The following is a 72,089-nucleotide window of genomic DNA, read 5'->3' on the forward strand; positions in this document are numbered from 1 at the left end:
CAAAGTTAACATAAGGGGTCAGGGTGGAGATACCATGACACCATGTTTGAGAAATGGTGGTGTTAGTGACACAAATTATGTGCCCAAATTTGGACATCTCGACTATCACAACGTCTTCGCAAATATTGGTGAAAATATTTGAAAAATATATATTTGTACACACTAGCCGGTCACTGTCACATACACATGTAGGCACTCTCAAACTCACTCTGACACTTATACACCAACTCACATACTTATACATCCAGTCACATACCCAGTCAGATACTTATACACCCACTCAAATACCCATTCAGGTACTCATGAACCCACTTACAGACTCACTTGAAGAGTGACATACTCATGTACAGACCAACTCAGAGACTCACACACTTACTTACTGACCCATTCATAGACTTATGTGCACAGTCTCATACCCACTTAGAGGCTCTAACACCCCCTCATAGACCACCCTGGGCACTAACACACCCACTGAGATACTCATGCATCCACTTACAGACTCATTTGGAGAGTCATGCACCCATGTACAGAGCCACTCAGAGACTCACATACCACTTACAAACCCACTGAGAAACTCACATATGTACTCACAGCCCCAGTGAGACACTCACACACCCACTGACAGACCCAGTGAGATACTCATACACCCACTCACAGATCCATACAGTCACTCACACACTCAGTCACAGACCTCTTAGAGGACATATGCACTCAGTCACTCACTCATACTCTCAGAGACTCACATACACACTCACAGAGTAACTCAGATATACATGCACCCACTCAAAAACTCATGCATCCACTCATAGACCCACCAGACACTCGCCCTCCTAGTAACTGACCTACTTAGACACTCATGCATGCACCCATACACTCATCCACTTAGAGACTTATGCTGTCACTCACATACCTATTGAGACACTCATACACCCACTCACAGACCCACTCAGACACTTATACACCCATACAGTCACTCACACACCCACTCACAGACCTACTCAGAGACGTATGCACCAAGTCACTCATACACTCAGAGACTCATGCACCCACGCACAGTCCCACGCATAGACCCACATACACCACTCACAGAACCACTCAGACACCCACGCTCTCAGCCATATAACCACTGAGAAACTCATGCAATTGGCCAACACCCATAATGGTTTGTGGGGATTTAAATATTTCAGTAGGCTGGAGCAAAGCAGAGGATTACTCTGGGCGGAAACCCAAAGTGTTCCGAGCTCTCGACTCCCTTATGAAGTCACATGGTCTTCAAGATGTGTGGGCGGTCAGGGAACCCTTAGATCCATGCTTCACTTATTTCTCCTGTCCCAACCTGAAATATACTAAATTAGATTACTTTTTGATTTCCTCCACGGAGCTGAATAAGGTGCGAATTAAGAAACTGCCAAAATCAATATCAGACCACAATCCTCTAGTGTTGTACTATGATATGCCTAAAATAGAAAGGAAACGAACCAGTTGGTCTTTCGAGAGAAAACTACTATTAGACACCAGATATGTTCAACATCTTAAAAAATGGGCCGTGGAGTTTTATGATACTAATAGGTATAGTGCGTCTCGGAATAGTGTGTGGGATGCCTTTAAGGCTGCTCTACGAGGAGAGACGATAAGCTGTTCCGCTAGGATTAGGAAAGATGACAAGAGGGAGATCGAGAAGTTGTTAGATATGCTAGTGGTAGCGGAAGAACAGCATATTAAGGACATAGGTCAGGGACGGGAGGGACGGGAGAGTCTAAAAAGAATAACAGTCATCAAAGCGGACCTGCAGAAAATAGTCACTCGGAAACAAACTAGTGAGTATCAGGTTTCCAAGGCAAGTCGCTATGAAACAGGAGAACAGGCGGGTAAGGCACTTGATTTGCAGATAAGGCAAAAGAGGACTAAGAATTTAATCTCCCGTATACAGGACGAAGATATGGAGTACACAGAGCCTAAAGACATTTTAGGAGTCTTTCAGAATTTTTATCAGAACCTATATAATGAAGAGGGCGTCTTGGGTGAACATGGATTAGATTCTGGTTATGTGGATGATGGGCCTTGTCTAGACATTCAAACTAGAGAAGATCTTGATAGAGATCTAGATATGTTAGAATTAACTAAAGCCTTACAGGAACTAGCCTCAGGTAAAGCAGTAGGACCTGATGGAATCCCTCTCGAGGTGTATAAATGTTTAGAAAAGGAGATCGCCCCAATTTTACTAGATTTATTCAATGGTATCTTGTGGTCAGGTTTAATTCCCGAGTCCTGGAAGGAAACTAACATCGTTATCTTCCACAAGAAGGGGAAACCCAAAGAATTGCCGGGGTCCTACCGACCAATATCATTGATTAATGCTGATACCAAGCTATATTCTAAGATCTGGGCTGGCAGGTTGGGGGGATCATCGGACGTCTCGTTTCCCCGTGGCAGCATGGGTTTATACCTGGGAGAGGTACCACAGAACACACTAGAAGAGCAATTGCGCTATTTGATGCCCATGATGCCACGGGGGGGAGATGGCCATGATCCTCCTCGACGCTGAGAAAGCCTTCGACCGAGTGGTTTGGGACTTTCTCTGGGGGATCTTGGTCGGTAGAGGCTTTGGTAATAACTTTCTGAGGGCAATTAAGGCTATGTATCTTGATCCTGTGGCTCGGGTTATGGTCATGGGGGAAAGGTCTGATAAAATAGTGATAAAGAGGGGGACACGCCAGGGGTGCCCTTGCTCCCCGATCCTATTCTCCCTGTATATAGATCCTTTTATTCAAAACATTTTTGGCTCTCGACAAATCGGCCCTGTAGTGTTTAATGGCTTCACTACAAAATTGCTTGCATACGCTGATGACTTGGCGATAACTACATCTGACCCTCATCAAGCAATGCCAGCGCTGGTCCAATTGGCCAACGAATTTGGGTTTCACTCAGGCTATCGGCTAAATGAGGGGAAAACGCAGATAATATGTACTAAAAATATAGTGAAGACTGATTATAGATTTGTAAATTCAGCCATATACCTTGGGGTTAGAATTAATTCAGCAGTCAAGAAGATGGTTGGAGAGAATTATCTTCCCCTTATTAATGAAATTGAAAAGGATTTGAAAAGAATTGACGTCTTACACCTATCTTTAATTGGTAGAGTGAATGTCTTAAAAATGACGATGTTCCCCAAAGTTTTATACTTGTTTAGGGCTATCCCACTGTTGTTAGAGGAAAGTGTGTTGAGGAAAATCGAATCCACATTTGTTAAGTTTGTTTGGCAGTATGGCAAAGTTAGACGCTCAATTAATTATATGTCACTACCATGGGACAGGGGAGGTCTGGATATGCCGAACCTCAGACTATATCATTTGGTTTGCCTCCTTACACAGATGAACATACTAATCCAACCGGACCTTCTAACATCTGAAGATCAAACTGAGAGTCAGGCCCCTCCCTCTATTTTCGAGCTGTTATTGGGGAGGAAGGCCTATGGATTATTGCACTGCGAGTTAGATCGAACATATTATAGGAAGGCAAGGTATAAGATCATTGAAGGGGTCTGGGGAACTTGGAAAGCTATCAGTAAAATCATGAAGATCCCCAAAATAAACACCAATGTAAATCTTTGGAAATCTAACCTATTTCCATATCTGGGCCAAAGTGTGTATTGTACTGTATGGAGAGAGTATGGGATAAGATCTCTGGGTGATATTATGAAAGGTGGTGCTGTCTTTAGCTTTGACGAGCTACAGAAGAAGTATGGGATCCCCGGTACCCACTGGATTTTATATGAACAAATTGCTCAAACACTATTAGCACACAGACCAAAGATTTTGATATCCCAAGATAGTCAACTGGTTGAGTACCTAAAAAAAGGGGGAAAGAAGATAGGTACCGCCTATAATTTTGCGTTGCCCGCCCTCACAGATGATCTGGAGAAAACAGGCCACATGGGCACAAAAATTGGGGGATCCGGATGTCGCTATAGACCTAGCCCTAATATTAAGTAAGAAAGTTTTTCGTGCAGCAAACTTTAGATCTCAACATTATAAGACGTTGTATAACCTATACTATACTCCTGCGAAATTGTATGGGTGGGGAATTAGAGAAGATGATAAATGCCCCAAATGCAATTCAGGCCCGGCAGACCTATTGCATATGTTTTATGACTACCCTAATCTGGTCTCAATACGCAGTGAAATAACTTTATTTTTGGAGGGGCTGCTAGGTATTAATATCAACCTATCCCCTACCCTGGTTATTACAGGGATAGACAATAAACATAATGTTGAGAGAGATACCCAAGCGTTATTGTTCATTGCAGTAGAGGTATTGCGAATTCTTATCTCGGCTGGGTGGAAGGACACCGTTGCTCCTACATTTCAAATGTGGATATCCAGATTGTTAGGTATGCATAACTTAGAAGCATGTCTATATGAATTTAAGGGGAGGACAGCTCGAGAATTTGGTAGAAATATTTGGGAGCCCCTGAAGAAATGGAGGAACTAACAAAAAGATAAATTACATTACTTATGAGTGTTTTAAGCTGATTAATGTATTTATAATAGGAATATGAATCCCCCATGAATTTTGAATGTACATACTTATACTATTTTTGTACTATGCTGACTAACTTTTAGCACATTCGGAATTTTATACATGTATAATTTTTCAATTGAATATGTATTGGATTTTAATGGAATTACACCTTATTTATCAATAAAAAAAATTAAGAAAAAAAAGAGAAACTCATGCACTCACTCATGACCCATTCAGACACTCATGCACCCACTCACTCACCGACTCAAACACACACTTAGACACTAATGTAGCCACTCAGAGATCCAGTCTGTCATAAACTTACTTACAAATACACAAAGGCACTCATGCACATACTTACAGATTGACTGAGAGACTCATTCAACCAATCACAAACCCACTGAGATACTGATGCACCTACTCTGCACCTACTCTGCACCTACTGAAAAACCTCCACTGGCTCCCCGTCAATAAGAGAATTACCTTCCGGCTCCTTACCCACGCACACAAAGCACTCTACGAAATCGGTCCTGAATGCCTCAATACACGACTGTCCATCTACTCCCCCCCTCGCCAGCTACGATCCTCCAACCAAGCCCTTGCCACTGTTCCCCGCATCAACAAAACCACCATGGGAGGTAGATCCTTCTCCTACCTCGCAGCTAAAACCTGGAACACACTCCCCACTCACCTTCGCCTGACTCAGAACCACCTAGCATTCAGAAAGCAACTTAAAACGTGGTTATTTGACAAGTAACTCCCCATCCTTCTTCAAGCGCCTTGAGACCCTCTGGGTATGTAGCGCGCTATATAAATTTACTGACTTGACTTGACTTGACTCATAGATGAACTGAGACAGGCATGCAGTTTTTTACAGAACCATTGATAGACTGATACACCATCTCAAAGATCCACTCAAATCTGTATACAATGAATGAGAAACATACTGATACAGTGATGCATACAGTCACAGATTCCACTAAAAGAGTTATACACTGTATTATAGAGATATTAAGGGGGTTATACATGATATTGTAGAGTCATTTAGATAATTATGTGATGGATATTATCCATTTTGCAGTTATAAGTTTTGAATGTGGTGGTGGATGAAATTCACTTAAAAACAAAGGTTATAGGGATGTTATAGTTAGGAATTAGCATTTAAAAAACCTTAGAAATACACTAAAAAAACAAAGGTTACAGTGACATTATAGTTAAGAAATGAAATTTTAAAAAACGTATAAATTCACAGAAAAAACTAAAGGTTACAGGGGTGTTATAATTAGGCTGATATGCTCTTTGTATAAAACCAGAGTAATGCAGCAGTTATAGTTACCTGAGTTACTATAACTCACGCCCTGCATGCACTGATTTGACCTCACATATTACATTACTCATGACATGGTCAGTGACATCACTGATGACATCTCAAATGTATTCACTGATGAACTCACTAAAGACATTTCAAATGACATTCCTGATAACATCATCCAGTGATTGTGAGTGTTTTCTAAAAGCTGCTGAGTGTTGAACATATATACTAAGGTCATTCGCTGTGGGAGTGCCTGTGTGGGAAAGTGAGTGGATGTGCATGTGATGTATGGAAGAGTGACTCAGTATATAAGAGACTGAATACATGAGATAGTGGGCTGTGTGAGTTTTTGTATAGTAAGGCAGTGGGTGTGTTTGTGCATGTATGAGTGAGTGAGTGGCTGTGTGAGTATCTGTATAGTTGACTGGGTTGGTGTGTCAGTGGCTGTAAATGGTGAATCACAGGGTGCATGCGTGGCTGAATGGGTGTTTGAGCAGATACATAAGTGACTGTATAGGCGAGTGAATGTCTCGGTGCATCAATGGGTATATAAGTGGTTGTATTGGTGAGTGTGTGGGTGTATGAGTGGCTGTATGTGTGAGCAAATGGGCATTTGAGTTGTGTATGGTTGAGTAAGTGAGTGTGAGAGCAGTTGTATGGGAAAGAATGTGGCTGTCTCAGTCAATCAATCAATCAATATAAACTTTAATCGGTGTTGGAAATAAAAAACATAAAAGTAAAGCGAGCCATAAAACACACTACAAAATCATCCATGATATCATTAATTTAAAATAAACAGAAATAAATATACAGTTAAGAATGTCCTACAAAGAAATAAAAGATGGCGACTGTCCTACACACCAAAGGTGTTTATTCACAGCTGTTTCTCAGCCTAGCGGCAACTTTTAAAAAGCTAAGAACATTAAGAAAAATATCTCCCGAAAGCATTTGCAAGTATATGTGGGGTGAACCTATGTAAAAGTAGCCCTTCTCAGTACGGAGAGAAGATAATGTTTTCTGGATACTTTGTAGAAGCTACAAAAATCATAAAATGTAGCGTGTCCTGCGGAGACTTACTGTCGCAGCCACAGGACATAAGATATTAGCACCGCTATTCCCCTCACAGGCAAGCTAACAAGAAGGGCAGTAGGTCCAACCGTACTTGGTGATCATGCCTACTTTTAACACACAAGAGGTAAGGTTCAGTGGAAGGCACAGTTTTCAAGAGGACATATCGGCGAATACTAGGCTTCATTAAAGCATCCCCTCCCTAGCCAACCCTCTCCTTCTAAAAAAGATTTCTTTCACCCATTTGTGGTCTTGCTTACAGATACTGTCTGGGTTCCTAAATAAATCCCCCCCTACCTAGGTTAAAAAAGCAGTCCTTGATATATTCAAACCTGGAAATGTAAAGAGAAGGATCCAGGGCCTGGCAGTCTCTAATAATCTCTTTGCTCAGTTGGATCCCAGGCCTGGTCCAGATGATCCACAGTGAGAGTGGCCGAAAGGCAGTGATGTTAGTTAGATAATCCTAATTCTTTATGCACTGAGACTTATGGGGTACTTTGCAGGACACACAGAAAACATCCCAAAAAGCATTACCAGCAATTTGCAAATCCTTGTGATTGGTGTAGCCTCAGATTTCACTCCCATAAACTGCTTTAGAGATGGACTTAGCCCTATAAATTTGTAAGAGAGCACCAGTGGGTCTACTGCCTAATTGTGTAGCAAAATTAAATACAGTGGCGTTAGCCCTAACAAGATCCTCTTTTTTCCTGTTAACCAGGGGACGCCAACTCAGGGAGGAGTCGTACAACAAACCCAGATACGAAAACTCCCTGGTCTTTGGCACTGGAGAATACCCAACTTTACCCAACTTTAAAAGTAATCAATTTGGTGGCTCGGGGCCTACGGCCATTACGAAAGATTTTTTATCTTTCACTGTTAAATCCAACTCCTCCATAAAATAAACATATGAACCCAGTAAGATCTGCAGGCCCCTGGCAGTTCTGGCCATAAGCACTGCATCATCTGTGTATAATAAGACCCACAGATGCAGGGTTTCCACCTGGGAACAGTCTACTTTTAAGTCAGATAGGACCTGCTTCAAATTATTAACTTATACTTTAAAAAGGAATGGGGACAAAATACAGCCCTGCAGCACCCCTCTTTGAATTTTAAAATGGTGCATGACTTTTAAATCTTTTGAGTAGCGTACCGCTGCCACTGTGTCTCTGTGGAGGTCCCTCAAAAATAAAACAATGTCCCGATCTACCCTCATGGATGACATAATCTGCCAGAGTTTGGGTCTAATCACTAATGAGGATGATAGGTCCATAAATGCAAGCTGTATAGAGCCGAGCACTGCAACAGTGTATTTACTTAATAGTATATGTTCAAACATCGGTCCACGGTTGACGACCGGAAGCCAAATTGTGCCTCTGACAATAAATTATTGGTCTCTGTCTATTCAGAGAGCCTGTTCAAGAGAATGCGCCCCACCACCTTAACCACTGAGTCCAGTAGTGATATTGGCCTGTAGCAATGGGTACTTTACCTGTCACCCATTTTAAAAACCTGTACAATGATTGATTTTTCACATTACACAGCAGCGTTAATGAGAGAGGTTAAGGCGAGTACCCAAACCTCCACATCTTGTACGGAAAGGTTGGTGGAAATCGCATCAGGGTCCGGTTTCTTGTTCTTAGATAAACCAAATATGCCTTTCTTGACCTCTTCTGATGAAAATTTTAAGGCAGTGTTCTTGTCTATCATACACATTGCCCCTCAGGATACTGAAGAACGGGAGTTATACATATCCTCAAAATGGCCCACCCAGCTGTCTTGACTATATGAGCCCCCAAAGAGTCTCCAGTATCTACTGCGAAAAAGGGATTCTTGATGATACTCCAAAATTTAGAGCTACTTCATGGGAACAAGATTATAGGTTCATTTTTAGTGCTCAGAAGAATGTTGTAATTCTAATGAAATGTTTCTGGAATGTGTGTATTTTCCAGAATATATCCAGTCCCAAGCCCTGAAGAGAATCCTGGAAATGATATAGGGATTCGAAACACGTTGGCGTTTATCATCTACTGGGTTATCAAAATAACTATTATCTAGGCGTAGCAGTGTGCTAAATGTTATATGCCCGCTGGACATTTAAATGTAACTCAAATGGCTGTTTTTGGCATAAATTAATTGACTGGTTCACAATTTAATTTCTTTTCATCTTTTAATGTAATTCATATGTAATTTATGTACACAATGTATGATTTTTTGTCAATTATTCAACACAGTTATTAATGTTGTGTGTCTTTCAGATATGCATATCTTAATCATGTCATATCTATATAAATGTTTTTTTTTCTAAAAATAAGTAATTAAATTACAAAAGACCATTCAAACTAGATAAAGGTCTCAGACTGTTTAATGGTTAAACAGCAGTATCGAATAGCAGGTCAGGTTCATTGATAATGACTTTTAGAAAGATGGCATTTTCTGCTCTTAGCACGGTGTGTCTGCAACCTGTCTCTGATGCACGTCTGGGAAGGATGACAGCTGGACTTTTTTGCATTCTTTACAGACAACCACACACAATGGGAGCGTATGTGTGATTTGATGGGCCATCCTGGGAAGATGGAAGGGAGGAGCTGGAAACAGTCTCACGCTTACACCTGAATAGACTGTGTCCTGTCCCCATACGAAGGGCTGTATAAGCCACTGTGTAAGGACGGCGTCCTTACCCGACGGGAATGGTGGCGCCCGCCCCATACTGACGTCTCGTTTCCGGCTTCTCCACAGAGCCCCGAGTGGGAACACGGATATGCCTCTGACGGCGAGCGCGAGGACGATGGGCCCTTTAAGTGGGCGTCACCATACGAGGGGGAAGTCCCGGCCCCTCATGACGTCACGGAGACCGCATTGGTCAAAAGAGAGGAAGTCCGGTATACAGTGTGTGGAGACACCCCAAGGAGGGAGGCGGAACCAGCGGAGACGGAGAATCGGGACGGGAGAGCAGACGGAACCCGGAGCATCGTTGTCGGAGAAGCCCAAGACGAAACAGAACCACGAGGAGAGCCAGGAGGCCAACGACCCTGCGGATCGCCGTGCCACACTCCCGAGGGAGGAGTGTGGCTGACACAGGTACGGCGGCGTTTGGCGAGCTGGATAGGCAAGCGTACCACTAGCGCCTAAAAGTCACCGCGCATACCGCTCTTGCTGCATCCTACCCCTTGTCCTTTTCCCTACCCTCCTTGTCCTTCCCTCCCGACTCCAACCACACGAAGCACGTCCCTTTGTACATTAGAATCACGCGGTGTTATCCCGTCACCCCCTGGGCCCCCTGGTGCAAACCCAGTTGAGGATTGTGTCCTAACGGCTTTCCGCCCTGTTGGTCTTCTCTATTGCATGTGGCGAGACCCCTGGTGCCCGAGGAGAAGAACCAGCTACCCAAGCCGGACCCTCAGACGAGCAGCGCCACGGACCCCAGTGCATTCGCCCGGGAGAGACTAACTTTCAGGACTAGAAAGACGTTTGTCACCAAACCATTGAGAGGATTAAAAATAAAACCTTCCTTAAACCCTACAGCCAGTGTCACGGTCGTCCCTTCACCCACGTCGACACACTGTAGGGAGCCTGTAGCCAGAAAAGGAAGGAAGGACCTCTGTACACTTCAAAGTCCTTTCTTTGAAGGCTACCCCACTTCAAAGGCACCAGAGGTCTAAGAACTGAGCCTCAGACTCTACGACTTCAGTGTACCTTTGGACCTGTGAAGACTTTGCTAAGAAAAACTGCTGTGTTGCTGAAGGACTGACAATTTGCTGGACTGCTGCTCTGGAAGAACTGCTTTCTTACTTTGCTGACCTGTTGCCTGCTGCTCTTCTGGTCGGATTGAGGAGGACTGGACCTACACTTGAACCTAGAGTGACTCCAAGGGCATGCTGGCTTTCCTCCTGATCTGAAGTCTCAGGAACATAAAATACTTCCAACTGTCCTAATTCTGCACCTAGACTCTGCCAACTGTGAGTCTGCTCTGCCAAGTTGTACCGTCCTAGTCCTGGACCATTGGAAGTGAGCCTAAGGTGCTTGTTCAACGTCACAGATGCAAGGACAGACCTGGTGCATGGGAATGTTACAAGATTTAGATGTGGCTAATTGAATAAAGTGCTGTAATGTCCCATCTTCAACTGTCTAAAGGCTTGAAATGGCTGTTGGGTCAGAGTTTGTACTTGTTCCAGTGAGGTGAGTATGAGTAACAGTCCATGGAATGCTTGTTATTTGTTCCGTACTGTTACTTGCCTGGAGATGGCTCTGAATTTTTTTTCTATGAGGTCGTATTATGATCAAACAAAGATGGTGGCACCTGTGTTGTAGGGGTTGTCATCAAGGGCAGCCCATCCTGATCCAATATAGCAGCTGTTAACGGGAACAGAAAAGAGGTGCTGTGCTTTCTACTTGTAACAATGAGTCAAAATGCTCTGATTACTTACCATTAATCCTCATTACTCTTAGTCCTACTCGTCCTCGACCCAGTCATAACTAATGAGGCATATTCCACTGACAGGAAAAAAAACAGGAAATGCTTTTGGCCTCCACCCACCCTCCTGCCAGGCGTTATAATTACATAGCCAGCAAAAAGCACTTCCTGACATACCAAGCACAAAAGGCATGAAACAGGGAGAGTGGGTGGGAAGCATGACTGGGCTGAGGACGAGTAGGACTAAGACTAATGAGGATTGCCGGTAAGTAATCAGAGCATTACCTCTTTGTCCCTCGACCTAGTCACAACTAATGAGCCATATCAAAGTAACAAACACGTGAAGGCCTTTGGAACACCAACATACAAAAAACAGACCGAGCACAAATATGGAGCACAACAAAGTAAAATGTTTAATAACAAAACAGAATCAAGTGGGAGCAACAGACCCCCATGGCACGCAAAACACCACAACCAAAATGTGCATGGTCATTCGGAGCACAATTCAAATGGTAATGCTTCACAAAAGTAGAGTCAGAAGCCCAAGTCCCAGCCCGACAGATGCCATTCAGGGGTACCCCATGAAAGGCATCCCAGGAAGCAGAGACACCCCTTGTAGACCGGGCCTGTATCCCAGAAGTACAAGGCAAACCAGAGCCCTGATAAGTCAAATAAATAACAGACTTGATCCATCGGGACGCAGCTTTCCTCCGACCATCCGGGCAAAACATCACAAACAGGAAGTCAGAAGAATGAAACTCCGCCGACCGATCCACATACACGGAAAAGCACGCTTCACCTCAAGAGTGTGCAATTACTGATCAGCAGGAGAAGAAGGAGAAGGGTAGAAAGAAGTGAGGATCAATTCCTGAGAAGAATGAAACCTAGTATAAATTTTAGGTAAAAAAACAGGATCCAAACACAGGACCACTTTGTCGTCCATGAACAGCAAGAAAGGAGGAGAACAACATAAAGTAGTGAGTTCATCCAACCTCCGAGCCGAGGTAATGGCCACCAGAAAAGCCAGCTTAAAGGACAGGAACTTTAGCACATAGGCACAAAAGGAAAGGACTGCAGAGCACATAGGACCAAAGAAAGATCCCAAGGAGGAACAGAAGAATGAACAGCAGAATAGGAGAGAGAAAAACTCCGGAACAAATGAGATACCAACCACCCATCCGAAGTCTGCAGGGATACCGATCTCAGAAAGCCCAAATGGCAGCCCACAGGACCTTCAGGGTAAACAAAGCATAATGTTTCTGGAACCCGTCCAGAAAAAAGTGCAGGATATCAGCGACAGGGCAAGAGGTAGAAGACAGACCAAGCTCAGAACACCAGGACACCCCCTCCCACTGTACCTTCAGTAGAAATACAGGGATGAAGGGAAAGGGAGGAAAGGCATACAGCAACCAAGGGGGCCACCAGAGAGCCAAGGTCTCCACCCCCCAGGCACCCAGTTCCGGAGTCCGGGAACAACAGAGGGGAAGCAGAGCATTGGTCCTGAAAGCAAATAAATCCATTGTGGGAGTCCCGAACCTCAGGCAGATCAGAAGATGAAGCTCCACCCAACTCACAATCAAACAGGCCACCAGTTTCAAGGAAGAGCTGCGCATACTGCCCTGGTGATTTATGTAAACCACAGGGACGGTGTTGTCGGACTGGGGTGCAGTGTTCTACTGCACCCCAGTTGATGATCCTGAAAGTACCGAGAGCACACTCCATAGCAGACATCTCCTTCCAGTTGGAGGACGGAGAATACCTGAACAGGTAAAGGCACCAAGTGGTGAAGATAACACAGCAACAGCCGAAGATGTAATCTGGCTCATGGAACCGTGAACACTGTCGCAGCCATGTGACCTTGCACTTTCAGCTACTGAGGCAGGGGACCCGAAGACCAAGGCAACAGCATCCGCATCAGAGACAGCAGATGCAGAATCCTGGAAGGAGGTAGGAACACCTTGGCTAGAACAAAATCGAAGTCCTCTCCTATGAAGGACCTCCGGGTGGCAGGAAGGAGCTGGCACTTTGGAAAGTTCCAGAGAAACTCATGGCTTTCTAGCATATGAATGGTCAAAGCTAAATGCTGAGACATCACTCAGGTGGAAGGAGCCTTCAGAAGCCAATCATCCACGTAAGGAAACACAGACACTCCCATGAGGTGAAGATGAGCCACAAGAGGAGCCACTACTTTGGTGAAGACCCTGGGAGAGGAACGCAGGTCAAACAGAAGGACACAGAACTGAAAATGCTGACCTTTTAAGTAAAACCTCAGAAATCGTTGACACTCCTGTGACACCAGCACATGAAGGTATGCATCCTGATCAATAGAATCACACGTTGCTGGGTCTCCATCTTGAATGGAATCTTCTGGACAAACTGGTTTAAAGGACTGAGATTTATCACAATCCGAATGTCCCCTGTGACCTTTGGAACAAGAAAAATGACAGAATCAGTCCGCTGACCCCTCTCCGACTGGGGAACAGGCAAAATCGCCCTTTTCAGAAAAAGACTCCTTCCAGCAGTGCTTGATGACGAGACACGTCCATGGAGATCGGAGTCTGCACCGTCTCTGATGCAGGTGGAGGAGATATGAACTCGATCCGATACCCCGGCTCAGGACATTCAGGACCCACTGGTCAGTCATCGTGAGCCACCAAGCCACCAGGAAAAGGCGCAGCCTCACACCGTCCTCTGGCAGCACTCCAGATGGAACGACCCAGGAGGATGCATAGTCAGGAAAGCTGATTACCCTGTCCCACGTCCAGAGAGGTTTTCTTCTGAAACCGACGCTGGAACCCTTTTCCAGCACTCTTCTGGTTCTGGAATGAAGTCTTCTGAAGACAAGAAGGCTGACAGAAAGACTTAGCATTGAAATAGAACAACTCTTTACGACGAGGTTGATGTCAGAAGTATAAGGAATGATTCAGTTCCTTGAATACCCTGTGTAGCTTCTCCTCAAGAGTATTCCCAAAAAGACGAAGACCAGTAAACAGTAAACGCAAAGCCCTGGAGCGTTGAGCTGCATAAGTGTTACACCCCTTCAGCAATAACTTCTCCCTAGCAGCAATGAATGCACCACAGGACATGGTGGAAGCAAGGACAGAGTCAAAGGCAATATCCGAGAGAAAGTCAGCCTGACGATCCACGGATTCCAGCAAGTCAGGGCAACTGCCACCTTCCTGCATGGTGGCACATAACGTCTTAAAGTCGGACAACAATGACTGAGCGACATAAACTCCATACACCCCTCACCGAATGGCGAGATGGGACCCACCATAGGCCTTCTTCAAACACCATCCCTGAGGATATTATCATCAACCATGGAAGGACAACCCACTAAACTGGCCACAATCGAATCAACATGAACAGTTTCAGGAATGGTATCCTCCATGTCTTAAAAAGGGTAGAGTTTCGACATAGAGCGCGGCATCATAATGTGTTCTGGGTCCTTCCACTCTTTCAACAGGAGGTCTATCCCAAAAGGATGAATAGGAAGAGTTTTAGTAGCCTGCTTCTGAAATTGTGGGAACACTGTATCCCTGGATGTTCTGGCAACCTCCTCATCAGAAAAACCCATGTTCTCACTGACATGGGCCAGAATGTCCAGTGACACCTCCTTGGAAATATATTTTCCTTTAACGTCCACTGCACCCAAAGAGGAACCATCGGAAGATTCAGAGCTGGAAATATCAGAATGGAGGTCACGACCCCCACCAGAACGAACACCAGCAGACTTTTTGGAGGACTTTAAAACTGACAAGGTCTCTAAAATCAACCTCTTCAATCGAGCATCATCAAACAACCTGGCCAGCTTCGCAGGAGGAGCAGAATCCACACTGTCCCCCCGGAGAAGACGTAGAGGAGACAGGAGAAACATGCCTGCGCTTCTGGTGATGTTTACCCATAATGACAAACAGCAAGCACAGTAAGCAGAGTCAGGAGCAACAGGAGAATGAAGCTTCCCCCCTTTTATGTAAATGAAGGTGCAGAAACAGTTCACACCAGTTTCTGCAAGCGCAGTGACAGGTAACACAGCCACCTGCCAGCTGACCAAGGAACAAAAGGTCTGAAGGTGGGGGCATGGTCACACCATGCTGAAAAAAAGGAAATCCCCAGCCGCCGTAGGCTGAAACTCAAGGGGAAGAGCACCAGACTCACCACCTAGCGAAGAAGCGGGCTGTGTAACAGCCGGCACCCAATGTGGATCGCTGCCCCAAATTTCGTTGCTTGCACTGCATCACCAAATGTGATGCAGTACCTGGGCTTCATCCTGGACCCCTCCCTCTCGATGACCAGACAAGTCAACGCCGTCTCCTCATAGTGCTTCAACACCCTGCGTATGCTTCGCAAGATCTTCCGCTGGATCCCGACCGAGACCAGGAAGACTGTCACCCAGGCACTCGTCACCAGCCGACTGGACTACGGAAACGCCCTCTACGCCGGAACCACAGCCAAGCTACAGAAAAGACTCCAGCGCATCCAGAACGCCTCCGCCCGACTCATCCTGGATGTCCCCCGATGCAGCCACATCTCCAGCCACCTGAGGAACCTGCACTGGCTCCCCATCGACAAGAGGAACACGTTCCGGCTCCTCACCCACGCACACAAGTCTCTCCACGACCTGGGCCCCAAATACCTCAACGACCGCCTGACCTTCTACACGCCCACCCGCCAGCTACGGTCCACCAGCCTCGCCCTCGCAGCCGTACCACGCATCCGAAGAGCCACCGCCGGAGGAAGATCCTTCTCTTACCTGGTTGCCAAGACTTGCAACTCCCTCCCCATCCACCTTCGGCTGACCCAGGACCATCTCGCCTTCAGGAGACAACTCAAGACCTGGCTGTTCGAGCAGTAGCATACCCCTCCCCCCAAGCGCCTTGAGACCCTCCCGGGTGAGTAGTGCGCTATACAAATGGCATGATTGATTGATTGATTGAGTGCGTGCAATGAAATTTGTTTTATTTATTTTTATGTTTACTTACCTGTTAAAGTCCGTAATCCATACATTACTACCCCCCACCCTGCCCCTCCCCTCCCCACGTCACCGCCCGGCCGGTACTCCCACTACCATCCGCGGCTGTGTTGCACTCCTGAATTGTGAATGGGTGCACATGTGGCACACATACATGCCATAAGGGCATGTATGTCTGCCACATGGCACTGTAATAATTTGCAAAAAATTGCTTCTTTTGGGGTTTTCAATATTTACCACCAACTTGTAGTTGGTGGTAAATAACGAATCCTAAAATGGGAAAAACACTCATTTGAGTGCTCCCTACATAAAGGATTTGGGGCCAGATGTAGGTAGGATTGATTTACCGATTCTTAATTACCGAATTTTACCGATTCGGTAATTAAGAATCTGTAAATCTGAGGGGTGGGTATGTAGGTATTCCAGATGTGCTGGAATACCGAATCGGAGAAATTCGGTATTTACCGATTCGGTAAATACCGATCGGTAATGCCCATTCATTCCTATGGGCTTTGAAGCCCATAGGAATGAATGGGCATTACCGATTCGGTATTTACCGAATCGGTAAATACCGAATTTCACAAGGGTGCAGGGGGTGTCACTTTGACACCCTCTGGCCCCCCCAAAAGAGGCTCGGGTGCCATGTGGCAGGCAGACATGCCCTAAGGGCAGGTCTGCCTGTCATATGGCAGAGGTGTGCATGCACACATGTGCATGCACACCGGAATCGGTATTTTACCATCAAATTGGATTTGATGGTAAAATACCGATTCGGTAAGGCTTGTGGGACTCCGAAGAGTCCCACCTACATCTCAAATTTACAGAATCGGTAAAAATACCGATTCGGTATTTTACAGAATCGGTAAATTTACCGATCGGTAAATTTACCGATTCTGTAAAATAAGGGCCCTACATACCATTTCTGAAATACCGGTCGGTAACGGCCGAAAATACCGATTTTCGGCCGTTACCGACCGACCTACATCTGGCCCTTGGTAATTTACCAAATCGGTATTTAAGAATTCGGTAATTTTCCGATTCCTTAAATTACCGATTCGGTAAATTAATGAATCCTTAAATTAGGCCCCTACATCTGAAAAGCCTAATACCGGTCGGTAACGGCCGAAATTCGGTAATTTCGGCGGTTACGGACTGGTATTAGGCTTCCTATATCTGGCCCATGATCTTTTTATGATAATAGTTTTTTCCAATTTAAAACAGTATTCTTATCTTTCAACAGTCGGTAACCTCAACCTTATAATGAGCAGTGGCGGCCGGCATTACTCGCAGGTGGTAAGGCGGGCGCAAGGGGGGGAAGAAGGGGGTCGAGGGGTTGCGCAATGGTAAAAAATATATATATTTTATTATTTAGCTTACTGCTGGTCCCGCATCTCTGCTCCTGCTCTCTTCACGGGACAGGTAGCCAGGAAGAACAGACAGGCACCCCTTACCAATTACAACGCAGGAATGCAGCGTTGTGATTGGTAGGCACCTAGGCTCCCCTAACCAATCACAAAGCTGCAATGAAATGTCGTGATTGGTTTTGAGCATCCTGGTACGACACTTAACAAGAAAATAGGGGCCTGGGTATGTTCTACACCCTGGCTGTAATGCAGCCTGCATGGAGAAGGGGAAAGTGCGCATAACTGGTTTGGGCGGCCCAAGAGGGACGACTAAACAGTCATTGTGCACTTAGGAGTGGGCAAACCTCTCCTGCCCTGCCCTTCTCCGAGAGCAGCCCAGGCGAACCACCCGGAAACATAAAATTATGATAACTTAAAGTTTATTTTATATGTCCTTTACTTTGCACTGCTCAAAAGCAGTGGGGTGACCCTCCTCCGCCATAGCTGATAATTATCAGTGGTGGCTCCTCCTGTTGGGCCCTGAATTCGGTGCAGGGTCCTCAGACTTCCGTGAGACCTGCGAAGGATGTTGAGAATTGGAGGGTTGGGATAGTGTGCCTGACATAGAAAGTAGAGGAAAGATCGGAACCTCCTCCACGACGATGCATCAGAAATGTGCCTTCCGGTTCCCTGGCCAGTGCAATGGACTAGGCAGGAATTTGTCAGCAGTTGAAAATCAGTGATAAACTGTAGTATCCACGGCATTCAGGAGATCGGCTGCAATAGCACTGGACAGGAGTGCTCATGGCCGCTTTTAACTAAACCCAATAAAATAGGCATTGAATACCGATTTCATATATTGCCATGTGCTGTGCTCCTTGCTGAATTAAATTTAGCATTTCAAAATATGAGAATGCACTCCACAAACAGCTAGAGTCACGTTTCCCGGTAAAACATTGTGTTTCATTCAGTAATCTGTGTATTTTCAGTCCCCAAAAGTAGCCCAGTTGCTATTCATGCAGGTACGGTGACATCCATGCAGATAGCACGTCGCATGTGTCTATCCTCAAATTGCTTGCTGTTGCTGCGTGTATATGTTTCTTACTGCCAGCTCTGTCCTAATAAAAACCACAGATGCTGCCTAAAGAACATGGGACACAAGCAAACAGCTTTTCCTAAAGCATGCAGTGGCAGCTCAAACAATGACAGACCCCAGAGTTTCATGTACCACACCCACTCCTTACTCTTCTTTTCTCGTAAGAAGGGTCTGGCACGTCAGACCTAAAAGATCACTACCCTGTAGCAAATATTTATAACATTGGCATCGTTCCTTGTACATTTGGATGGATTATTCAGATGTCATTAGGCGGGACATTTGAAAATTGTGTACTCTGGAACTTGTAACAGGTTATTTATTACATTTATGGTGTTGTGCAAAACAAAGTTCTGAGTTTCTCGATGTATGCACGTAGAATTTATATTCCAAGAACATGAGGCTTTGTAAAATATAGTGCTGAAAAAACATTTTCTTCATTACAATACTCACTTTGTGAGTAATTTCCATGAAAAGGAACTCCTTTATTTAATTGTTTGTGACAGATGTATTCCCCCAAGATAAGTTACATTCCTTGCCCGGGACAACATACTCTGAATTATACATTTTATAATTTATGGTAAAGCCTTTCCGATCACGTGTTGTAAAGTCAATATATTGTGTAAGGCAAACAGACCTGGAATATCACATGGTAAGGCTCGTCAAAAGTAAACAATATAGCATTAAAATGAAAACGTACTTGAAGGTGTTCAGGTTGTACATAAATGCAAACAAAGATTATCCCTTGAAAAGCAAAGGAGCAGAGTCGACGTCGCCGGAAGCACCAACACAACCTATAATGCTACAGACTTCCTCGGTGGCGGCGACCCCTAGGCCAGCGCCGCTGCACTCTGGCATACTCTCCTCTGCCGAGACAGTGATCTAACGCCGCTCTTCTCTGGGGATTTACTGCTGTCACTGGCTTTGTAGCGCTTCAACAAACAGTATCAACAAACAGTAATGAAATAAAAAATGCAGACAGCTAAACACAGAATTGTATTGTATTGCAATTGCATTTATATAGCGCTTACTACCCCTGATGAGGTGTTGAAGCACTTTTTCTGCAAGTAGCATGCTACTCCGGAACCCAAAAAGGTTTAGTGGTGAATTAGTATAATAAAATATGAAATTAATTTGAGCGGTGGACATGTTAGTCTATTATTTCGATTGAAAATGATCGTGGCAGGGTGGAAGGAGGAAGGGCTTGCATTTATATAGCGCTTGCTCCTCTGATGAGGTGTTGTAGTACTTTTCGGTGAGTAGCAGGCTACTCTGGAACCCAAAAAGGATTAGTGGTGAATTAGTGTAGGGAACTTTTAAATTAATTTGAGTGGAGTGGTGGACGTTAGTCTGTTCTTTGGATTGTAAAGGGAATAGTGGAGGGATAGAGGAAGGAAGGGTCTTGAAAGTATATATATATATATATTTTTCAGTTCAGCACAGTAGGAGGAGTGTTTGGATGAGGGGAGGTGGAGGGGGAAACGTCAGAGGGAAGGGTTTAGAAAGGCTTGCTTGGGAAATCTGAATAGTAAAAGAGGTATGAGATGATGCAAGGAAGGGTAGAGAAGGGAAGAGTCTAGTAAGAGCTATTTTGGGGATCATAGTTAGTGGTATGAGGTTTGGGATGAATGGGAGAGTGGTGGTAGAGGACATATTGAGAGAGGTATAGGGTGAGAAATAGGGTAGTGAATTGGAAACTAGTAGAATGAGGTTTGAGATGAGTCAGAGAGTTGAGGTAGAGGATATATCTAGAGCGGTATAGGGTGAGAAATAGAGTAGTGAACATGAAACCTCATGCCAGTCTTTTACACTAACAACAATGCACTTTATCTCATAAATGTCGCCCTCCCTACACTTACTATCATTCAATCTGAAGAAGAACGGGTCCAGGGCTGAAGCCACAAAGAACTGATTAAAGTCCTTGTCTGGGTAGATATGGAAAAAAGTTCAATTACTAAAAAGCAATGTAGACAATTGAATAAAAATCATATATTTTGGGGAATATGGGGATTGGTTTTGAAATTCCCTTGTTAACAAAACGCAGGAAAGTGTATCAGGGGATTTTAACAGGAAGCTGATATGAGACAAGGTGCTTTAGTACACAGTTTGTGTGTTGCAGACATCAAAAGAGTCCTGTCAACCACAGGCATTGCCTAGACAAGCTAGCAAGTTCTGCTCTGTCAGGAGCTTTTGCGAGAACCTGAAATGCTGTGAATGGCAGGGGGATTCCTGCTGCCGAGTACATGACATAAGAGACCAAAATGTAGAGGTGAACTTGTACAACATCTACATTCTTTTGCATGCAATTCGGATTGGTATGGCTGTTCTGCAGACAGCTTTATCTGGGCCTAATAATTAAGAAGCTGTAAAAAAATAATTTTCTTGCCTCAAAGCATTAGGACAATCTTGCATGAGGAGGCGCAAGCCCAAGCAGCAAAAAGCACCGAGTAGGCGAACCAAGAGGAAGAGGAAAGAAAAGTGAAATGTTAAGTAGACTCTGTGAAAAGAGAGTACTGTATTCTGAGGTAGAAAGAAGCTGTACTAGAGGTGAGCCAAGATGAGGCCACAGCTCCAGGATCAAACCTACTCACATGATCACGTGGTATGCTGCAAACATTAAAAGACACACACAACCCTTTTGATAGTGGGAATTCTGCCTGCTAGCATCCCGTCCTGTTTGTGGCGCTTCAACAAACTGCACTAAAATAAACAAGCATTGGTAACACCGTACTTTCCAAAACATGAGGCATGGCATTGGGGAAACGGGTGTCATGCTGCTATATGAAGTGAGGAAAAGCAAAAAAGGAGTGCGCAGGAAAGATTTTATATTAAACCAGAGTAACTACAATGTACTTTACCAGTGCTCCTCAGCCTTGAAAGGAAGTGAGGTTTCGGCTGCAGGAACGAGACAGGAGGCAGCAAAGAAGAGTGATGCTGGAGTGCACCAATTATAAGTAAGAGGAGGGAATACAGTTGTTTTATTGATAACAGCCGGTTTTGCAGACGACACATGCGCGCTCTTAGCATAACCTAAAAAGTTTGCTCTTTGGCTGCAGCCTCTGCTGGCTGGTTCTTGCTTTTCCAGAGGCAGCTCTTGGAATTTCAGTTTTCTGTGCATTAACTGAGTTGATTGCTATCATATTTTCAAACAGCTGGGGTCAGATTTATTTAGAAATTATGCAACACATCACAGCAATCGAATTTGCTGCTGTCATCCCCTGTGCTGGTTTCACTTTGGGCTGCCTTGCGCTCCACACACACACACCTTTACACTACAGTACAAGGGTGTGTGAGAGATATCTTTTCTAAGTATTGTATTGGAAGTTTACCCTTCCAGTACAAAATAGTGTGCTTAGACAATGTTAGAAGTTTTTTCAATATTGTATGTGTGATGTACATTACAAATCACTACTTTGCATTACTTTAGGGTTACTGTACGACACAAATCAAGATTTAAGCTGGAAAGTAAAACCAATTTCAAGCATTTGCACCCGTTTGCGACGATTTTTTGTGGCACTGCATTGGTGCAAAGGCTCAATAAACAGCCATGCAATGTCTTGTTTAGCCCTTCATAATCCCAGCTGGGTCCATGTGTACTCCTTTTTGAGTAGCTACTATTTTCTTTAAGTAGCTTCACTAGAGACTTTCATCTTAGGACCTCTGTCCTTCTACTGGAGGGGCGCCTTAACAGAGACACTTACCCACTTTCCATTGTTCTGCGCTACTTACAACAAAAGCAGGAAACACTGAGTATTGACTAAGTAACATACTCGTAACCTTCAATACTAAACATCATCAATAGGGTAAACACCACTAATACTTGTGGGAGGGTAGGGTGTAAAATCGGGACTGTAGCGAGGATGACCAGTAGTTGGAGTAATGAAGATTACTGGTAACTAGGAGGGTCATTATCTCCTTGTCCTTCCTCATCACAGTTCTGATTCTATGCGGGTGTCCTGAAGCTGTATTATAAGGTGACAACCATGAACAAAAATGAATTATACTGGTCGTTACTGCTTTGTTCCAAAATCTACAGAATAACCACCAACAGTTGATAGTCCATAACATGTCATAAATGTATGTGGCAAATACCATGTAGCTGCAGAACAAATGCATTTTAACCAAGTTGTCTTAAACTTCACCAAGCAGCGACACCCCTTGCCTACCTGCCCCGAACTGGTCTTGAAAGAAGCTTCAGTGATTGCAAAACTACTCAATGTTGATTTATAGATAAATACTTGTTTTGAAGTGTAAACAGTCACAAATAAAGAGTCTTTTTAAAATAAAATGTAACTGTGCAATTGAATAGCATGCAACGTAGATCCAATGTATGAAGCAATGCTTCTTCTGATGCTACAGATAGAACAAGCAAGAACTAAATCTTATCCAACATGGAAGTCAGAAGGATTTTGAGTAAAACAGAAGGAAATTGTATAAGTAGCACGTTGTTGTGAAAACATTGCCTTACAATAAGGCAGGAAGACAGAAGGTGTTCCAACTCCCCAATACACTTACCAGAGAAGATAGCACTTTAGATATCTGCAATTGCGGCACGCACTGCATTGCCACCTGAAGGAAGGGGTTTCATTACCGGAATACACACCACTCGAAGATAGACTTCTACTCGATTCAATGATAAATAGTGCCATATCCCTTACATACAAGAAGCTAGTAAATAACTCCCCAGACTGCAATGGTCCCCCAAGGGCGGCCTAGGAGTCCGACGTGGGTCTGCTTGAGGATAATGACTGGGCTGAAGCCCTGCAGAGCCCCAGGGAAATTGGTATAAGGTCACGTTTCAGGCTAATTCAACTCTGTATTTTGCACCGGTCATCCGCTTTAAGGACAGTGCAGTACTGCATTGGACATTGTGAGTCTGAGGAGTGTGCGAGGGGTTGTGGCGAGAGAGGAACATTCTTTCACATATTGTGGTCCTGCCCCAAGATTCAGTTATATAGGAGGGGCCTGGCCAAGGTGATGACAACAGTGGTGGGTGCCCAGGTCCTGGTGGAGGCGAGATGGCATATCTTGGAAGTGACGGGCGAGATAGTCTGGCCGAAATGGACCAATATCTGCCTTGCCTTGGCAGGATGAGTGGCTAAAAGAAACATTGCCCGAGTATGGGGTGCATGGGAGGCCCCAACAGTGGAGTTATGGAAAACTGACTTAGATTGGTGCCAACTGGCAGAGCAGTCAATATATTACAGCTGGGGCTGCCCACGTAAATGGGAAAAGATATGGGGGGCCTAGGTGAAATATAGGAGCTAATGGGCAGTAGTATTAGGGATAGCTCAAGGATAATACAGAAATCGCACAAATTAACTGTACCTTAGACAATATTGACGGTAAAGGTGGGCTACTGTGAGCTTTGAAATGTGGAAATTATGGTATAATCGAATACGACAAACCATATTCGAAGTATATGTTTAATATTTAATAAAAAGAATAACAAAATATAGGGCTTAATGAGAAGCCATGAGGTACTCCACACTACAGGGAACATACTTCCGAATAGCATTACTTGTTGAATACCTGAAAGCTCCTGTCCTCAAGAAACAATGAAAGCCAATTTAGTGCTAAATCACTAACACCCACACTCTCAAATTATGTCAAGCTCTAAAGCCTGTTTGTGTGGGTTGCAGGTTGTCATTATTTTCCAGGTATAATGATAAATGCTAATTGACATATTTTTCCAACATCTTCCCAACCCCTGATAGCAAGGTTATCGGTCTATAATTTTCAGCTGATAGAGGTGCCAAAGTGCATTTGTTTCAAAAATGGTTTTACCACCGCGTGTTTTCAGAGGAGCGGGCCTGCTCAACACATTAAAGAGAAATTAAATTGTGTTATAAATGTTAATAGATTAAGCAACCCTTGCAGCACTAGATACATTGATTTAGCCCCATGCTCAGGATATGCAATGGAGCACGGTCTAGTAGTGAGCCTGATTTGACCACATTAATTCATGCCTATAACTTTTCTCCGTTACTGGGCGGAAAGGATGACAGTAACTCCCTCAGTAACCTGGGCTGCCAAGCCCAGGCTTGCACCTGTGTCTTCTTTGCCTTGTCAGTAAGCAATAGATATATCTCAGTGACTTTTTAAAGAAGAATTTAGGCGTCATCGCAGTGTGCCACTGAACGTGTGGGTGCAGGGCTCACAAACAGAAGGCCTGTGAGAGTTTGACTATTTAAAAATCTCTCTGTCTGAATTTAATGGATATTCTATTTTAGATGCATAATAAGTACAGCAAACACTTCTAATTTCATAATGATATTTTTTTATAACCTTGTTATAAGCCAATTTACTCCTAGAGTCGTAAGAATTTCTCCAGTTTCTGTCTAACCTTTTCCTATCCTTTTTTAGCTCCAATAGATGGGAATTAAACCAGGGGTACAATCTATCATGTCATGCTGATTTGTAATTCCTAAATGGAATGTTTTGCATCTTAATCGATTCAATACTTTTTAACATTGCATTAGAAACATTACCCCAGATGCATCAACAACCAAATTTGCGATTCCTTAATAGCGAAAAATACCGATTCACTATTAAGGAATAGCAAAATGGAATGCATCAAGAAATCACTTAAAAAATAGCGATTTCTTAGAATTCCTTAATTGCGACTCGCAAATTGCGAGTCGCAATTAAGGAACACCTCCCCATTCATTCCTATGGGCCTAGAGGCCCATAGGAATAAATGGGAAGACAGTCTCAATTTGCGAATCGCAATTAGCGATTCGCAAATTGAGATTGCGATTTCAAGGGTGCAGGGGTGTCCAAAGGACACCCTGGTGCACCCCTGAAATTGATATATGTGCATGTGTTGCGCACACACATGCCCTTAGGGCATATGTGTGCGCAACATGAAACTTTGATAAATCCACTTTAGTGCATTTTCAAAGTTTTTGCAAATTACCATGAAGTTGTACTTCATGGTAATTTGCGTGCCCTATTAGCGAATTCGCTATTTTAAAAACTGTCATGCATTGCATTTAAGGAATCGCAATTTGAGATTCCTTAAATGCAAATAATCGCAATTTAGCGATTTCTAAAATTGCGATTTTTGTATTTGGGATGATGCATCCCAAATGCAAAAATACCGCTCGCAAAGGGACAGATTCTGAGAATCTGACCCTTTGCGAGCGGATTTTTGTTTCATGAATCTGGGCCATTGTCTCCTAGTTCGGGTCTGGAATTATAGAGAATGTGCTCCCATTCTATTGGACCTAGATAAGCTCAACTACGATCTAATCTGGAAAATCTGTACTAGAGGAAGAAACTTCTTAATAATTCAGTGTCTAAATCAGAAACTGACTCTACTGTACGTCAGACCCTACTCACCCCAGACTGCCTGTATTGCTGTTCACTGGCTTCAAAAGGTTGAGACTACTAGACCAAATCTATCTCTGTGAAAAGTCCAAACCTTTGATGGAAAGCAAGTGGAGGCCAGTAATGTGTTTGGAAAATACCAGTTCTCAAAATTAGCATTTTCCTTTTACCTTTAACTTTAGGGAGGTCCGAAGTCAAGAAAGCTGAATACTAGCAGCCACCCTACTAGAACAGACTGGTACTTATAGTCTTATCTTCTCAATTTCCAGACCCACTATTGAAGTCTCTGAAGATATGGCTCCAATAGATGGGGAATTGGAGGAAGTTATGACACCTAATGGAGTTCAGTTGTCTATATAGAAGGAGAGGATACCAAATCCAATGGGAGAGCAAGGTACTACCAAGAGGACTTTGGCCTGGTGTTATTTTCCTGAAGATTGTGGATCAATGGAAGGAGAGGAAATGCATAAAATAGATTCACTGGCCAACGCAGGGAAGGGCATCCACTCCCCGTGTTGAGTGAGAAGGACCCAGGGGACAGAATGTGGGAAGCAACAAGTTCTGATCTGTAGCAAATAAATCTAGATATGGAGTGCCAAAGTGTGCTATTATCATCTTAAATAGTCTCAGACACCGACACATAGTCTCTGAGGAGGGAAGGATTATTCTCAGATGGTTTAAAAGCACCTACTCTCTCCCCAGAAAATAGGCCACTGAGAGAGAGATGATTGTTTTCTGTCTAACTCCCATTTTCTTTCTCAAGGGCTGAACATTTCTGAACTCGACATGCCCCCTGGTGATTTACATATACCCACGTTGTCTTGCTGACTGTATTGATTCAAAGTAGAAAAATGAAGGACTGTACATTTGACTGCTGCAAACTGCTTGCAACTGGATGGATTTAGTTTCACCTCTTGGGATCATAGACTCTACACTAAATTCTTCCCTAAGGTTGGTTCTCAGCCCTTGTTACTTGAATCTGTTGTATAACTAATGGGGCTGGGTATCTACCACACAGCCAGGTTTAGATTCTCCTGTCAACTACCACTAAAATTCAAGACTGATATGTGATGACATGCAATTATTACATTGTAATCTTCTGACAATGAACTCCTCTAATAAAGAAGATGATGAGCCAAGGGATGAAGATAGAAATAGTCCCATGGAACTATCACCACACATGATCTTGCACTGTCAGCCACTCTCTTGCTGATTGCTCTGGCGTCTGTGGTAATCATGAAAGTCGTAACATTAGATTTTTTTTCCTCGCACAAGGAAGGGACCGAATTTAACAACTCCCCTCCATGTCCACATCCATCTAATTTGACAACCCATTCATGAAAGCAGGAGAGTTTGTTCTATCCTTTGACTCTAAAAAAAAATCTTCTTTGCCAAGATGACAACTCATCCCTAACATGGTGTGCAAATCCAAGAACACTTGGGTACAATTTCATATAATTAGGGAGGAAAATGTACTTAAAATCATTATGAAGACCAAACTTTCAAACCACTTTGTTGACCCGATCCCAGGTAACATTGCCAAAGACCTTTACACACACATGCTTACCTATTGGACAAAATTAGCAAATCTCTCTATCGGCCAAAGAACATTTCCTGACTGCCTCAAAACCTGTACAAGTCACCCCACTCCTCAAAAAATGACCCTCAATGACCGCAACAATATTTTCCCTATATCCAACCGGCCTTCCTTTCAAGAATCATTGAAAGATGTGTAGTGGAGCAACTCACCAAACACATCAAAGACAAACACCTCTAGAGTACTTAAATACCAATCTAGGTTAAATCAGGGCCGCAACACACAACAGCACTGCTACAGGTGGTCGGTGGTGTTGTTTGAGTCTTAGACTCTGGCAACTCTTGCCTTGGGAATATTCTCAAACTCAATCACCAGCCTTCAACACAGTAAACCATCTTAGGCTTCTTGACACGCTCCAAAATGGAATGGGGCATTGATGCATAGCGTTATGCCTCATACCTTCTGTGCTGTTTGCCAAACACTCTTCGGGAACTTGCTCTCCTCCACTTTATGGACCCCGTATGTGTCATGGCCCTGGTCTGTGTTGGTGCCATGTCTCACTCACAAATTATTTTAAGAATACAGCATCTGTAATGCAGTGCAATTGTGATGACTGTTAGTGTCATACAAAGGTAATAAGCAATGAGTAAACTTATTAATCAAGCTTGTTAGAGCTCGTTGTGAATGGTTAGCTGCATAGTCCTTTGGTTAACCTGCCCTCTATGCAGTTCTGGTCATAAGGTCTGTATTGTGTATAATAAGTCACAGGCACCAATCAGTGCGGCCCATAACCAGTCAGAGAAGTTACCCCAGAGTGCAGACTAAACCTGAGCAACCGAGCACTGTGGAAACACCCCCCTCTCTCTTCACTCTTTCATTTCCATTCCCCCTGTCCCCTGGGGATTAACCGCTAATGGGTGCGGCAAAACTCAAGAGCGTTGAGGGTTAGTCAAGGGGTGATTCAGATGACTCTCTTCACTCACTCAGAGCCTGGGATTCAGGTGAGTATGCTCTGATACATAGTCCTTAAATATTTTGAGTCATTCCTCATGGCTATGTCACAGAGGATAAATATTGATGATTATTTCTCAACACTGATGGCTGGTGATCAAGGGGTCCCTCAGAGTTCTATTCTTGCTTCAACTCTATTCTAACTGTGCACTAAGGGGCTGATTACGATGGCGGAAGGAGTTCTGTCCGACCACCATCGTCCCAGTGATGGGGATTTCCCGCTTTTAAGGCGGTGGTCTCACATATGATATTACAATGTGGCTGCCACCACGGTGGCCGCAAAAAGCATTTTTAACATTGCAGTGGGTGCTGCTGGTTGCAGCACTCCCAGCAATGCTAAAAAGGCAGGTTTTGCTTTTCCCTGAACTACATGACAGACACTACGCAGTGCCTGCCACATGCTGCAGGCAAATGTATCGGGGGACCCATAGGTGCCCCCAAGTGCAAATGAAAAATGCCCCTGCTCAAGGGGGGCTCGCAATGGGCCCCCAAAGTCAATCCCCCCAGCCTTTCCAAGGCGGGTGAACCGCCATGGAAAGGCTGGCGGGGATTCAGCATCCTAATCTGGCAGACAGTGCCTGCAAGGCACAGCTACCATTGTGAGGAAGCGGGCGGTCCAACAGGCAATCATGATGATTACTTCTGTCTGACCCATGGCGGTCGGGCTTTCCGCCTGCCAGCACACCGCCCAACATCACAATCTGGTGGGCGGTAATTGGCCTCACGATGGTAGTGAACCCGTTACCAGCAACCTGCGGTATCGTAATCATGCCCTAAGTCTCTTACAGTCCTACTAAGAAGGACAGGGATTTTCTCTTATCATTATGCTGATGACACCAAACTGACCTGGGGGCATACTGCCACGCTGCTCCCACAGTTGTTGCCTGCATTTGAGTCCCATGTGGTTCTCCCTCCTGCCGCTGCTGCTGACCCTCACCTTAGCGCAGCTGCCGAGAGGAGGGGAGACTACAATGCCCATCTTCCTTTGCGACCGGAAGCCGCCAGCCTACATCCTGCGCCTGGAGGCGCTCATAACCGACAGGAGCCTCGGTGGAGTGGGGGCACTGAACTGATCTGGGGGAAGACTGCCAAGCTGCTCCCACATTTGTTGCCTGCATTTGCGCCCCGTGTGGTCCCGTATGGTTCTCCCTCCCGCCGCCGCTGCTGACCCTCACCTTAGCGCGGCTGCCGAGAGGAGGGGAGACTACACTGCCCATCTTCCTTTGCGGCCGGAAGCCTCCAGCCTACATCCTGAGCCTGAAGACGCTTATAACGGACAGGAGCCTCGGTGGAGCAGGGGCACTGAACTGACCGGGGGCATACTGCCACGCTGCTCCCACATTTGTTGCCTGCATTTGCATCCGGTGTGGTCCCGTGTGGTTCTCCCTCCCGCCGCCGCTGCTGACCCTCACCTTAGCGCGGCTGCAGAGAGGAGGGGAGACTACAATGCCCATCTTCCTTTGCGGCCGGAAGCCGCCAGCCCACATCCTGCGCCTGGAGGCGCTCATAACCGACAGGAGCCTCGGTGGAGCGGGGGCACTGAACGGACCTGGGGGCATACTGCCACGCTGCTCCCACATTTGTTGCCTGCATTTGCGTCCCGCGTGGTCCTGTGTGGTTCTCCCTCCCGCCGCCGCTGCTGACCCTCACCTTAGCGCGGCTGCCGGGAGGAGGGGAGACTACACTGCCCATCTTCCTTTGCGGCCGGAAGCCGCCAGCCTACATCCTGCGCCTGGAGGCGCTGATAACTGACAGGAGCCTCCGTGTCGCGGGTCCGCGCACGGGCAGTGCCGGGCTAAGCCCGGGCAAAGGGCGGGCCGTCTGTGGCCATCCGGGGCAGGGCTGGGCCATTCCCTTGATATTTCGCTCCCGACAAACGACCGGTGAGTGGCTCTACATTTTCATCCATTACCCGGTATTTACCTGTAGTACAAAATGGGAAAGAATGGTGCCATATCCACTGCAACCAATTTAAATACCATTGACACTGTACTGGAGCATGCTATGACCCTGGTGAGCAATGAAATTCAGATGGCGAAAAGAAGATTGTCCGTGGGTCCCTTTAAACAACCAGGCACAAACCTACATGACATCTCAGACAATAGCATGGCACAATCACTGATACATACAGTAACTGTATATTTACCTCAGACTGTAACAGGAGAAATCTCTCTGGACTTGGAAGGTCCTGATCTGACCAGTCCGGTTGCAAATGTTGAAGCTGACTCCAGCCAAACTGACCCCTCAATAATAGCGAATGCACCCACCACGCCTGACCCTGAAATATGTGGAACCAAAAAGAAGAGGAAGGCATCAAAACCATCCTGCCCCAAACCCAAAAGAAAACAGCCACCTCACCTGAAATCCCAAAGTGCAACTTTAAATAAATGGCTTGAGGGCAACTCCACCACCATTGATCCCACCATTGATCCTGCCTCAGATCGAATTCCAATCGGTGACAGATGTAGTGATACCACCGTTCCAATCATCGTAGTTGAGGAGGACTTACAATGCAACTTTACGGAAACAAAGTCCACACAAACAGGCTTTTCAAACTTTACATTGGGGGACACTGCAATTGATATTATTGTTGATACAGTGTGTAATCGCATTAAAGGGTTTGTAGATTCAAGTTTTGATAGGTTGTGGAAACGATTAGATCGCTTGGAAAGCCTAACCCTGAAACCCACACTGTCAAACAAGGAAAAAAATGAATTTACCAATCTTGTTAATACTCAGAGAATCCATATGCCAGGAAAACAACCGCTTATCCCTGCATCCTCAGTACCCAAAGCTGTAAAACCTATGCCATCAGGGACATCACTGCACTCCCCCGCACTCCCAGCAACCCAAATTGCAAAACCTATGCCACCCACCACTGACTGTAACATATCTTCACGCCCCGGTATATCATGCGATGCTAATTCAAACCCTGCTTACAGCAGGACGACAGATAATGCTAGTACAGCTGTGGCTGTGGATAAAGGGCCTGACGAACCTAAGAAGGACATTCTGAACCTGCCACCCCCATCTTGCCCATACGTTCTAGTTCCTGCAGGGGTTCCTCCCCTACAGAAAAATAAATCTGAGTCATGGGTACAGCTAAGAAATAAATGTATGGATTGGCTGGCTAAACATAAAAGGTTCAAAAGGTCCGACATGCGCGAAATCCTAATGGTCCCTGGGTGGGACCCGCACAAAAAACCATCAAAGGGGACTGTATTGTCATTAATTTTTCACACCCGAGGACTGCTGGATCCATACTTGGAGTTAAGGAAACTAGCAGCTTTAGCCAAACTAACATTTGTGCCTTATCCCTTGGTTTCTTTTACAAATGCCCACTGACACGACACTCAGTCTCTAGTTTCCCCCAGTCTGCAAATCAATACTTGGCTATTTCTGACTTGGACACACTTGATTGACCTTCTGAGTCAACCACCTCTAATAGCTTGATGGTGTGTGGGAGCGTGGACGTGACCGTTCCTGTCAACTCTGAGGTGTCTAACTCCTGCCAAGTTGATAGCTCTGAATCCATACTGAAGGTCCTAAGTTGGAATGTGACAGGCTTAGCCCCAAATTTAAAATTAGTAGAGTGGGTGGATATGATTAGAGCATTCGATGTTCTTCTGCTCCAAGAGACCTGGGCCTCCAAAGAGTTATACCTCAAGGGATACGAATGCTTCAACATCGTTCCTGCCACCCCCACCCACAGCAGACCAATAGGGGTCTATCAATATGGACCAGAATCGCCTCAGGGGGTAGAACAAAACTAATCCCTACTGGGTGTACTAACTTCCAAGTTCTAATCTATACACGGGGTCCTTCTATTTGTTTTATTAATTTTTATAATATTGATTTCTTAACAACCCCGAACCCTAACTTTGTACAACTTTTTAATTTCATTATGGATCAAGACAACCTATTAGGGAAATATAACTTGGAGGAGATCTGCCTGGGGGGTGATTTTAATGCAAAGATTGGAAGAGGGACTCCCCATTGACTTAAACACCCATAACCCATGCAAAAGGGGGTATGAGTTAATAGATCACCTAGTAAACTCAAGTCTCCTAAATGTGATGGATATTGCCCCAATTAACACCAATGGGAATCCAATGCCCACATATAGAGGATTAGGACGAGCGTCAGTTATTGACTATGTTTTTCTATCTCCCTCGTTACAAGGTCACCTCCTCGGGGCAGAGGTAAAGCCGTCCACCTTTGGAGATCACAACCCCATAATTGTCCTACTAAAGGTAGCACGTTGCGCCAATTTTAGGAAAGAACTGGGAGCGAGCAACTTACATCTCTCTACTGATACCCTGAGAGTCAAATGGAGAGGTTTAGACTATATAGAGATCTTTGTGAAGATGGTAAAAGCATACCCCACTTTATGTGAGACGTGCCTGGTCCTGTCAGACCCTAATTCTGAGGCCGTCACTGCATTTAATGAATTATGTGTAGGTATAAAAAATCTTATCTCTAGACCAGTGGGCATACGTAACCCTGACCCTAAATGGTTTGATAACATCTGCTCCAGAGCTAATAGGGAGCTGAGAGTGGCTTTGTCAGCACACCCCAGAGATCCCATGCTTATTCGTGTACTATAAAAGGGAATTAAGACTCTGGCGTGACACCGTCCTGAAAGAACACTGGGATAATCTGGCCTGTGCCGCCAACACCAAAAGTACAACTGTCTTTTGGTCCGCAACCAAATCCCTAAGAACTCTTGGGAATCCTTCCACTTCCCTCGACTGCAATATCTCTAGCGAAGTATGGGTTGCCCACTTTTCTAAGATATATGCCCCCCCATTACACTGCGATAATTCTTTGTCTAATATGTGTCCTACCAAAGTCTCAATAACTATAGGCGAGGTTGAGGAGGCAATATCCCAGAGCGCGGGCAATAAAGCCCCAGGCCCGGACGGCCTACCTATAGACCTTATAAAATCAGAACAGGAATTCTGGGCCCCCCTATTATTAAATGTTTTTAATAACTTAATTACAACTGATATCCCCAGTACATGATCAACTTCTGTAATTGTACCAATTTTTAAAAAAGGATGAAGATCGGATCCTAGTTGCTATAGGCCGATCTCACTAATCGACAACACCCTCAAAATATTAGGCAGAGTTTTATTCAATAAAATCAGGGCATGGGCAGAGGAAGAAAACATTTTAAATAAATGCCAGTTGGGATTCCGGAGCCACCTGGTTACAGTGGAACAGTGTCTGAACTTGAACCTAATAATAGGAAAATATACCATCGCTCGACACAGTCCACTGTACCTGGCTTTTATGGACCTTTCGTCCGCTTTCGATTTTGTTAACAGGTCGAGGCTCTGGCAACGCCTCTTGGACTATGGTCTGGATAATAATTTGGTATACTTTCTGGCATACCTCCATAGAGATCTAAAAGCTAGAATAAGGATAAGTATGGATGGAGCAGTGTCAGGAGACATAACGGTCGGTAGAGGCGTTAGACAAGGGAGCGTCCTTGCCCCTCTTTTATTCATTTTATACATTAATGAACTCAACAACGTTCTGTCTAACTTAACTCCTGACATCCCTATAATAAATGGCACTAAACTCCCCGCCCTACTCTATGCTGACGATGCAGTTTTAATGGGTCGCACACCAAATGCCCTGAGGATTTTAGTGAAGGGATTTGTGGATTTTATGTAGTCTTGATCTTTGCACTAATTTAAAAAAATCATTTTTAATGTGTTGTGGCCCCAAAAAACGCCACATCAATAGGATCGTCCTCGACCAGGGATCACTGTTATGCACTCGCACTTTTCCCTACCTGGGCTTACAATTCTCCGATAACGGTTCATGGACCCCACACTTGGCCTATGGTCGGTCTAAGTTTATTAAAGCCATAAACTCTGTACTGACCCTTCCCAAGCCTAAGAGATTTGAGGTGGTCCAGTCTTTATTAAAAATCTATAGGACACAATGTGTTCCTGTTATGACGTATGGGGCCGAAATTTGGGGACACTCAAACTTAAAAAATGCCAAGGCTGAGGAGAACAGATTCTGCATTAGGCTTTTGGGTCTACCAATTTCATCATCCACTTTCATAAGCCACACTGAACTGAAACTGTTTTATTTGGAGGACTACATTAAGGCACGTCCTTTGTTTTTCTGGATTAAGGTTTGGAAAAACACCGAAGCCTCATTGACAAGAGAAATCCTGGCTGACTGCCTAAAATGTGATCAGGGTATTAAAATCCCATGGCTGGCTCAAGTTCAGGCAAGCCTGGCAGCAGTCAATCTTGAACATATGTTTGATAATCCAAATGGACTAGAGGGGATTAACGGGAAGATAATCCGCAATATCCTCTACAGGCACTATGGGGAGATCAGACACAATGTAGAACTAGCCAAATCATCTGTGAAACGCTATATTCAAATAGAAGGCGATATTGTATCTACTTTGCTAACACCAGCCGGTTACCTCCTTAAAGAGATTACATGCTGGGAGCGTAGTCTTCTGTTTCGCCTAAGAGCAGGATCCATTAAGTACCTATTGTGTTTCCCCATGGGCTACCACTCCAACATCGAGAATCTGGGTTGCCAATGTCAGAATCCAGGAAAACAAACACTAATGCACTTTTTGTTCTTCTGCTCCTATTATCAAAAATACAGCAAGTCCCTCCTGATACCATTCTTTAGAGCTAAAGGCATAAAGAATTTTAATGTGGCATTTAAGTCTGTTTTGCAGCTTAAAGATGATGGATTAATATACCATGTGTGTACTTTTTAAAAAATGGCCATTCGATCGCGTATTTCTATGAATTAATACCTATTTACATGGACTAATGTGATCTTTACTGACTGGGAGGAGGCCTCTTTGCACTTTGCACAGTTGCACTTTAACCCATGCTGCTATTTGTAAATATGTGAATCACAATAACTTGACAATTAACGCATATCTGGCTAACATGTTTTTAGAGATATTATATATCAGCACTTGGCACAATTGCACTTTTTTCCCCGCATTTCCATTTGTAAATACGGAGGCATTGATAACTGCCTACTTTTGATCTTTGGCTGACATTGCATTCTGCACTTTACCTAGATAGCCTATTAACTAGGATTTATGCTCTATGCACTTTACAAAATTTGTGCCTAAAATAATGCTGCTAAACATATGTTCTATGTATATATTGCTGCTAGTTTAATGGTGATTCCTGTACATGTACATTTTATTTGATAAAGCCAAAGAAATAGACATGATTTTGTGGACTTGGACATTAATGATACCTTGCACTTTTTCTGTCACTGTTTTCATCAAGGAAAATGCAGTATTGTTACTGTATTTTAATATGATTTTATCTTGACCATATACGTAATTATGTGTGTACTTTTATGGATAATGCAATATCCGAATAAAGGTTATTTGATCTCTCTTTGACACCGAACTTTACTAAAATAGCTCCTCTCCAAATGACACCTTGCATCTTACTATCATTCCAAACCCTGTTCAAGACTGGATGATTTCTCATAAATTAAAAATGACCCCTTCCAAAACTGAATACATGCTCATCTCCTCTTCAAAATTACCACTTCTTGTTCAATGCTGGAAGGACAAACTGACTATTGTTGACAGTGCCAGAAACCTAAGAGTCATCTTAGATAAAAGGTTCAAGTTACAGCTGCAAATCAGCAACATGGTAAGAAATGCACCATATCAAATGCATCTTCTCTGGGTAATCTGCTGCTACATTCCAGCGCAAGGCCTGAAATCTCTTGTTCAATCACTGGAGCTCTCCAGAATTGATTATTGCGACTCTCTCTTGACTGGTCTACCATTGATTCATCTCAACCCTCTGAAACCAATCTTGCATTCTGTAGCACATTTCATCTTTGGGGCCAAAACAAATGACCACAATTCACCTATGCAGAGCACTCTCCGATAGCTTCTAATTGAAGCCAAGGCCTTATACAAGACGGTCTGTATCACCCTTAAGGCCCTACAGACGTTCAATCCTCATTACCTGACGGACAAATGTAGGCAATCTGGAGGTACCAGGCCATCACAAAATGCTGAAGAAATGTTGCAAGAACCTCCGACCTTTAAAAAGGAATGACTGATGGTACAGTCCTTCCCAGAAAACACGACCAGAATGTGGATTTCTCTACCTTGAAACCTACACACAACCACCTCACTGACAATCTAAACAACTGGGATGAAAGCCCTTCTCATTTAGAGACATTTTAGTTAATGACATCTCAGCTACCCTCTACAATGGGACTGTGCTCTCTAAACCTCTGTACTATGGCATAGACTCTGACCAGTTCCTGAGATAAATTGCTCTACTTCCATTTCTTTAGATTTTATCATTTGATGACCTATTCACTGCAACAACATATACTACCTACACCCTTGAACAATTGTAACTCTGTGCTTTAGGTAATGGCCTATTAATTTGAAATTTTGTAATTTTGGAGCTTATGACCTTCTCTATGTTTTATTGTTAAGCACTCTAGCACCTTTGGGTAATGTCATGGCTATATAAAACTTCATAAATAAACCCTGCTAACACCAGTACTTGAACAAGATATGCCTGAGGCTTGTGACATGTCATGAAATAATTACAGAAATCATTAGGTTTCCAACATGGGAGCATAGTGCAAAAGTGAAGATGAGGATTAAAAGTAGGCACTTATTTATAAATCACGACAATAATACAACATAATTATTTCATAATTATGTTGAGGCTAAAAAGAAACATTTGTGTGGCATAAAATGGCAATTCTCTCTTCCCTCCACCATCATTCCATTTGGAGCCTCTCTTCACTGCCCTATTAACCAACCGTTATTTTGAATTGCTGGGTGAGCTGGTCTCCAAAGCAGGTATTGACTTCTACCAGTATGCAAACAGAATGCAGTTGTACCACACCTGCCCAGGAACAGCTGCTTGTTAGCTTCAGGTTAGGGCAATATAGATACAGACACGTGTATCTGTAAAAAGCACGTTAATCTTTGGGCCCTTGGGGTCTGAAATTACAGATGTTTATTGTTACCAAACTCAACACTAATGATTTAATCAAACTCTAAAGGATCAATGGCTGAGTGAACCCACGTGGATTCAACCATGTCAACATGAGCCAAACACAGATCACTAGAGAGGATGCATTAGTCTAGTGAGCCAGTAGACCAGCCACACATACAAAACACAGAACACATACAATGCACAATGGTTTTATGAGTATATGTGATGGTTACATCTGCTTGATCATTTCTTAAACTAGTTTATCATCACTTTCACTGAAAGAGCAATGTGTACCCCACGTCAATGTGCTACCACGTTGTTCTTCAGTTTTAATTTTGGTGGGTGCAAGAATACGTTTTCAATTTAATACCTATAGAAGTGTCGAAGTGAGGTGTGTGTTTTCCTCTGAGGGTTTTAGGTGAAAGTAGGGCACCGTAGACTCTCCCCAGCTGTGCTATAGTTCCTACCAATTCGTAAGAACTGCACATTGTTTGCACAACATAAACTAAGGCTTTGTGTCTAGACTGATTCCGGTTCACCCTGAAGGATAGGTTGGCCTAGAGGCCAGCTAGCTCACAGTGCCACTGTAAGCCACCCTAACCTATCAGGAAGTGAATAGTTTTCTGACAACCCTGACTCCTGAAGGATCGTGGAAACAGTACAGACCTTTCGCTCAGTCACTCGGGCTCACCTATTCTGAGAGAAATCTACAGAGAATACGCAGTGGGACGTTTTCAATAATATTTATTGAACCAACGTTATTCTTGTATAAAAAACGTCTGCTGCAATGATTAGTAATCAGAAGCAGATAAACATGTTTACAAGCACCAAAAGTGTAAACAGTAGATATAGTTCTACCATGGTGCTAAAACAATGCATATATGCAAGCGTATGAAACAAAGCAGTAATCAAGTGTACTCCTACGAAGCGAACCCTACCCAAAGTGACCAAGAGTGTGTGAAGGTGTAAAGCCAAGAATCGCCTCAAGGGACGAACCACCCCCATTATCTGATGGGATAGAATGAAGGACCCCATCATGGTTATGTACCGGACATCCCTCACAAGCATTGTCACTTCCCATTCCCCGTTCAGAAGCAGAGTCCTCATCAGTAGCCTGGGTATTTCTAATTTTAATCCCGGCTACCTTCTTCTTTTTAGATTGAGGTTTAGAAGTCTTTTGTTTATCTTCTTGTTTAATGATTGTTGCAAAGTCGTCCTGTGCCCTGGGCACCCCTCAACTTTTTGCTGACTTATGCTGGTGGTAACTGATTTTGACTGACCCTGGGCTCTGCCTAACCAGGCCCAGGGCCAGTGCTAAGCTGAAAGGAACACATTAGAATACAGTTAAAACACCCAACATACACTAGAGTACACTATGGTATGGTGGGGTACCCCTGTAATTGGCATGACCTACCCCATCAGCCCCTAGTTTATAATAGGGCAGGGGATTGAACCTACCTAGAAGACCCCAGTACCCTGGGGCATGACAATTTAGAAGCCAGCAGCTTTTTCTGCACTTGCATGTGTGCACTGCTGAAGCCTGAGGTCAGTTTAAAATCAGCCCTGGGTGCCAGGACTGCTTTTAAAAGGTAAATTGTGGCCAAATTCGACTTTGGTGGTAGGGGCACTTAAAAATGGAAAACCTACAATATTTTGGCATATTTGGGATCCCCAGGGTCTCCTCTAGGTATCCATGGGGTGGGGGGTCAGATATGTATAAGGTACACCCTTATAAAATTAGTTTTTATATGCCTGGGTAAAGTGGAATTTCACATTTCACTCCCCACATTGTGTTAAAGTGCTCCTCAAATTCGACTTTGATGCTAGGAGCACTGGGTAAGGAAGATCTGCAATATTTATGCAGATACAGAACCCTTAAAGTCTCCCCTAGTTGCACAGGGAGTGGGGGTCCTGTAGACATTAGGGAAATACTTATAAAATACGTTTTTATAAGGCCTGGTGCTAGAAAACTGGCCCAAGTCATTTTCCCCTTTGCAAATCCCATGACCCATAGGTTAACATGGCATGGAGTTAATAAAGAATAACTCCTGATAGGAAGGAGATAGAGCTACCTTTCAAACTCTTCCTGGAATGGTAGGGAAAAATCCAACAACATTATATTGTTGAATTCCTTCTAAAATGTACATACAAGAAGTTATAACACTTTCTTGTTTGTATGTCCAAATTCAGTCTTCCAGTGGTCTGCCCTGATTGGTCTGAGTTAAGTGGATTAGCCAGGCTGCTTTGAAGAGGTGATAAAGAACCCCTGGGGTTACCAACTCTGCTGGGAGGGCAGTGTGCTGGTCTATTGGAATGCCAGGCCAGGGGGTGTCGTAAACCATGCTCTTTAAAGGCAGAGGGGAGACCTGGGTGTCAGTTACACTTTTACACTCTTTACCCAGAGTCAGGGCTAGGCTTAAGGAAGGTATGTACAGATGGTAGGGGGAGAGTCCATGGAAATAAGCCATCCCAGGGGGTTTGTTTAGCAGGCTCTTACCTCCTTGCTGTAAAATCAGCCATTATGGATTTGGAAGATTTGATGTACTCTGGGACAAAATAATGCCACGCTCTACATGATGTGGTCATAACTATGAGGAGTTACCCTGCTCTCATTGGTCAGAAGTCACCTGTTGCTTGACCCAGAGAATTTTGAATAAGTATCTGAGAGGGGCAGAGCCCTCCAGATCTGCTGCTTGAAACTAAATGAAGCAAGAAGTTGTTGCAGAATCACACACGAGATGCTCCGGTGTTTCCTTCTTGAAGACGCTTAGACCCAGCCCCCTCGAAAATCAGCCACACCAGCAAGGATATCAACTCTTGATGGAATAACTGGCACCCAAGGGAAAGGGGAAGTGGAGTGAGCAACAAGACAAACAAGCACTGGTCTTCTTTATTGGGAAGCCAGCTTCCTGTCTCTCCGTTGAAGTGTTCTGAGTCTTGGTTACCTGGTTGTCAGTTCAGTCTAAACATTCCATAAACAATAAAACTTACATTAGTTTTTCTTGTGAATATTTACCTGTTACCAAGCTTATTAAGAAAAGAATCACAATACGCACCAGTAACCCTAAAAACTCTTGTTCACACTTCTAAACTTCTTAGTCTCGTAAGAATGGCTCTTGATTAATTTGAGCTTGATTCCTTAAGGCATAAAAGATCTTTTAAGTTTGTACACTACAAATCTTATATCAAGGGTTAGTGTGATTAATGCGTTAAAAGAAAGTAACTTTAAACAATTAACAAGTGGTACCTGTGATTGACTTTGAAGAAGATCTTCTTGTGGGGTTCTGTTAAAGAGAGAAGACACACAAAGACACAGCAAGGCAAATACTGACTCAGCAAGTAACTCTAAGTATTCTTGTACATGTATCACAACCTTTAAACATAAGCAAACAACCTTAACCTCATTGATTAGTTGTTGTACAAGCAATTCTCATTTGCACTGACCAATGCTTATTTAACTTATGGCAGATGATTATATTGTCATCAACTACCCTATTAAGCTTAATGTCCTGTAATTTGCCAAGCGCGAATACCCTATTTTACCAAAACGAGTAAAGTCCAAAATCCTTGCTGTTGCCAATGTTTGTTACTGTTTTGCAACCTCTAAAGTCATTATGACGAATTCCAAACACACTGTAGTGCATGAGCCACTTTAGTGGTCTGATGATCTTTGATGACCCTCGATCACCACCATTGTGTACTGATTTTAGTGTGCTAGGTTACTTTAGCCGTAATGTAGGATGGTCTTGCATTACAATAATCTTGCCAAAGAATAGAAGGTGTGGGATGTCGAGGTGCAGAGTTGTTAGTGATGGTGCACACATGTGCTCCATAGTGGATACTGAGGGATTAAGTGCATAGTGTTATTTGAGTTAGGTGAATTATGACTTTAGCCTATTGGCTTTGACGTGGTGTAATAGCATTCTGCTTTCCAAGTAGTAGAGGCCTATGCTTGAGCAACTCCATATTCTAAACTGCAGCCATCTTCTGAGCCTCTGTAGGTGAGAGGTGATATTTGAGATTACATGTGTTGTTCACCGGCAGTGAACCAGAGCAGACCAGTTCTTATCAGGAGGAATGTGCCTTCTTCGCATTGGCGCCATAACAAAATGCTTGGCCAGCTGCTGTTGGGTGCCTGGTGTGGAAAAGTACAGGAATCTTGTGAGAAAGGTAGGCGGGTTCTTCCAGAAGCTTCGATAGAGGATAGAGTTCTATATTAGAGAAAGGGGGTCCGACAGAGGGAGAGATTCAGAGATGCAGGCAGAGAGAGTTTCTGAGAGGCAGAGAGCTTCTGAGATGCTGAGAGATGCTGATATGCTGAGCTGAGATGCTGGTCTGGTGTTTTGGCGGTCTGATGATACATCACATTGCAGATGTGCAGTCGTGTGTGTGTGCAACAGTGAGTCCGGAACCAACCAGTGAGGCAAAGAGAGACGGACCCTTCTTCAGATGACAAGACGCCTAAGATTATGGTGAGGTGTTCGATGTATATCTAACTTTATCTAACTATGCTTTTATTTTCAGGCTCTATGTATATCTATGTGCTGATGATTGCTGCTAAGGTTTACTGTGATGTTTAGTTATTTCTTTCTTTTGTCATCATATTATCATGTAATAAAGAAACCCTAGAGCATATCATTTGTTGGTATTCCTTGTGAGGGAAGGTTGAGACCCCTTTTTTACCAAGTACTTACAGAGGGATGGGTGATTCCCCTCTAATGGGTAATTGTTGATACGGAAGGGAAAATGCCTCCCATCAGGGATGTCTAAATTACATTGCCAGGAGGAGCATGCGTTGTGTACCCTCTTAAAATAGGAGGTGTTGTGAATTTCTGCGTACCCTCTTGGATTGGGAGGTGTTGTGACTTGTTGTTATTTGCGAGCTCCTCAGCAATGGTATTATATGTTGTCAGTGTTTATTCCTTTCTTGGGTAAGTATTGTGAAATGTGGTGTATTTCTGTAACCTGAGAAAGGATGTGGTAAGTAATGACCTGGTGACTGACAGAAGCACCAAAACATAAGGAGAAACACGTCATTACACACACCGAATGTTTTATCCAAGAAATCTTACTGTCCTTTGTTGTTTTCCTTGTTTCCACGTCTCCAGGAAGTGATTCGAGGATTGAAGGCAGGTCAGGAGGAAGTCTCTTTCCGAGGAAGCTCTGGTGAAGATGAAGCCTCGAAAACGGAGTTGCAGGAAGAACCGGAACAGGTGAAAGGGAATCGGAAGAGGGATCAAAAGAGGGAGGTGAAGGGAGGGTTTTCTCTACGACGCTGCTGGATCAAGTCCGAAGCTCTCTCAATGCGTGTAGACAAAGAAGCGAAGCATCAGCAGATGCGAAGCGCTTCTATTTATAGCATAGGCAGACAACAGCTCTTAATTTGCATATGCAACACGAGTTCAACTTGTGCAAGCGGAGCACGTGAAGCCCCCGGTAACGATTACACGTGCATCGGCACACTTGGGAAAAGAACATCCTACTGAGACCAAACAAACATTGCTACCTGCAATTGAACAAACAAGCATTGGCAGCCTCAACCAGGCATTGCACTCTGATATGCACACTGGAGAACCAAAGAGTAACAGATTATCCACAACGGGCATGAACAACATGGAGTCCCTTAACAGAAGTACCCTGCTGAGAAGATTGTGCTGTGCAAGGAACTCTAAGGCCTGACCTATGAAGACTGCACCATGTGAAACTGCAACCCTGTAGATTATTTTGCTATTTTTGCAGGTTAAAAGAAGCTCAACTGGAACATCACCAACTAAATCTACACCTTGGAGACCCATCAGTGGATTTATAGAGGTTTTGTACCAGTGGATTGTGCGAACTGAAGTCCTCAACTTTCAAGGACCATCTTGGAGCTTCCAGACCCTTGGAGTAAGTTTGAGACACTTTGGGACCTCTTGAGGAACTTCCGGAAAAAGTTCAAGAAGTTTGGAGAAGTTTGGACTAACTTTGAAAAAAAGCTCCATAGAGGGACCGACTCAACTTGGCCAGCCTTCAACCACGAGCCGGTCAAGCCAACCAAGTTCGTCCCACTAAAAGCTCCATAGCATCGACTTCCAGAGTTTGACCGGGACTAGAGAAAATATGAAGCCGGCGAACCCTCACCGGATCCGGCTACATGGGGAGCATCAAGAGACCCCGCGAGAAAAAGCTCCAGAAAAGTTTTGAAATCCGCTCATAGAAAAGTCGACCAGGAGCAACCGCGAGAGCCGCCTGCCTTCCATCGCATGTGGGCCTGGATTCCTGGTTTGGCCCGCTGAAGCAAACTTGAAATATTTTCTAAGTCCGCTACAGGGAAGTTCACCGGGACCTCGTCACAAGTCAAGCCAGCGAACCCTCACCGAATCTGGATTGCCCGGAAGCTTCAAGGGGCCATGAGAGAAAAAGCTCCAGAAAAGTTTCTAAGTGTGAAGGTAGAAACTTGGACCGGGACCTGCCGGGTGCTGCAGCCACTCCGGGTTCCATTGCGCCCGGCCTGAAACTTTGACTTTGCCCCGGTCTATCACGAGCAGGTATCACAATATGGTGCTATATACTTCTAAGTGCTATATTTTATTAAATCTTTGAAAATTCATATCTCCAGTTCCCTACATTGGATTTCTGTTGTTTTTGTGTCATTGTAAAGAAAAAAATATTTCCTATTTATATAAATTGATGTTGGATTTTTATTATGTGTTGTGTCTTAATTATTTACTGAAATTGTGTTTTTGAATGCTTTACATATCTGTCTTTGAAGTTGAGCCTGTCTGCTCGTAGCCACGTTACTAAGGGTTGAGCATACGAATAATTTTCTAAGACCTATGCTGGGTCCTATAATGTGTTAGTCGCCTTATTGCCAGTGGCAGACCTACATTTGCCCCTACCAATAACCCACTTTCCAACAATGATGTAGTCCAAAGTGCAATGTGTCTCCCTCTCCGGCTTGACTCCCTCTTCCGATCTGTGCTCTGACCGTCAGTATCTCTCCAAACGTTTTTCAGATGACTCCTGATAGGAACTAGAGCAATTTGTATCAGTATCCTGATACCTGTCAGGCTTTCTATTGAGGAGACCCACCCAGTGACTGTGCTTTGTTTTGTTTATTTTGTTATTTATTATACCACTTCTTCTTTGAAGATATTCTTAGGCAATTCTCGTTCCTGATGTACAGGAGTGAATTCCCTCATGTGTTGGTGTATAGCCACCGCTGCTGCCTCTCCTTTATTGTTACTCAACATAATGGCTGATAACTGGGCAAAATTGCAATCAGTTTCATCCCCAGATATAAGGCAAGCTGTGCCCCATACTCATTCTGAATGTGTTTCAGTACATCTGGTATGACTGCTATTGAAGGGGTCTATTTATCAACAAAAGGACAAAGTTCCTAAAACAGGGTGCAAAAGTCACCCATAGATCAAGGTGCAAACAGTCACCAACAAGGGTGCAAAAGTCACCCATGTATCAAGGTGCAAAAAGTCACCGCACAGGATGCAAAAAGTCACCCATGTATCGGGGTGCTAACAGTCACCCATATATTAAAACAAAGAAAAATTAAGAAAAGATTAAGAAAAAAGGGTAGACTAAAGTAATCCTAGGTTTGAAAATGTCCTAATGTGAGAGGGAAGATAATTCTACATCCTCTGCTGCCCTCACACACCCCGGGGGGTGTCATGCTTCATCATCGGGCGTTTGCTCCTCGTAGGGCCGGCGCTGCAATTCCCTACGGGTCCCCCGAAGGGTCACTTTATCGGAGATCTTTTTTGAGGATTGCCGGATGTTGCATGCGGGTGTGTGGGGATTAGATAAAAGGAGGGTAAATCAATTTATGTGCACGTGATAGTGTAAAAAATGACTGACCCCAAAAGGGCCCATTCGGCCTGGGTGTCAAAAGTCAAGTCAAAAGTCAAGGCCAACATGTTTCGCGCCTCTGTTGCCCGTAGGTCATTGGCGCTTCTTCAGGACCACAATAATAAACAGTGTAGTGCACATGCTATAATAAGTAAAGATTAAAATGAGAACCCTCTTAACTCAGCCAGGGCGGGTCTGTATACCCTCAAAGTGGTTACAGCTGCTACATGGAAGCCGCTCCTGGGTAACACCTAGGAAAAGGAAAAACATAGTAAACCACAAGTGCGCATCAATGACATCTTAAGCTTCACAGAGTGTCATTATTGTACACACATCCTTCCAAACAGAAAACTTGAGCAGACACACGGGACCAGTCCAACATGGGGCGGGGGCCGCTATTCACAGAAGCCCTAGGCTGGAATAACATTTTTAGTGGTAAAGTACCTAGACTGAGTTTAGGGTTTTGTATAGCGGGTGGCAACGATGTAACAATAATGTAACGTACTCAAGTCGGCATCTGCCGGCATCTGCCGACTTGAGTATGTTACATTATTGTTACATCGTTGAAACCCGCTATAAAAAAACCCTAAGCTCAGTCTAGGTACTTTACCACTAAAAATGTTATTCCAGCCTAGGGCTCCTGTGAATAGCGGCCCCCGCCCCATGTTGGACAGGTCCCGTGTGTCTGCTCAAGTTTTCTGTTTGGAAGGATGTGTGTACAATAATGGCACTCTGTGAAGCTTAAGATGTCATTGATGCGCACTTGTGGTTTACTATGTTTTTCCTTTTCCTAGGTGTTACCCAGGAGCGGCTTCCATGTAGCAGCTGTAACCACTTTGAGGGTATACAGACCTGCCCTGGCTGAGTTAAGAGGGTTCTCATTTTAATCTTTACTTATTATAGCACGTGCACTACACTGTTTATTATTGTGGTCCTGAAGAAGCGCCAATGACCTACGGGCAAGAGAGGCGCGAAACATGTTGGCCTTGACTTTTGACACCCATGCCGAATGGGCCCTATTGGGGTCAGTCGTTTTTTACACTATCCCGTGCACATAAATTGATTTACCCTCCTTTTATCTAATCCCCACACACCCGCATGCAACATCCGGCAATCCTCAAAAAAGATCTCCGATAAAGTGACCCTTCCGGGGACCCGTAGGGAATTGCAGCGCCGGCCCTACGAGGAGCAAACGCCCGATGATGAGGCATGACACCCCCCGGGGTGTGTGAGGGCAGCAGAGGATGTAGAATTATCTTCCCTCTCACATTAGGACATTTTCAAACCTAGGATTACTTTAGTCTACCCTTTTTTCTTAATCTTTTCTTAATTTTTCTTTGTTTTAATATATGGGTGACTGTTAGCACCCCGATACATGGGTGACTTTTTGCACCCTGTGTGGTGACTTTTTGCACCTTGATACATGGGTGACTTTTGCACCCTTGTTGGTGACTGTTTGCACCTTGATCTATGGGTGACTTTTGCACCCTGTTCTAGGAACTTCGTCCTTTTGTTGATAAATAGACTTATATTAGGAGCATGGACACTGGACCTTTATAGCTCCTTGGTCCCCCCCTTTTTTGTTAAATATATGCTATTGAAGGGGTACAATGTGTTCTGGTGTATACGGCAGCGAGGATTGTACCCCAAGTGGCACAATCTTCTATCAGCCTTCCCCATTGGCAAGCAAATTGTCAGTAGACTGTGTTTTTCCTGTGGACCCCTAAGAGGAAAAACTGCTTCAAAATGTGCTGTTTTTGCTCCCGGCTGGTGGAAAATCTTTTCCATAATGGTGTTTAGTGTTTGTGGGCTAATACTTGTAGTAGCCATATGCGGTTGTATAGCCCTCGCAGCCCTCGCAGGTTAAACTGTTTATGTTCTCATTATCTATTGAGTAAGATTCCTGTGAATCTGTACTAAATCTCTGTAGAGTGAATGCATTCCTGCTGCTGATAAAGCGACAATGTCTTGATGCGGTGTATATGAAGCTAAGACTGGCCAAGTAACGCCTTCTCTGCTGAGTGGACCGAGTCTCACGTGTTCTGTGGTATGGGGTAAGGCACCTTTAAACCAATTAATGAGCTCTTGGTAAGTTAATGGGATTTTAACTGTCTCCATTTTAGTGTTCAATGAGGCTTTGTTAATACCACTAAGTTCCTGAAGAAGTATTAGCAGTTTAACTGATGATCTATCATTATCTGCTGATAGTGATTACACCAGAAGTGAAGAATATATCTGTATCAGACTGTTAATCGACTCCTTACTCACCATCTCCTCCTCTGTTTCTCCTCATCAAATTAGGTTCTCTGTGTGGCAGAGTTGCTCGTCGCTGATAAGAGCAGGATGGTCCCTAAAAGTTTTAGTTGATAATTTTCTGCTTTTGTCTTCGGTGAGTTTGTCTTTTTTTGCACTGTCCGTGGAGACTTAAGCCTGCCTTTATCTTACTTTAAAGAAGAATAGCAAGTCGGCTTCCTCCCCCCCGTTAAATACTTTCAACACTGGAGTCAAATATTTCATTCAAGCAATCGTCATAGAATCTTAATTCATCACTTCACTCCTGGATTTACAAAACAGTGTCAATGTTGGCAGTCTCAAAAAGTGGCTAAAAGTTCTACCGAATAACACACAAATGTGATACAATCCTCCAAATTGCTCCTATTTAAATCAAGGCGAGACAAGTCTGACACCAAACTGTCTGCTCTTCCATCATAAATGTTGTGAGTTCTCCTTCCTTATCCTGTTTCTTGATAGAGGCTGTCTTGAGCACCGTGGACTCCAGCCAGCCACTGTCATCAAGCACTGACCAGCTTCCTCAACCAGTGGCATTCCGGAAAGGTGGTCCAAGGCTGGCAGCTGGCCGACTTTGCAGCAGAAAGCAGGGATCTACTGTTGCAAGTACCTAGTCAAATGCCTCCTCTCTCTAACTGCACTACTCCACCAAGGCAGCAAGTGCAAGCAGGGCTGTCTTAACAGCATTATAGGCCCCCTGGCAAAGCAGTGCACTGGACCCTGCCTACACAACCACTCACAGGAATAAAAATGTTTAACAGAAAATTTGTGTTAAATTCTGGACTGCATGTGCCCCTATGCTCGTGGGGACCTGGGCAACTGCCCAGCATGCCTATGCGTTAAGACGGCACTGAGTGCAAGGAAAAGAGAGAAAGCCGTCCAGAGAAGCAGTGAACAGCAGCCTCTGTTACTCTGTCCATATGATGTGGAAGTGACATGATGGATCGCATCCCCTCAAAAATGCCTTCTGCACTGAAGACAACAATATTGTTTTCTGTTTCGACCCTTGAATGAATCAAAGGATGGAATATAAGAAAAGTGGTGATTGATTGTACCTTTCAGGTGTAAAATAGGTCTTCATGAATTACAATGGAAGCCAGGGTCGGATTTGTAACGCGGGCACGTGGGCAATGCCCGAGGGGCTGGAGTCCAGTTCCAGCTGTGGGCTGCTTTTCTGAGCAGTCTGGGGGGTCGATTTGGGTGGTTTCTGGTTTTTTGGATACCGCCAGCGGCCCAGTAGGTGCCTGAGTCGCCGTTCTGGAGTCAGATGGGCTTCCATTACCTCCCTTTTATCACCAGGCAGAGGTGTCACTCCCTTTCTCTCGCTGGGCAGGCCTGTTAATGTATGCATGTTGAGCGGGGGCAAGGGACCTGAGCAGAAGTGGCCTCACTTGTTTTCAGGTGTGTTTCACCAGGGTAAACTAATCCGTGCATTTTGTTTTTACCTCCCCCCCCACCTTTTTTTTAATACAATTTCGCTGAAGCAGTGTTTTCATGCCCTGGCTGCTTTTTAATCCCAATCCAAACCTGATGGAAGCTCTCCCTAGACGGTGGAAGGATACACCAAACAGCTTACTGTGAGATATGTTTACTCCTCTGAAATCCATTGTATATCTACTTTTTCAAAAAGTAGTGAAAACATCTCTGGCAGACATGTTGCACAGTGAAGTTTTCATTCTAAAACATTGGAATAGCACCATGACTATTGTTTGGCATTTTATAATATCATTAGACACTATCTAAAGAGACCCCACTGTGCATCATTATTCGGAATACAACGATCAATCCAGGCCGGTTTTACGTTGCCAAGGTAGAACTAGTGCTTCAGAGAAACACTTTCAATAGGGAGGCATATAAATCCGCAACTCCTGTGCTTGGACACATTTCTCGAAAGAAAGAAGGATCTATGACGGAGCCTATCAAGAGCAATCACAATGCAGTAGCTCGGCACCGAGGCTTAGCATGCGCAGGAGAGAAGAGTATTAAGATCTGTTGCTGCACAATTTTAAAACACAGTCAATTTCTTTGCCTTACATTTTCATTTGTCTTTCCCATGAAGATATTGATCCTTTTACATCCCCTCCTCTTTGTGGCTTCTAGAGAAAAGTGTTGTGTTCTTTTTGGGATGTGACTGATTATTCTGAGAACATCAATTTTACATCTCATAACGCGCAAGGAGACAAAAAGTGCTCCTTTTATTATTGTTGTATGGCATTTGTATATTGCACAATGTGCCTCTTGTATGACATCGCAGCAGTCTGGGTAGTATGCTTGGGATAACTTTCCAGCCTGTTCTAAGATTTTCATCACAATCTGGAGTCTTGAAAAGGTAAAATCCAGCCACAAACAAACATAAAGGTCATTTAGACCACTTTTAAACCGGCAGCAGGAACGGCCAGCTGTTTAATGGCCTTTGTTTTAGAGACTTTATGAATGAATCCCTCCAGGTCTAGCAATTAACCGGGACAGGTGGGAGGGAAATTAGTGCTATGAATAGGCGAGGAACAGAGAGTAGAGATACAAAGAGGACTGTCGTGGGGTCACCTGGGCTTATAAACTCGGCTTCATTCCTCACCTGTAACCATCCCCTGGGTGCGCCAGACTCCTTCTTGTCTGCCATGCACACCCACCAGCGGACCCCCTTCACCTCAAGGAATATACATTGGAGATGAACAGCGTAGAACCCATGCGGAAATATGCAGCAAGTACACTTAGATGCACGGAAATGCGCAACAAGTATACTTAGATGCGCGGAAATGTGCAACAAGTGCACTTAGATGCGCAGAAATGTGCAGCAAGTATACTTAGATGCGCGGAAATGCTCAGCAAGTATACTTCGATGTGCGGAAATGTGCAGCGAGTACACTTAGATGCGCGGAAATGCGCAGCAAGTATACTTAGATGCGTAGAATTGTGTAGTTAGTATACTTTGATGCGCGGAAATGTACTGCAAGTACACTTAGATGCGTAGAACTGTGTAGAAAGTATACTTTGATGAGCGGAAATGTACTGCAAGTATACTTAGATACGTGAAAATGCACAGCAAGTATAATTAGATGTGTGGAAATGTGTAGCAAGTGCACTTAGATGCGATGAAATGTGGAGCAAGTACACTTAGATGTGCCGAAATGTGCAGCAAGTACACATACATGACCATAAATAAAATAGTTTTGTGTTCACTCGTCTGTGCTAAGTCTCTCCCCTCATTACTGAGAAGGTGTTGGCTGCATTACTCATGCATATTATTACCCATGTTGGGAGGGACGGGGGGGGGGAAGCCACATCGACACCATTTTTGTGTGTGTAAAAAGCTGCTTTATTGAAACAGGTGCATATCACAATTTTATTAACACTGGCACTTTGCCTTACAAAACTAAAACCTCTCTATACATAAAATACCTGACCCCTTGTCCTCCCACCCCTACGATCCCCACATCATAACTCCCACCCTGCAACATACAATAAATAACTTTCCATAACAATAATATTAGACAGTCTTACAATATAGCATTTATAAATCCTACCCTCCCATGACCTAAAACCCTACCTGCCTTTATGCAACTGTAACTAATGAACCTCTAATGTAAACGTATCCTACTTGTTTACCCTTTCCCTGCTCCTGTTCACAAATTCCCAAACTTAACAAGAAACTACAAAACTCCAGCCAAACTTGGCCAACTTTCAAACAACCTGCCAGCACCTGTTCCAAGCAACAAGTCTACAACAAATCAACCCCCTATGAACCTGTCCCAATAAAACCCATCCAGTGAAAAACCTGCTCTAACTGCCTCCCACAAAAACTCCCAAAGCCCAGGGAGGGTGGGCGGGGACAAAAACCTAACTATGCAGCGCTCCCAGCCACCAGGTCACCAAACCTAAAATGGTGGCTGGGAGTGCGCGGAAAGCCCTTAAATAAATTGGGCTGCTTCTGATATTTGGGCTGCAATTGGGCTACTCCCAATGTAGCCCAAAGGCCCCAAAATGGCCGCTTTGGCTGGCCCCACCCCCTCCCAATCTGCCCAGGGGGCAGACCTCATGGTGCTCCACTGCCCCCCAAACCCCCTTTGGGAGAGAAAGGGGGGCAAGTCACACCAACACCATTTCTGTGTGTGTAAAAGGCCGCTTTATTGAAACAGGTGCATATCACAATTTTATTAACACTGGCACTTTGCCTTACAAAACTAAAACCTCTCCATACATAAAATACCTGAGCCTTGTTCCCCCCACCCCTACGATCCCCACATCATAACCCCCACCCTGCAACATACAATAAATAACTTTCCATACCAATAATATTACACAATCTTACAATATAGCATTTATAAATCCTAACCTCCCATGACCTAAAATCCTACCTGCCTTTATGCAACTGTAACTAACGAACCTCTAATGTAAACTTGTCCTACCTGTTTGCCTTTCCCTGCTCCTGTTCACAAACTCCCCAAACTTAACAAGAAACTACAAAACTCCTGCCAAACTTGGCCAACTTTCAAACAAGACCGCCACCCAGGAAAAGGGGGGAGAGTAGGCGGAAACACCGCCTCCCCGTTTTACTGCCCCCCTACCTCCTAGCTCTGCCCCCTGGCCCCCTTTCCTCTGCCTAGGCCCCTGGCCCCCGAAGGTCCCTCCAGAAAAAAAAAACATTCAGCCTCTACGCACACCCAACAATCTGGCCAGTACTTCCCTCAATTCCAACAAATACAAGTCCATGCCCAGCCTGGAAAAATGGACCCTGTACCCCCTGAAAAACTCTGGTGTGTCGTACCTGATGTCTCTGTGCCGAATCCTGGCAAAACCCAGCAGGCGGCAAAACTGCACCATCTCTACATTTACCTTTCTCCTGGCCTTGTCCACGGCTCCTGGTTTCACAGCACCCCTCCAAACTCTACGCGGCACAAACTCCGTCCACAATACTTTGCATTCTGACCACTGCTGCTTGATCACCTCCAAATCGCGTTTCATACACCTCTCAGTGCCAAGCCTGTTTCCCTCACCATATCATTTTCGCCTAGATGAATGACCAATACGTCGGGGCACCTACCAGCCACCAACATCCTATTCAACACCTGCAAGAGTTCTTTCCAGAGTTTCCCCCTTTCCCTTTCCAACAAACACTGAACAGTTCTTTATTAAAGCCAAAGTTCTCCCCGAAATAGCTAGTGCGGTCCTGGACATGAGCCCACTTCAAAAAAGAATGACCCACATTCCATATGAACATCTCCCTGGTGAGGGGACCCATCACCGAACCTGAAATGAGAAACATGAATGAACACAGGGAAAACACATAACCAAGCTGCAACGGGCCGGGAGCGCTGTGCACATAACGCTGGAAACAGTCGGACAACCACCTGCCCAATCTCATAATGTCCCCATGCACCCAACCCCAATTGTTTGCTTCTGACGCTGCTCCAATCCTGAAGGAATGAGTCCCAAAACATTTGCCATCCATCCCCAGCTGGGCCAAACCCTTCCTCAATACAGCCAGGAGCCGAGACCCTTCCCGCACTCGTCCATCAGAATGCCTGAAAACTAATCCCAACGAGTCTGAGGCCAAAGACCTTCATCTCATCCCCCACCTATACAGGCATGTCAAACCTGACTCAGTTGCCTGAAAAGAGACCCATCGTCCCCCGCCCCTCTGATCCATTTTCGATTTCCTCAGCCACAGGCAGACCCTGTTCCCTTGGAGGGATACCTTGGTCCATAACAAACCCTCCCCACATTTGGAACCCAACAACTCCGAAACCCCAAAAGCCCCAAAAAACATCCATGACATCAACGTGGAAAACAGGCAAAGCTCCGAGTCATTCCTGCATACTCTTGGCAAAGTCTGCAACACCCTCTCCAGAAGTTACCATGACAGGGGATTCCTGCCCGTGCCACCCGACCACACTCCCGGGCCCATCCTTCCAGCATGCGCGCCCCTATTTCCCCCGTGGACGGCGTGTAACCCCACAAAAGCTTTCCCATAAAAGCGATCCCTGCTAATTTACCCGCTATTGTCACCTTCGTGAGCCCCTTTTCAATCAAAGACAAGATAAACTGTATTACATCTTCCTGCCGAAACACCAGTGAACCCCGTCGCCATGCTCTCGAGCCCAAGAACTCTGCCCATGCCGTCGTGTATGCCACCTTCGTAGATTGCGCCAGCGAACCTAGAACCAGCTGCAACATCCTGTGTTGCCTACGTACCACAAATGCTGCGGCATGCCGGTCGGGGTTGTGTCTGCATCCTTGGCTAGCACACGGAATCTCCCCCACTGTGAACGAGAAAAGCATTGGCTCTGTCATTGTCCACACCTGCGAAAGGCAATATCATGCCGTAAACAGCCCAGCAAAAACACCCTTAGCAGATTCAAAACTTGCGTATCCCTCGCAGACTGCCGATTCACAATTTCCACTACTGCCATGTTGTCTATGCTGAACTTCACCCTTCTGTGAGCCAGCAATACCCCCCACAATGAGATCGCTACCAACAGCGGGAAAAACTCCAGAAAAGCTATGCTTCGTACCCCTCCCGCCCACTCAGGGGGCCACCGTTCTGCGCACCATTTTCCCTGACAGTATAGTCCAAATCCCTCGCTACCTGCCGCGTCTGAAAAGATCTGCACATCCCAGACCATGTCGTCATCCCACATCATTGGTACGCCATTGAAGTTCTGTAAAAAGAACTGCTACATCCTCAGGTCCTCCCTCACCCCTGCTGACAGTCGCACGTGATGATGCAGAGGTTTCCGTCCTGCCAGTGCCCTGCCCAATAGCCTACAAAAAGTCCGCCCTACTCTCACTACCCTACAGGCAAAGTTCAGGTGACCCAATAGCACCATGATGTCCGTCACTGTGACTTTGTCGTGCCAACGTAGCTGCCAGCAGCCCCAACATTTGCTGCTTTTTGTCTGCAGGTAGGTGTGCCTCCATCGCCACAGAGTCCAATTCAATTCCTAGAAATGACAGTGCTGTACAAGGCCCCAAGGTCTTTTCCGGTGCCAGCGGCACACCCAATTCCCCCATGATCTCCTGGAACCTGTCCAGTGCCTCCTGGCAGTCCGCGGAGCCTGGGGTGCCCACAAAGAAAAAGTCATCCAGGTAGTGCATTACTCCTTGGTGACCCGTCCGTGCCGAGAACAGCCATTGCAGGAACGTACTGAAACATTCAAACAGTGTGCAGGACATAGAACAACCCACTGGCAATGCTTTGTCCATGTAACAGCGCCTGTTAAACTGGATCTCCAGTAAGTCCCAATCATCTGGGTGGACTGGAAGCTGCCGGAAAGCCGACTTAATATCGCACTTTGCCATCATCGCCACTGCGCCACGGTCACTACGAGTGACATGGCTGCATCAACTGATGAATATGACACAGTGGCCTCCCAGTCATCAATAAAATCATTTACTGAGCCACCTTCGGGCCATGACAGATGCTGTATGAAGAAAAACTGTCCTTGCTCTTTCTTTGGCACCACTCCAATGGGTGACACAATCAAATTCTTTAGAGGCCAATCCTCAAAGGATCCGGCCATGCGGCTCTCACGCACGTCCTTGTCTAGTTTGTCCTGCACCACCTCAGGGTGCTCCTTTGCCGACTTCAAATTGTCGGCCCACCGTCTTGTCCTCGGTCTGTCGTACCCAAGTCGAAACCCCTCTCGAAACCCCACCCACAAACTTTCCACAGCCCCCGCGTCTGGATATCCCTGCAGGCCTGCGAACAAATTGTCCCCCCTAACTGCCGTATGAGCACTTTGGCCCAGGCCCTTTGGCCCCTCGCCCACCTGTGGGCTATTGCTGGGCCCCAGACCGAAACTCACCAGTCTGTCCCTGCTGTCCCCCTCGTTGCGTCCTCCCCATCCCCCTCCTCCTCGCTCCAAACAAACCCCTGCCCCAACACCACCCTCACCGGGGGATCCCCCATCCCCATCCCAACCCCCCTTAGTGCCTCACCCTCGCCCTCTGCCCATGGGGAAGAGGAAACATCCCACCCCCGGCTCCCCGCCAACCCACCCTCCCCGTGGGTGTCCCTAACCCCCTCTGACCAAGATTCAAAAACATCCAACCCCTCCCAGTCTCTTTCGTTCACTTCTGACTCCAACAACAAGGGGGACATGTGCCCCACACCTGCGCGCCAAGCCCTGCTCTCCCTAGGCCCTCTCAAACACCTGTATAGTGCCTCCCTCCCGGCCCCCCGGAGTGCCCCCGCCACCTGATCCAGACCCTCTGCCCACTCTGTTGCTGCCCCCCCACTCCACATCTCTAATCCCTGGCTGGGACCCGGGGCCTCAGCCCCCTGCCCTGTATAACCCCCCTTCGCAGGCCCCACGCACTCCTCACCACGTCAGGCCCGACTTGTCGCTCATATTAGGGGCCGCTCTCTTCCCCTGTGAGCGACCCCTTTCTTCCTGCGTGTGGATCAGAGAGAGGATCGCAGCGCTCCCCCTCCGGGCCGCAGTCTTGCCTCCCGGAGGCCCAACCGCGAGGGTCCGGACCTCCGCACTCTCGGTCTCGTGTCCCTCTCCCCCCTACCGCTCGCGGCCGCTCCCTGCCAACCGGAGCGGCTGGGCCTCACTTGCGGCCCCGGCAGGGAGACTTAAGACACCCTCCCCCACAGGGCCTTCTTCCTCCCTAGTACCTGGGCCTCCTCCTCCCCCGCGGCTACTCGCTCTGCATGACACACCCCTAGGGCTGCGATCCTGGCATCTGCACAGCCCTGCACGCTCACCTTCTTCTTCACTGCCTTGCGGGGGCAAGCAGGCCACCACGGCGGCCTGCACTGACGCGCGCCTCACCGGGCGCGACCCGCCCGATGGGCCCGGCATCAGAAGATACTTACCGCTAGCCTCGCTGAGTAGGCGGATTGCTTCCAACACCCTATAATCCTCACCAGACATGCTGAAACTAAAATCGCAAACTCCCAGCCACCAGGTCACCAAAACTAAAATGGAGGCTGGAAGGGCGCGAAAGCCCCTTAAATAAATTGGGCTGCTTCTGATATTTGGGCTACAATTGGGCTACTCCCAATGTAGGCCAAAGGCCCCAAAATGGCTGCTTTTGGCTGGGTCCACCCCCTCCCAATCTGCCCGGGGGGCAGACCTCGTGGTGCTCGGCTGCCCCCCAAACCCCCGTTCTGCGGATTGGGCATGGATGCTTTCTTGCTTAGCACTGTAAAATCATTGCACCCCCATTGCATGAATAACTAACACAGACCTCACCAGTGGTCTATAATGCTTGAATATGGTTTACGAGGCCCATTTGAAATGTTCACTTCCATCAGGGATGTAATCTGTTATCCAATTTGCAATGTGTCTTCCCTGTATGAAAATTCCCATGACATAATACCTCGTTTATGTCATAATATACACATTGATACCCTCCATACCCCCTTAGTTTAAAAGGGTAAATTGCATTATTTAATACCTAATTTTTAAACTTTCTGTTTTAATAACTCATCCATTAAGGAGAATATTATAATGCATAAAGAAAGAAATAGTTGTTCTGTTTAGTTTCAGTTTATAAACTTTATTTCGATTTGTTAAAAAAATCATAAAAGTTGAAGCAGCATGAACATTGAGGCCAAATAAACAGTACAACATAATTCATTAACAGGAGACTTCTCATGTGTAAAACTAACCCCCTGGATGTCCTACATAAAACAATTAATAAATACCATTAAAAGATTTAAAACAAACCCATAATTTAAAAAGCCCTATTTTAAAAAGTTATATTTGCATTAAAATTGATAAACTAGGGGAGTGAAAACACTGTACAAAAAAAGTACATAATACTATATTCAGGTTACATAGATATGAAGCACATGATTAGTTGGAACGTCTTGTTTTATTCCATCTATTCACCCACACCCAGCCCAGAAACTTTGCTGTTGCAACCACAGTCGGGCCTTCCACTGAGGTTTTTAAAATTTGGAAGGCATCGCTACTGGACCTGGTGCCTAGATTAGAGCAAACAGGTTTCAACCAAATCTATCTTGGTTTGGTGTATGCTTGGCATACAAAAAGAATGTGAGGCAACGTTTCAGTCATATCTGGACAGAAAGGACCTGTTCTACTGTTTGTATTACTCCATTTGGAGATAAAAGAATGTGTAGGCAAAGATCCCGCCCTGAACTGATGGAATAATTTCCTATCACGTGTTGACGTGATCAGGTCCAAGTACCCCTCATACTTGGGCTCGTGTTTTAATTCAAGAAAAGCTTTGGACAGGAGGCCACTGGAACAAGATACAAAACGTTTCATATTAATTGAGTTCCAGTAAGCTGCCTTTAGCTCTAATTTGCTAGGGAATGTACTTCCGGCTTGGGCGGTCTATAAATGAGCTATACCCAGCCCACATAATATGTTTTTAACACAACTAAACCACCCAATTTTCCAGTTGACATCCAAATACCTCACTTCTAACAGGGCCTGAGCGTAATGTGTGAGCTCTGGAGTCACCCAAAGCCTCCTCCAATAAGCTAAAAGCCTGTAATGTGCCACATCTCCCACTGAATGGCATCCCAAATCGAGAAGAAGAGGTACTAAGAGAGTGGATTGGGGGAGGCCGACTAGGGACCTTAAGAATTTATTCTGCCCCACCATTAGAGTTTCCAAATTGGCATGTCCCCACAACTCCACCCCATACAGGATTGATGCAACAATTTTTACATTGTAGATCTGAAGCATAGGAGCTATAGGTTTAGTATGTGAACATCTGTGCTCCTTAAGCAATGCGTCAGAAAGTTGTGTGTGTTTTACAGACAGACAGTCTAATTGCGGCTTTCAGGTCAACTTTCTATCAATTAGTACCCCCAGGTACGCAAAGGTCTCTGTTTGCTCCAGTAACCCTTCGTTCATTCTGACATTGCAGATGACTTTTTTATAATTGTGCAAGACAATATACTTCGTTTTATCAACATTTACTATAACGTTGTGGTCTGCACAGAACTCTTCGAATCTTGAGAGGGCACATTGGAGTCCCTGTCTCGTCTTCGAGAGAATAAGAGTGTCATCCGCGAACATTAGTAATGGGGTCTTGACCTCAGCTAAAACCAGAGCATCTGTGCTGAAATCTTCGAAATAGTTAACTACCCCGTTAATGTACATGGAAAAGAGGGTCGGTACTAGGACACATCCCTGTATTACAACCTTTTCGACAGGGAATTTTTCCGTAATACCACCTGCCGTGTCCCATCTGACCTGAGCAAAATTAACGGTGTGTAACTTAACCACAAGAGCTAAAAGTTCAGGCGGCATGCCCAGTTTTAGCAGGGTGTGCCACAGCTTAGAGCATGGAACCAAATTAAAAGCTGACTGCAAATCTACGAAGGCAGCATAAATGGTGCATCTCCCCAAAGTTACAATCCGCCAATATATAAGAATAAACTTTAAAACCTGATCCACTGTGCTAATGCATTGCCGGAACCCCGCTTGCAAATCAGAAAGGATGTGGCAATCCTCCATCCATGCCTGAATTCTGCATGGCAACACCCGGGCCGAAACTTTTTGGATGCAGTCAATCAGGCTTATGGGCCTGTAATTATCCGGTAACGAACGATCACCTTTTTTGTGAATCAGAATAATTACTGCGATGCCCCTTTAGCGATGGCATTCAACAAGAGTTGGATATACAGAGCCCAGGAATCAAGATCTTGTAAAAACAAGTCCGCAGGGATGCAATCTAGCCCGGGAGCCCTGCCTCTCGGAACTTGGAGGAGAGCCTTTTCCACTTCTTTTTGGTTATGTGTATAGCGGGGACAAGGGATGGCATTACAAAAACATCTTGAGTTACTGGACCACATGCAAACTGGTCTTTGTAATGGAGGACCCAATCTTCAGGCGCCACATAATTCATTGGAATTTTGCTTTGGTCCCCACTCCCCCACTTCACCAAGTGCCAGAAAGCAGTCATATCTTTCCTGCTACATGCATTAAGTAGGTCAGCCCAATGTGCTTCATCCCAGTCCATTTTAGCCTGGGACAGAGCTTCCTTTGGCCGACCTTTTTACTTTAATCAAGCCACCATCTTTGCTCCTGACGGCAGCCGCTAAAGATCTAAAGGCTGCGCGGCAAGAGGAGTTGTACCATGGAGCAGATTTCTGGCATGGTTGTATAGCAAATTTTTTAGGTTTGGCATTAAAAAAAACTTTTAAGACCGTTAAAAAGCTGTTCATGAACCTGTGCTGCTCTGGAGGAGAATTTATCATGTTCAGCATCAAGCTGAAGGGAAGCCATGGCGTTAGTTGCTAGTATGCTCATGTGGTTCAAATGTTCAACCTTATTCACCGCATTTGACCATTTAAGACGCCGTGTGTCGTTTGTTGTGAAAGTTTCCACACATTCTACAAATGGTATCCCTCCTTCTTCCTGATTTGGATACCGATCCCGCAAGGATAGAAGCAGAGAATTGTGGTCACTTTCCGAGCGAGAGTGTACCTTCATGTCTAGCAGGTAGGTCCAAAGCGCCTTGTTAATAAAAATATAGTCTATACGACTGGTATGTCGGCCACTAACATAGGTCGGCAACCTATTTTTATCTGATATAGTACGCCCATTTACGGCTCTTACCCCATGTTCCAAAGAGAATACTTTTAGTTGGAGTGCTGAGCTTGTCCACTTCTTTATTGGCGTGAGGTCAAGAGAAGGGATCGACCATTTAACATCCTCCTCAACACTAAAATTCAAATCATGGAAATCAAGGGGCTCGAAAGTACAATTGAAATCTCCGGCTATTATTATGTTGTTTTGGTCTCTTTGATTAGTTAAAAAAGCATCGAGCAATGCTATGGTTTCTGAAGACTTCCCACCTTGCAGGCTCCAGGAATAAACATTGATGAATAAGAAGTCAGTCAAATTACCCTAATAAAACCTAATGATAAGAATATCCCTGGTGTCAATATAGCTTTCCTCTATCCTGTACTACAAACACTGCCTAACCCAAATTATCAGACCCCATCTGGGCCTTCCCCTTTCACCCTTCTCTGCACTTTTATAAAAATTAATATAACCTGGGCGGAATACCTGATTCACCGCCCAAGTCTCTTGGAAGGACAAAATATCTTGTTCCTCAATAAGGTATGACCAATCAAGTGAGGCAGTTTTACTTATTAGCCACGCTATGTTCCATGAAATAATTTTTAAACCAGCACAATTGTGCATGGGGTCTATGATACTTGGATGAGGGCATGGACCACAACTAGTCACAGGGGGGGTCGACAATATTTGGAATAAGATTAGTAAGTGGGGGTGAACCACAATCTGATGTCCTACTTTGTCCAGATGATCCAAAATTATTACGCTGTTAGGGCCACAAATGGCATGGGAAAAAGGAAGGTCTGTCCATGAGGGGGACAGAACTAGGTCACCCGCACTCGAGACAGCTGCTAAAGATGGAATCTTTTAGAAGGAAGGCAGATGACCCAGTCAATCAATTTCTTCCAAGTTGGAAAGCAAATTAAAACTGTTGTGGGTAGGTACATTATATTTATAGAATCCATGGGGATGGGGAATAGTTCGATAGTCACCCACCCCAGTAGACACTGTTGAAGGGTTTTGGTAGAAGAACCCCAACAGTAGAATGCTAATGTCATCCTCGCTCAGATGCCTTGACCCTGCCCTATCTAAAATGGTTTTCACCAGTAAGGGGGACCCGAAGTTCAACACCACACAATCCCCTCTACTTGTTTTTGGCGATCTCCCAATCCATGAGATTCTACGAATCATTTAAATAATGGAATAAATGACTGCCCAACCCGGTTTTGTTATTTAGAATGTATAGGGCTTTGTTCCTAAGCGACACCCAGTGTTCCCCACTTCCCAATTGTAATGGGGGTACGTTAGATAGTATAATAGTGTAGGCCGTGGCGGCAGGAAGTAGATTAAGATAGTCATTTGGGTTAGCCGCACCACCCCCTGTTCATCCCTTCTTAATGCACCCGATTAGTTCCCTCACGGGGGCAGTAATTGGGATACTAGGGGGTATACTGCTAGAGTTTACAAGCGAGGGTACAACTGCTGGATTGGTGCGAGGGCCAGCTACCTTATTAGATGGATTTGTTGACAAAGATAGAGTTGTAATGGGATCAATGGGACAATTACTAACTACTTCAGAGGAAGCAGGTTTTGGAAGAAGGAGTTGTTGCTCAATTTTATCCAGTCTTAGGTTAATATCAGACAACTTAATGAGTAGGGGATTGAGCAAAGCGGTTAGTTTTTCTCCAATTTTAACCAAAAATGCGGGCTTCCAAATCACCTGGCGCCTCGCTTGGTGGGACCTGTGCACTGGTCTCTAGTGTACTAAGTATACTAATATCTTGAATTCCTTGGGAGCTACCTTTATTGCCACATACGACCACTCTGGTTTTTGCCACTTTGTTAGCCTGCATAGTAGTAAGTGGCAATCCAACCACTTTCCTTTTCTTTGAAGCAACTGTTATGGCACATTCCCTTTGCATGAGATGTTTGCTGGTTGCGAGTAAGGATCTTAGCTGGGGGTGGGGGAGTGGAAGAAGGCACACTAACTGGAGTGGGGGGATCAGCAAGCGAAAGTATTGGGGATAAAGTGCCCTGCGGAGGCGCTAGATCAGGAGATGGGTCAGTGATTAGCAAGGGGCCAGCAGGAAGAGCTTCAGAGGAGGTTCTGCGTGGCTCTGAAGAGAGTCTCCTTTGCGTAAGCTCAATTTCATGTATGAGGACAGATTCAGCCCTCAATAGGAATGCATCGAGTGTGCCTACAACACCTTGCCCCCCTGCCCCCTTTCGACTGCCCTTGCTCATGGCTGGTAACTAAAAGGGAATACTGAAACCACGGCTAAGATAACAAATGAACAGCAAATATATTTATGGTCCAAAACACTGACCAAGTTCGTTAATTACATCAAATGTCCAGCAAAAAGTGGGTGGCCCAGCCCTGTCTCCTCCTAACTTCGACGGGTGCGGATGGGCCCGCCCTTGGCCCGAGCAGCGCCCGGGCACACCCGCGCGCATCCCGCGCTGCGGGAGCCCTTGTGCGCTAATGTAGCACTTCCAGGCGCTTCACTATGGCGTGGAAATCAAGAGCCACGCAGGGAATCCTGGGAATGGTAGTCCGCCTGTTACCGCGTTTAGGAGGCTGGCAGCGGAAACGGCTGCGGGAGTGACGTGAGGGTCCCCACAGACCGTTCCAGAGAATAGTGTCCCAAGTAAGAACAAGTGACCAGCAGCAGAAGTAGATTGTCAGAACCCGCGCTGCGGGAGCCCTCGTGCGCTAATGTAGCACCTCCTGGCGCTTCACTATGGCGCGGAATTCAAGCACCACACAGGGCATCCTGGGAATGGTAGTGCGTGGGAGCCCTCGTGCGATTATGTAGCACCTCCTGGCGCTAATATTACCACAAGGACGCACCGGCAATCTACAGAACCTGTGCAATTGTGTTGCATCCCGGCCCTGGAGGGGCATCCGACTGATTTGAAATTGTGCCAAGATACGGCAATAACTTTCCCGCAATGGTTTGCGTGCAGATGAGTTGCTAAAACAACGGGTTGGTTGCCTCCAAAATTCCCCACATATCCCGTCCTGAGGAAGACTTGCAGGCAAAGGATCAACTGTCCTATAGGCCACAAACAGAGCCGAAACGTTGACGATCATATATCCATGTACCTGGACCCACTCAGCCCTTTTCTATTACATGCCACAGATGATTCAATCTGTGATTGTATAAATTGATGTAATTGACCATGTAAAATACTGTTGGGACAGGACACTAAGATTGATACATTTGATCAATCCCACATTGAACTTTTCCGCTTTTTCTTCGCTCTGGGAATTATTTCCCCACTCACCTACTTTCGAGCACTCCTTCTTTGCACGTTCCCCTTTGGAGCAACCCTCACATTTGTCCAGTGATAAAACTCTATCTATAAAAATAAATTCAGTCTGTTTCATATGAAGTTCAATTTCTGTACATCTACTTTTTTCAATGTAAAATACACTTATGTTGAAGCATTGTTTCTTATGAAGAGCGTGAATTCATTTTAGCTCAAAACTAAGAATTTGTAAATTGATTTTGCGAATAGGATTGATTGGTTTTCAGGACCATTGTTTTTCTATATTGAACTTTACCCAGGTCCACAAACTTGTATTGGGTCACCCCTTACCTGTAATGGCCACTTCTAAAGGTGGAATTTCTAAAATAGTGATAATAAATCTGTGAACATCATTACACAGCATTTATCACCACTGTTCCAAACATACCAAACTTGGTCATGCCACCCCTCTCCTATCAGGAATTACCACTGAAACGCATATCAGGGAATCCCCAATGCATTCTTATGAGAGGGCAGCCACACAGCAGTGAGAAACCAAATAGGCTGTTTGGCACTACCAGGACATGCCACACAGTTAAGGCACATGTCCTACCTTTTACCTACAGTGCACCTCACCCATAGGGCTAGCTAGGGCCTACCTTAGGTGTGACAGATATGCAGTAAAAGGGGAGTCACAGACGTGGCAACCACTTTATGTGCCATGTCACAGCGGTAGTAAACTGTGTGCGCAGGCCCTGCAATGGCAGAGGCCTAAGACAGGTTTGATAGGCTACTTTGGTGGGTGGCGCAAGCAGCACTGCAAGCTCATCAGTAGCATTTAATTTACTGGCCCTGGGTAAATGAGATACCACTTTACAAGGGACTGATAGGTAAATTAAATATGCCAAACAGATATAGACCAATCTTACCAGGTTTACCGTAGAGAGCACATACACTTCAACTCTGAACAGCAGTGATAAAGTGCCCAGAGTCCTAAAACCACCAACACCAGGTCAGAAAAAATACAGGAGGAAGACAAAATGTTCTGGGATGACCCTGCAAAAAAGGCCAGGTTTAACAAATACCAAAAACGGCCGACAGTAAATCATGTCTACCGGAAACAGCAGTGGTTGTGGATGAGGCAACAATATTCACAAATTATTTAAGTATATAACCTCTATGATATAATAATATATATTTGGACTTGTTGTCACCAGAAATATGCTATTTCTGCAACCGACCTCCACCACATTAGAACCCCTAAAAGAACACAAATATCAAGCCTGCTCCCATACATCCATTTACAACCACAGCTGTATTCAATGTGTACTTCACGCAGGACTCACACATTTCTTTGTCAAAGCCACTATTCATCCCTCATCCATTCATTTCTTAATAGGGCCATTTTCCTCTCTGGATATAGGCCAATCGATTGTATGACGTTACAACGAATTCCGTTGCAACGCATGCTTTTACCTTTTAACTCGCCTTCTCTCCATCTTCTTTGGTTACGTCGATCGTACGTCGTTAAGAGGAAGCGGAAGTTACTTTCCGTTTCCTCTCTAACGACGTTGATTGCATCAGCTTCGGCTCTTCAGGTTAGTTTTGTTTTTTGGGGGGGAGACCTCCCCTGCCCCCCTTTTTATTCCAACACTTTATTTTATTTTATTATGGGGGAGACCCCCAAACCCCCCCTTTTTTTTTTCATTTACCACACATGCCTTTACTACGTATTTCGTAGTAAAGGTATGCGTGGTAAAGCCTCTCGTTGTAACCACGCATGCGTTGTAATGCATGCGTGGTAAAGGATTTCGTGGAAACGGACGCGTTGTAGTGGCCGTTTCCCAGGCCAATCAGTACAAATGAGTAAATGCGAGCTTCGCATGTGTTATATGCTTCCCATGTTCTGAAATAGACAAATTAAAATGAATATAGAAGGGGTTCAAATGTAAAAGGGAACAAAGAAGAGAAATATAACAGATATTAAGGGATTAAAAATGTAATCTCCATTTTGGTATCAAGGGAACAACGTTTACATCATAATTCCTCTGCCAGCATCCCAACAGAACTGAAACTGATTTAGTGAATGAGAATCAGTTTGTGATGCCAGTAGCTTTGGAAAGAATAGATGCTCTAAATATTTGTAATAAATATTTGGCAATATTTAAATACCAATACCATTTGATAATAAAATTCCTGGGAAATTCTAAACCAAATACAAAACATGGAGAACCTTTCTATAAATGTGCAATTCAACATATTCAAATGTTTCAGATGTATACTAGATCAAAAATGTATTTAACGAGGGCCATGATGATGCATCACTGCAGGCTTTGTTGCAAGATGTACAAAGATGCTGTGAGACTTGTCCAAACAATGGCAAAGGGTATCTGTAGATTCCCAGGAAAAAGTGGGTTCTACTCAGGGAAGCAACATTTATGCATGTAGCAGTTTTCATGCCACTTGCAGCCAGGCTTTTCCTGACAGTGACAGACAGTAAAAATTGACCTGTAATTCCACCTATCTGAATTAGGTGGGCAGAGTTAGCGGTATGCCTCCAATTGCCCTTACTTTGCAGGGCCACCAGAGAGGTTAAATTACAACAGGGACAAAGTAGTCTCCACCATGATTAAACCCAAGGTCCACCCACATCTAAATTTGGCGGGCAGACCATTATTTTGGCACAGCGGTGATGGAGTATTTATACCGCCAAGATATAACTCGGATCCAAAGTCTGTATTTCCCGTCTGTCTGACCAAATGCCAAATAAGATTAACTTCTGTTGTTGGACTCTGTGCACTTGTAAGGAATGTGCTTTCGCTAAAAGAACACACCCCAACCCAACACTCCCAAAAGGCAAGGCAAGACCCAGCACTTCCTTAAGGCGAGGTAAGAAAACATTTTAAAAGGGTAGGCCGAATATATCAGTCATGGCAGACTCCCAAATATCAAGTAAATAACTAAAATGAACGATTGAAATAGAATGCAGGATGTACAAGTAGCAAAGAATAGAAAATATATACAGGAAAAGGATTGTAAACCTCACCTACTGATTCTGCACCATCCTTGCCAACTCAAGCTGGGGAAGTCCTTTTCAACAGCCCAGGAAGGAGTTCAGCCAGGACCCAAGTTCTGTCACTATTCCACAGCAATACCTCTATTCTGTGGTGAACTTCCACCGGGGCCACGAAATCTTCCAGCTTTAATACCATTATTCAACATGGGACGAAGATTCTAGAAAAACTGTAAAATCATAAAAGCATGTGATAATCACTTCAAAGCAAGTATAGACTGCTTTTCATAACTGAAAACTACAACTGTGAGTAAAGAACTACATTTCCTAAATACATGTTGAAGCTGTAACTCATGTGCTGAACTGAAAGCAGAAGTATAATACTGTCAAATCATAAAAGCATGTGATAATCACTTCAAAAGCATGTCTTAACTGAAAAACACAACTTTGTTTGAAGCACTGCCGTTCTTAACTCAAAAACACAACTACCATTGAAGTACTGCATTTCTTAATTGAAAGACACAAAAACTGTTGAAAAACTACATTTCTTAATTGAAAACACATCTACAAGTGAAAATCCTCATTTCAAAACTGAAAAACACAAATATAAAACACTGAAATCATAAACGCATGTAATAATCTTTTCAAAGCACATAGAAACAACTCAAGCATACCTAGATATTCAGCAAGAATAACACAAGATACATTAATCAAGCTTTTGAACACTGGAAAAGCTCCTAATGTCACTAATGGCTAATACTGAAACTTCTACTGTTGAAGCAGCCAAACTTATTTATTTTGTGCTAAAAAATAAAAGTAACTCTTTAACTCAAAAAAAGTTTCTCTCCAAATGCAGAACATTTTTGTCGTTCTTTTTCTTTTAAACAAACGGTCCTTCTATGTGAAAGACACACAGCCTTCTCACATCCAAAATAATAACTGTTTAACATTTATGTCATTCTTTTCCTTCTAAACACACAGTCCGTCTGTGTAAAAAACACACAGCCTTCTCACATTTTGTTTTATCTTCATGTTTATAAAACAGTTGCAACTGCAGCACATTTTTTTTGTTCTGTTTTCCCTTTAAACACACAGTCCTTCTTGCATTTAACTTCATCTCCACTATATCAGTTTATTGGTTTTGGCAAAGTAGGTCCGAATAGTACGTTCAGCCACAGGTTGTCAGCTTGCAGCGCCTGGTGATCCCTCCAGGCTTGAGTGGGGAGAGAGGGGAAGGGGAGGGGAAGGGAATAGAAGGGTCCCATCCATACAGGGACACGGACAGAGACATCAGGCATACCAACACGTCGCAGTATAATGACCTGGAAAATAAACAAGCATCACTCTTCTTGCAAAAAACTTTTTTCAAAAGCGCACGTTTTCTTGTCCCTGATTTAAGTCTAAAGGCACAATATTATCATTCCTGTCTGCAAGGTTCACTGCTGGCTCTGGGGGATTGTCTGAGAATTCTCCCCATGCTTTAGCCTCTGAATTCTTGCTATTGCAGGGAAACTCTCTTTTTCCCTGCATTGGGCTGGGGTAGTCTCCTTCCTGACTATTCTTCCACTCACTGCTGGATACATACTCCCTTTATCAATTGGCAGAAGCCCAAGGCACTCCAGCTGCTCTGGTAATTTTCCTTTCCTAAACTCGCCCTTCACCTTCCGTGGGACTGGTCTGGCTTGTGCATTCTGACACAAAAGAATCACAGTTCTGAGTAAATCTAGGGGAATATACATCCCTTCATTTTCTGCCCACCTGTTTGTATGGTCTTTATCTCCTAGGTACTCAAATTTAATCATTCACTCCAAATCTGAATCATGTGTCACCACCTCTGTCTCCAAGATGTTAGCCTTTTCATCTGCAAGGGAATTAAATGTTCTGTCATGCACAGTAGCTGCGCTTTGCAGTACAGTCTGCCACTTCCGTGGGGAATCCTGTGTCTCAAACTCTACCTCTGGACTTTCTGTTGAGACCTGCACAAACTGTTTATGCAAAACTGCAGTCTCTGTCTGTATATGCTACTTTATAACAATGGCTTTCTCCCATGAATAAATCACATTGTGTTCTATTTCCCCCTGCCAATATCTTTACATGCGCAAAAACACAAAAGCATCTGTATTTGTTTAGTGTTAAGAAATGTTAGAGTCCACAACTTTAAAAGCATACTTTTCTTTCCCTGTTCTTTGCAATAACTATAAAGAGCACACTGCTCTTGAACTGGCACACAAGATACACTGTTACACTTCTGAATTGGCCACATTTTAAAAACATTCTTTACAGTCTGCTGTGCAGACTCAAAAGCACCTTACTGCATTTCTTTTTCTAAAATAGCGTTTTTCCATGTAAACCAAGATTCACCATTCACTGTTTATTTTATGTTTAATTTATACCTGCAACCAGCGATTGTTAATTCTAAGGTGCTGATCTGTTCATTTTCCTGCACATTCCTTTCTGGCTGAGTAACTTCCTCAAAAGAATTAATGAAGACCTTCTGTGAGGCCAGCAGATTAACTGGCACGTTCTCTAAGGTCACATTTTTCACATCTGACTCATCCTGCCTGTCGGAATAGCTGGTCAAAACAAACTGCTACAGAGCTTGGTACATGTTTAATTCTCTTTAAAAAAAATTGTTTTCAAATAGAACATCAGCCAACTTTTTTTTCAGCTCACTAGATTCTTTTCTCTTGTTAACCCTTCCTCTCCTTTTCCTATACTTGTATTGTGTCATACAAACTGTAGCCTTTTCTGCCACTGTCTGGTTGGTTACCAATTTACCTTGCAATAATTTATTCTGACAGGTTAACATCATAGAGGTATTTTTGGCTTCAACAAACTGTTTCTCTAATTTTTCACATTCACTTTGCAACTGAACATATTTTTCTTGTATGATACAATAAACACTTGAGGGGATCCAGCCCCTTCTTCCCAACATTTCAATCTCCTCTCCTTTTTCCACAGACACTTTTTTGCAAACTTGCAACCACTTGTTCTGGCTCAGCGTCAGATAAACACGCACTCCAGTTCTCACTCAACCCCGCACAATTAGCCCACTAATGGGCTCACACACCACATGGGACTACCTCCCATCCAGGAATTTCAATTGGTATCTGGGAATCTGCCTTCGGTTTTCTAGAAAACATATTTCTTCCCCTTTTAAAATTCAACATTCGGATCTTGTGAAAGTGATGCCAAGATGTAATGAATGTGCAATTCGCTAAAAGAACACACCCAAACCCAACACTCCCAAAAGGCAAGGCAAGGCCCAGTACTTCCTTAAGGCGAGGTAAGAAAACAAAACCCAAATCTGGGTAAAGTAACACATACAAGTATATTAATGCAGCATTTTAAAAAGGCAGGCCGAATATATCAGTCATGGCAGACTCCCAAATATCAAGTAAATAATTTAAATAAACGATTGAAATAGAATGCAGTATGTACAAGTAGCAAAGAATAGAAAATATGTATAGAAAAGGGTTAGGAACACCTCACCAACTGATTCTGCACCATCCTTGCCAACTCTAGCTGGGGAAGTCCTTTTCAACAGCCCAGGAAGGAGTTCAGTCAGGACCCAAGTTCTGTCACCATTCCACAGCAATACATCTATTCCGTGGTGAAATTCCGCCTGGCCCACGAAAGCTTCCAGCTTTAATACCATTATTCAAAGTGGGACAAAGCTTCTAGAAAACCAAGCCCCCTTCTCATTGAAATAAACCGAGCTGGCTGGTACCAGTCTGTGTCAAGCCCAAGACGGAGGCTGGCCAAGTTCCCATGTTTTGGCTCCGAGGCAGAGTTGTACATTCCACAGACACTTTCACAACATATTCCATTTCACTCTGATCGGTGAGGTTCGAAAAACAAGTGAGGAGCAGAAAGACTTTGAATATGAATCGCAAACACTGCTGTGCACACAGAAGCAAGACAAAGTCAGGAAACAAGAAAACATGAGGCCCTGTCAAAGCCAACCATAAGCATCTATAATTCTCATAACCCAAAAAACTTGCAAGCACCACTGTGCACGCAGAAGCAAGACAAAGTCAGGAAACAAGAAGACATGAGGCCATGTCAAAACCAACAGTAAGCACCTATAATTCTCATAACCCAAACAACTTGCAAGCACCACTGTGCACGCAGAAGCAAGACAAAGTCAGGAAACAAGAAGACATGAGGCCATGTCAAAGCCAATAGTAAGCACCTATAATTCTCACTAATCCACAATACAATACACATTTCTGAAAACACTTATAGCATCACATACTTTATCTCTCAATGTCCTATACCATCACATACTTTATCTCTCAATGTACAACACCGAGCACATGAGTGCATCACTGCTCACAACACTGAACTTTGACATTCCACACCTCTCTCTCCCTCTCACGCCTTCAAATGCACATCCCACACACTCTGCTCTTGGCAATGCTGTTCTACTTCGTGACCGCTCCCACTGAAAGACAGCAAGATTGCAAGAGAGGAGAGAATCAGGCATAGGCATTAAGGCTAGGGTAAAATAACACACTAAAGTCAGTTAAAATGGTGGTAGTTGAAGGTCACCGTAGGGTGCCCAACCACAAGAGTGGCTCTTTCACTACAGCACTTTACCTTTAAACTTGAAGTTGGCTTAAACCCTATTGGCACATTTAATATTTTTTTTGTCCCTAGTAAAGTGGTGCTACATGTACCCATGGCCTGTAAACTAAATGCACCTGCAGCACTGACTGTTCCACTCACTGGATCACTGACATAACCTCGACAGACCGAATATCGACTGGACAAAATATCGATGACTAATTATCGACAACAAAATTATCGATTTACTATACTTACACAACAAACATCAAAAATATCGACTACACAATATCGACTACTAAAAACAACGACTACAACAATATCGACTCACAACATTATCGATTTCTAAAACACCGATTATTAAATATTTATATAACAACAGTCAAAATATCGATTACACAAACATAGATAGCAAAATTATCGATTGTAAAAAAATCGACATTAATAGATCCTAAAATAAATGACTTTATTATTTAATAATTAAGTCATACTGATCATAAAAAACCAGATTTAGTTAATATAAATAGATGACATATATTATTTATTTTCATAACATTTACAATACACAATAAATACTAACATACATTTTATAATACATAAACAATGTTTCGACCTTCTACACATTTTTTACAACTAATTATATATATTCCTCCACTTTACAAATATCAAAATAACATTACCTAGAACATTACCTATACAAAATAAATCCTTACACATTCAATAAACGTTAATTGGCGTCACCCATATAAGGAAAACAATTAGCATAACAGAAAAAAAAATTCAAATCAACAAATAAAAACAGACTATCCATTTAAACAACCAATCCTATTTCTGAAACAATTAACCTAATACTATATAAATGAAATAATAAGTAACTAAAAACGCAGTATACATCTCCTAAGTAAAGGAAGACGAAACTCTGCTGGATTTCTGGAAGAAAACTGATGGACTTCAACAGAAAGAGACCTACACATATCTAAAGTAAGTACTACTACATTATTAGTCAGCGA

This window comes from Lissotriton helveticus, chromosome 1_1 (assembly GCF_964261635.1).
Source record: "Lissotriton helveticus chromosome 1_1, aLisHel1.1, whole genome shotgun sequence".
Classification (NCBI taxonomy): Eukaryota; Metazoa; Chordata; class Amphibia; order Caudata; family Salamandridae; genus Lissotriton; species Lissotriton helveticus.